The 56,170-nt window shown below is 36.4% G+C and overlaps 1 protein-coding gene across 1 annotated transcript; it reads left to right on the top strand.

The window, feature by feature from the left end:
- The first annotated feature begins 1,415 nt into the window (after positions 1-1,415).
- LOC108997629 (nuclear pore complex protein NUP155) lies at positions 1,416-39,816 on the top strand. The gene is made up of 13 exons (XM_018973978.2): positions 1,416-1,792; positions 12,039-12,208; positions 14,787-14,913; positions 25,951-26,213; positions 26,315-27,968; positions 28,049-28,261; positions 28,439-28,686; positions 28,796-29,210; positions 29,425-29,630; positions 31,219-31,576; positions 36,845-37,063; positions 37,203-37,531; positions 39,570-39,816. Exons 1-13 carry the CDS (start codon positions 1,634-1,636, stop codon positions 39,688-39,690), a joined length of 4,482 nt encoding a protein of 1,493 aa, XP_018829523.2. The 5' UTR covers positions 1,416-1,633; the 3' UTR covers positions 39,691-39,816.
- Positions 39,817-56,170: the final 16,354 nt, after the last annotated feature.

The raw sequence follows: 56,170 nt of genomic DNA, 5'->3' as shown, positions 1-56,170 counted from the left end.
GAATGAGGAGAAGATTAAGGGGAGAAACTTTGGAGAGCGGCAGGTACCTAGGAACAAAGATAAGATTAGGGCTGGTTTAGGATGCTTTTATATATTTATATATAGATATATGGGCAGACGGGTAAAATTAAGTTGGTGGGTATCCCACCTTCAACTCATCTGCTCGTCCCCCAGCGGGATGAGTGGATGAGGCGAGCATGACAAGTTTAGGTAAATTGTTGCCCACCACTAGATGAAGATTTGACCAACAATGGTCATTTCATATAAGATACTAGAATTCAATTAACTGTCATGCACAATTGAAAAATCTATCATGTTAAGAGAAGTAAATCATGTAGCTCATAACCTAGCAAAATTAGCCCTAAACCTAGACACAGATAGAGTTCTTATCAATGCTGTTCTAGAATTTGTCCAAACACATAATGAGAGTATGTCTGTTTATGTTAAAAGAACATTGATTAAGCTGTAAATGTATGTATGAAAGCTTATTGGAAGAATAATAATCACTAAATGTGATATCTAAAATATTATTCTAGAGTTTTACTATCCTTAATTTGAATTTTTTGAATGTTGCTTGCCCACAGCTTGGCCTCTTCAAAATGAAGTCATTAGAATATAGATTAAGGCCTCATTTGGTTATATAAATTAAATTAGATGAGATGAAAGATGAAAGTTGAATAAAATATTGTTATAATATTATTTTTTAATATTACTTTTATTTCAAAATTTGAAAAAATTTAATTTTTTTTATATTTTGTTTGGGAGCGTAGAAAAGTTGTAATGATGAAATAATATGATTTGTGAAAAAAAAAAATCAAACCTAAAATAATCTATTTTAAATTAATTTTTTTAAAAATAATTTTTAAAAGAAATATTTTAATTATAATTTTATTTATGAAATTAAATATATAAATCAAAATGATTTAATGTATCACATTAAATTATAAAAAAATTATTATAAAATAAACATAATCTATCGCGTCAAATCAATTTATCAATTTAATTTACAAAAAAATTTGTATACTCTTTGCGTACTCCACTGACGTGATTGACTATATATTAAAAAAATTTGATGCGGTCAATCACATTAGGAGAATGCACAAAAACGACTATATATAGCAAATCTCTTTAATTTAAAAGCAAGACTTTAATTTGCCCTCTAGCAGTAATAAAACTTTAAGTCCTCGTTTGGATAATGAGATGAGATGAAATAATTTTAGATAAAAATTAAAAATTGAATAAAATATTATTACAATATTATTTTTTAATATTAATATTATTTTGATATTTAAAAAAATTAAATTATTTATTATATTTTATATAAAATTTTGAGAAAATTATAATAAAATTAAATATTTCTTTCATCCAAATGGGCCTAAAAGGCTAAAACCCTCGCCAAAACCCTATACTTGCGACGGTCCTCTTCCCTCCTTGTCTCTTTTCTTTTCTCTATGAAACTCCCCGCTCTCCTCACAATTTGATTTTCTCTCTCCAAATCGATATTTCCCTCGTTTGGTTCCCTAGAAAGCGAGGGAAGGCAGACCTATTCGAGCTCGCAATTTCACAACCCTAGGCCATTCCGGGATTCAGAAACAATTTCGCTTTCTGCGTCGGCTCTAGGGTTTCAAACGAGATGTCGCGGGAAGAAGAGATTGTGATGCGGGATGTCATGAATGCTGGTCTCGTTGTAAGTGACCGCATTGGCCGAGAAGTTGCGTCGCAGCTCGATCTCGAAGAAGCCCTAGAAGCTTCGAGATACGCCAGCCACCCGTATACGACTCATCCCAGAGAGGTGATTTCAACTTTTCTTTGGATACTTGAAGAGAAGTGAATTGTATGAATTACCGTCTATTTTCTTATTTTTATGAATTACTATCTACTGGAAGTCTTGGAAATGATTCGTTTTTATTGCTTTTTATATAAGAATTTTTCATTCTTATTCCTTTGTTTAAGTAGTTATAAATTTGCCGAGAGAATGAACAAGATGTATTTCTGAATGTGTATATGTATATGAATGTATGTTCCTATATATAAATAGAGTGAAATTAATTGGTCGGGTACACGAGATTTTTCCTCCTTTTATGTCTCACTGTGAGCAGTTTGTCAATTCAGCTGGGGATGTAGACTTTATCTTCTTGTTTTGGTTTCTCCATTTTGTGCGTTCTGTGAATTTCTTTGGTGATGTAAATATATGGTTCAGAGTTTCTTTCTCTCGCCATGTTGAATTTCTTTGCCCTTCCAATGAAAATCCCAAAACGCCATCATGACATCATCATTCACTACATCCCAACATACTTGGAAAAAGGCCCCGGAATAACCATCTGGGCACATTGCCTTGTCACCTTTCATGGCTTTTGCTACCTCCCACACCTCACATTCCTCAAATGTGGCATTTGGTTTGTGGACTCTTAACATTTCATTCAGCATCTTCATTCTTAGGAATGTAATGCTTGGGAATCTAGACTCCTAGGAATGTGATTAACTTTTGGAAATAACTAGAAATATGATGGGATTTACTGTAACATGACAGTCCAACGTTTGGTTTATTCCTAGAGGAATACTTTTTTCCCCAAAATATCCATATATTATTTATTTGAGCTATATAAGGTTTTTTTAAATATTTCTTCTGTTTTTATTTCATTGAGTAAAAAACAAATTAATATAAAAATTCTTGGTCAAATAGTAGCATAAAATTGCATTAATTGAAATGATGTCCAACAAAAACCGAAAAAGTTAATGAAAAAGTTAAAAAGGTTATTGACTAAAGATCAGTGTCAGCTATACCATATAGAATGGACTCGCTCCTGTATCTATGAGAACCTAAATCACATATTCATATTTTTAGTTATCGATCAAAGTAAAAAAAATAATCGGACTTACGTGTATGAGCTATAAGTAAATCTTCTGCTTTGATTCTTTCTGGCCTAATAAGTTTGGTTTCCCGTTTGGGATTGTTGTAGGTAACAAAGCTTTAAATTGTAAAGCTTTGTTAAAAAGTTCTACCTTTGGAAAGCTATTTATTGATTGGGAAACATACACCTAAAGCGCTTATAAAGTTTGTTAGGGTGGTTTTCAGTGTTCTCTGCAAGTGCTTTTCAACAAAAGTTTTTTTTTTTTTTCAAGTTTCAATCTGGAACTTTTTTGTATCTTCTCTAGTCCAATGGTTTTCTGCAATTGTATTAAAGGGAGGGAATGTTCATGAGTTTTTACTTTCTTTTAAACTTGCTAGAGTGTAATTTGGTCTCTTTTGTATACTTCTTGTGTACATGGGCTTTGCCTAGTTGCATTTGATCAACAAAGTTTATTAATTATCAAAAAAAAAAAAAAGATGGATTTTCAGCCTTTTTAGGTTCTTAAAGCACTATTTCAAATTTTACTAAACGTATCATTTTCTTTAAAAGAGTTTTAGACTATGAAAAGTACTTTTTAAGCTCTCAAACTCGAAACCAAATAGGCACTTAGTTTTATATATAAATAAAATTACTTGTAATTTAAAAAATAAAAAGGGGTATATCTTCCCATTTAAAATAAAAAGGAGTCCCCAAGGAATTGGGAATGTGGATTCCCTCTCATTTAGAAAGGGAAAATCCACATTCCCTTCAAATGGGGGTTGGGAACGGAATCCGGATTCTCATGGGCATTTGGATTCCCTCTTATTATTCCATCCAAACTGGATCATCTTTTAGGATTTTGAAGAATCCTAAAATATTAGTCCCATCCAAATGCTAAAAGGGTCTGTCCGACCATCGGGCTTCATCCTTAAGCAAAGTAAGGAAAGTCCATCCAACATAGGCCTCCAAGTGAATTATTCCAATTACAAATTTTGATAAAAGTACATGATGTGATTACTAATCTCCAAAGGATCATAAGAAACCATTAATAGATAATGAGTCAATGGTATTGTTCCTCCTAATGAATTGGCCACTCTACGAAAGAACTTGTACATTGATCCCCCTCCTGAAACCATGGTGCTCTCGATTTTTGTCTCCATCATATCCTTTCCAACAAGGTTGTTCTTTCCAAATCACCGGTAAGTATTTCCTTCCTCAACTTCTCTTCAACATCCAATAGTCTATCTTCCTCAATCACTTCAATGCCCTTTTAACTCTTCAAACAGAAGCTTCTCTCTCTTACCAAGTTCAATGAATATTTCCGCATTCCAAAGTCTTAAATCCATTTTTCAGAGCTTAGCTTCTAGTTTACATGCCAAAGTATAACTTGAGTGTCTTGAAAGTTATACCAAGCCCACCATTAAACGTTTTCCTTAGGATTCTGATTTTAGCTCACATATTTTTAACTTGAAATATTGTTTACCACCCTGAAGCTGCTCACAATCAAGAAGAATGGGAATAGTGGTCCTCAATAGTGTAGAGCCCTCTATTTCTACATTCCATGAAAATTTTAGCACTTGTATACATCCTCTGTAGTGATGTTTCATCCTCTTAGTTATTAATATAACATTATCTTACTTGTCAAAGAAAAAAGAATGATCACTTTGCAGCTAGAAAGAGGAGTGTACTGTAAGAACAATGCAATGTTGTAGTTTGAGCTGATCGTATATGGTTGAAGACCAATTCCAATATTTATTTACATAATTTGGTGGACTGCATTAGTCCTATATCACTAGAAGCTTTGTGATTAGTGTAGTTTTGGAACTAAATTGCTTGTTTTGCAGTTCATATGCATTTATTCTTCTTTATTGACTTTTGTGTTTCATGGCTTGACAAAACAAAAAATAGAAGTGAAGTTTCTGATCAAAAAATAGATGTGAAGTGCTACATTTTTCTCTAAGCTATAGATGTTTTTTTTGAGTAAGAAATATTTCTTTAAAATGCAAAAGGTACAACGCAAGTACGTGGGCTTTCCTAGAATGTATTTAGGTGTTTTCTTTTGTATACTTCATGTGTACATGGGCTTCACCTATACATTCGTTTCTAATAAAATTTTTTCTTATAAAAAAAGGTACAATGCAAGTATAGAGAGTAGCCTCAAAAGAGAAACTTTTGCAATGATCTAAGCATACGATAATCACGTTTGTGCAATAGTCTAAAAGGACTAGTAACCCTTGGCATGTAATACCCTGTAAAGCCTAGATTAATGTAATACATGCTTAACATGAGGCTTGACACGCATCATCCTTATCAAGGCTCGTGTTGCGCTGTTGTGCCTTCATGCACAGCTTTATTTTGATATCTTTATTTCATTATCCGGGGATGGAGTAGTCACGGAATTTTGTTTTCGAAATGGACATATGGCAATGGTGGCAGACGGAATTTTATTTTTATACCGGATAGAGGAAGAGGGCCAGAGTGAGCTGGCGACTTGCTTTGACACAGTTGGAAGTCCTATAGCTGCTGTGCTTGCACGAGAGCCTCTAATGGAGACTAAGATGCTGATGGGGGCAATTTTGAGGGTGACAACCAAACCGATGTTGGCACCTTGGTTATATTCAAGCCTAGAGTCTCTGAACACAATAATAACGAGGGGAAGTTTTAGCTAGCGGAGGTAGCAGCAGGTAGGAATATTGGAGCTGATGATCATTGGGTTGAGCCTACTTCGTTGAATTCAGTGTCCCCACTGAAAGAACAACTAGCATCAGATTGGGTTTTAAAAGCATAGGAGATTCAATTGTGTGTTGGGCTCCCATGTATCAGTTATGAAGATCAGTTCTTGGCCTTGCTGCCATCGAAGTTGGGCAGTCCAATGCAACCATAAAGAGCCTTTCATCCAAGAAAAGGGAAAGGGAATTAGAGCGACTTGTTCGGTCAATTATGAAGGAAGTGCGAGTCGTGGTGGGACAAAGGGTAGGGCAAAATTGGTGGTTTTATGAAGCTCAAAATAGTCTTATGGAATGTAAGGGTGCTGAACGAATTAGAGAAGTGCACCAAAGTACGAAACCAGCTTCATAGTTGGAGAATGGATGTTGTATGTTCAGGACAAAATTGGAACTCATCTCCCATAACATCATACGGAGTTTGTGGAATTGTTGTCATGTGGGGTGGTCGTATTTGTCATCTAAAGGGGCTTTGGGAGGCATCTTGGTAATGTGGGATAAAATAGTGGTGGAAAAAACATATGAGTGCGTGAGGGAATATACTGTGGCTACTTCTTTCACGAATTTGGAAGATGGTTATCAATGATCCTTTGTTGGTGTTTATGGTCCCAATACTAATTCTGAGAGAAGAGGCATGTGAGATGAATTGGCTGGTCTTTGTAGGTTATGGAGCCTTCCTTGGTGCATTGGGGGAGATTTTAACTTCACTCGCTTCCCAAGCAAATGACTAGGAGATCCTAGCTCTAGCTTAGCAATGACAGATTTTTCAGACTATTTATGAGCAAGATCTTTTGGACATTCCTCTAGTGGGTGGCATATTCACATGGTCCAGTAATAGAGAACATCTAGCTTGGTCAAGACTTGATTGATTCCTCATTTTGTCTGATTGGGAAGCACTTGGGGTGAAAAAAAAAATTGGTGAATCGGTAAACTGGACCAGACCGAATCGTCCAGTACCGGGTTCGGTTCAGTCCGGTTCCATTTCCATTTTTCTCAAAACCGATCAAAATCGATCCGGTTCCGGTTTTACTTTTTCTAACACTAGATTGAACCGGACCGGACCGGACCGGTTCATATATATTAATTTTTTATATTGTATAAAATATTATTTATATGATTTTTAACAGTATATATGATTTTTATATATAATATATATAATTATATATAAAATAATTTTGTACTATATGATAAATTATTAATTAATATAATATTAAAATTTAAAATCATATATAAATAACTATATATTATCATTATAGTCTATTTTATTAGTAGTTATACTAATACTATATCACTATATATTATAATATACTATAATATATCACTATATTATATATTATAATATATCACTATAGTCCATAATGTAATTATAATATACTACAATATATTATCACTATATAATTATATACTATAATATAAATTATATTATATTATATATACTATATAATATATCGGAAAAATCGGACTGAACCGGACCAAAACCGGTAAAACCAGAAGTACTGGTTTAGGGGTATACCCGGTACAGTATTGGTTCTTCAAATATCAAAACCGGTATATATCGGTTTGGTTCTAAAATATGTCCAAAACTAGACTGATTACACCCTAGGAAGCACATTTTCTGGATCTAATCCAAAAAGGGCTTTCAAGATTATGTTTGGATCACTTCCCCATTCTCATTGATTGTGGAGGCATATAGGGAGGTAAAAGATATTTCAAGTTTGAGAACATGGCTGAAATCCGAAGGTTTCGTTGTGCGAGTTAGACAATGGTGTTCTTCCTATCTCATATAGGGCAAACCCGAGTTTTGTGCTGGCTTGTAAGATAAAGGCTCTCAAGGAGGACTTGAAGAAGTGGAATGAGCAAATGTTTGGGAATGTGGAACACCGAAAGAAGTCCCTCCTCAACGAATTACAGGTTTTGGAGGATGTGGAGGAGGAGAGGGGGCTTTCAGAAGAAGAAAAGGCTCGCAAAATGCAAGTCACCTTGAATATTGAAAGGATGGCTTTAATGGAAGAGATCTCATGGAGAAAAAAATCGAGGGCTTTATGGCTAAAAAAAGGGGTAAATGCACCAAGTTCTTCCATTGCATGGCTAATTTGCATCGAAGAGACAATATCATTGAGTCCTTGTTGGTAGATGGGAGGATTTCATTGAATTTGTCTGAGATCACGAATCATATTACCAACTACTATGCACAACTACTTTCAGAACAATTTTCTTCGAGACCTTGTTTGAATAGCCTTGTTTTTTAGTCGATCAATCAACAAGAAGCAAGTTGGCTAGATAGGCCTTTTGAGGAGGTGGAGATTTTCAAGGTGGTGAGAATTATGGCTGGTGACAAAGCTCTTGGTCCTGATGGGTTCACTATGACCTTCTTTAAGGCATGTTGGGAGGTAGTTAAAGACGACATCATGAGCTTCTTCCATGAGTTTCATGAATGAGGTATTTTTGAAAAAAGCATAAATGCTACTCTCATTACTCTTATCCCAAAGAAGCTTGGGGTGGTGGAGATTTAGGACTTTCGTCCTATTAGTTTGGTGAGTGGAATGTACAAAATTCTTTCGAAGGTAATGGCTATTAGATTGAGTGCGATATTGGAGAAGATCATATCCAATCCCTAAATGCATTCATACAAGGTCGGCAAATCCTTGACTCGGTTCTCATTGCCAATGAATGTTTGGAGAGTCGCATTAAGTCGGTTGAACCCAGGTTATGATGCAAAGTTGACATGGAGAAGGCATACGATCATGTAAACTGGAATTTTTTGTTACACATGCTCGAGAGGTGTGGACTTGGAGCGAGATGGTGCTTTTGGATCAAATTTTGCATCTCCACCATACATTTCTCTATCCTCGTGAATGGTACCCCAATGGGTTTCTTTGAAAGTTCGAGAGGTTTAAAGCAAGGTGATCCCCTATCTCCATTACTCTTTGTTTTTATAATGGAAGTTTTTAGTAAAATGATCGCAGGTCTTGTGGAAGGTGGATTTCTATTTGGATTTGTTGTAGGGGATGCAAGAATCGGCACACTTGAGATGACTCAACTCTTATTTGCAGATGATACTCGTCTGTTGTGGGGTAGTCATAATCATATTCAAGCCTTGTGGGCTCTTTTACTTTGCTTTGAAGTGGCTTCGGGTTTGAAAGTAAATCTCGCCAAGTCAGAATTAGTTCTGGTTGGAGATGTTCCAAGTGTTTTGAGCTTGGCCAATATTCTGGGATGCAAAGTCTCCACCTTGCCAATGAAGTATCTCGGTCTTCCATTGGGTGCCTCCTTAAAATCGTTGTCTGTTTAGGATGGAGTGTTGGAAAAAATGGAGCATAAACTTGCGAGTTGGAAGAGGATTTATTTGTCCAAAGGTGGTAGAGTTACAATGATAAAAAGTACTGTATCCAACGTACCGACTTACTTTTTATCTTTATTTCCAATACCATGCAAAGTGGCTCACCGGATAGAGAAATTGCAAAGAGATTTCCTATGGGGGGAATAGATGAAGAATTCAAGTTCATTTGGTGAATTGGGCTACGGTTTGTACCCCAATACGAGAAGGTGGGCTGGGAATTTGGAATTTGTTGGTTTTCAACAAGGCTTTATTGGGTAAATGGTTGTGGAGATACCACGAAGAGAGGGGAGCCATATGGAGGGTAATTATAGAGTTAAAATATGGTGAATTGTGGCTAGGATGGTGCTCGAATGAAGTGAGCGGATTACACATGGGGTGGGGCTTTGAAAACAAATAAGAAGAGTTTGGATCAATCTTCATCGATACACATTTTTGCAGTTGGGGAAGACCCATAATTAAATCCTGAAATGACCTATGGTGTGGAGATTGAATCCTCAAAGAAGCCTACCCAACACTATACGGCATTGCTCGAAGAGAGGAGGCTTCCATAGCAGAGCACATGGATCCCTCTAGTGGCTCTCCTCAGTAGAATATCACTTTCCTTAGAGCTGCCCAAGATTGAGAAATTGACACATTTATAGATTTTGGGCTCGTTTGGATAGTGAGATGAGATGTGATAAGATGGTTTTAGATGAGTTGAATAAAATATTGTTAGAATATTATTTTTTAATATTGTTATTGTTTTGGGATTTGAAAAAATTGAATTGTTTATTATATTTTGTGTGAAAATTTAAAAAAGTTGTAATGATGAGATGAGATGAGGTGATGTGATGATTTCTGTATCCAAACGAGCCCTTTTTCAACCTTGTGTATCCTTGTAGAGTGATTGGAGCAACGGATAAGGTTATGTGATCACAATCGAAGAAGTGGAATTTTACTGTACAGTCATACTACAAGTCCCTCATGACACAATCTATAAGAACATTCCCATGGAAGAACATATGGAAGACTAAGGCCCCCTAAAGGCTTTTTTTTTTTTTTTGTATGGACAGCTTCACTAAGAAAGATTCTTACCTTAGATAATCTAAGAAAACACTAATTGATTGTATTGGGTTGGTGCTATATGTGTAAGGAAAGTGGGAGTCTATGGATCACCTATTATTGCATTGTGATGTAGCCATGACCTTATGGAATGATATCTTTGCTAGAGTGGGACTCGTTTGGGTAATGCTAAGAAGGGTTGTTGACTTTTTAGGCATTCGAGGTAATTCTTAAATCACAACAATGTGGAAGATGATACCAAATTGCCTATGGTGGTGCATATGGATGGAGAGGAATGGTTGGAGTTTTGAGGATCGTGAATGGACAATGGACAAGATTTAAACTTTTTTTCTTCGTACATTATTCCATTGGTCGATTGTAATAGACTTTAATGGCATGAACGTACATGATTTTCTTATATCTTTAGACAGTCATGCATAGATGTGGTTCTTGTATATGTCCCGTGTACTTGGCTTCGCCTAATTTTAATAAAATTCCTATTTACTGATAAAAAAAAAAAAGCAGTAGTCACTTTTAAGTGATATCCTAAAAGTACTAGTTATTATTGGGGCCCATCTTTGTTCATCAGATCTGGTAGCTCCACGAGTAATGTGAGGACTTTGCACATATAATATCTTCACAATTCAGTTTAAACCAATCCTAGTATCACAAACTCTTTAGTAATTAGTAAGTTAAAGGAACTAATCAGACTTGAGAATTACAGATCAATATAAAAGTTGCCTTGAGTTCTTTTTAAGTATTTTCACAAATTAGTTGCTCTATCTGATAATTTTTTTTAATTTTTTAAATTCCACATCTACTCTACACTTGCTTCTAGTGGATTGGCACAGACAACATGTATGTGAGTAGCTTTATGTATCATACGTCTATGATAGTTGTTTCATACAGCAGCTTTGCAGTGAGACTGACTGGTGGCTTGACCATAAAACATTCATTATATGGTAATGTATCTGATGTTATGTGACAAAAGTCATACTGCATTACAGTTGTTGATGCTAGTTGGGTGGTATCCTTTTTCAATATAATGACGGGCAGTAGAAGGAAACTAGAAAATATCTATTTTCAATTTTTCTGTCTAAAAAATATTTGATGCTTGTAAGGCTCATAAGTTCATTGAACGGCATGTTCTTCAGCTAAATAAAGGCATGTTGTGGCTATATTGGAAGAACATTTCTGATATGCGCAGATTATAATTAGTGAGATATGTATAGCCGAATTATATGTGGGTAGTTAGTGATTTTAAGAATAAATAACCTGATTGATATTGATGTTTTTGTAGTTTTTTATTTATATAAAAATATTTCCGAAACAATAAGTCAATTGTTAGGATTAATGATGTTCCATGCTTGATATGATCCCATTACCTGCATGGATGCTTAATCTTTTACAGTTTTGAAGACGCCTTTCCTTTTGTAATGTGGTTACTGCAGTCTGCCATCAGTATTTAATGAGTAACATATAGAAGTAACCCAATTTTATTGTCTTGTAACCTTTTGGTTATGATGGATCATAAGAGGTGGGAAAGGGGGTGGTGTTGGGATCTGTCTGCATGGAGGCAGGATAGATAAGAATGATAGTTCCCAGCACTGTGTTTAACTAAGGTCATCTTATTGCATTTTTAGCAAGAACAAGAAGCGATATGTGTTTTTCTTTGTTTACTTTTTTTTTAATATATATATTTTTATAATGAATTAAAACCTCTAGCTAATTGAATGTTTTATTCAATGACTTAATCTGTGAGGTGGAGTTTTAAACAACCTTCCATTTTTTTTTTTTTTTTGTGTGTAATGCACGAAGAGAGACTTTTTAGCTTTGTTTTTGTCTGCTATAACCATAAACTTAAGTACTAATGTAAGTGTATGGTTTACAATGTCATTCATTGAAATAGAATATTTTATTGTTATTGTCATCACTATCATTATGTTTATGTTCATTTTCTGTTCATTCCTAATGCTTGCTCTTTACATTGACTTTTTGATATTTTAGACAGTAAAGATTGCCTCTATATACATCCTGGATTGTTGGAAATGGATTGTTTACTCCCATCTCCACGTAGTCTAATGTTGTGTGAATTCACTGCAGTGGCCTCCCTTGGTTGAGGTGGTGGATACTTCGGAGCTACCTCCAGTACTGATTGAAAGATATAATGCAGCTGGTGGGGAAGGAACTGCTTTATGTGGAATTTTTCCCGAAATTCGTCGGGCATGGGCATCGGTAGATAATTCTTTGTTTCTTTGGCGCTTTGACAAGTGGTGAGCTTTTCTCGACTTTCGGTGAATTATTTACTTTAATAATTTAGCTGCTCTTTACATGGATATGATAATTATCCTCTTGTTGGCAAGTGATTTGTGCAGTATTGGTGATTAGTGAAAGTGAGGCACTCTAAAAGCACAAATGCTGTCTAGAGCCCAGGTGCAAGGCTCAAAGCAGAAGCACAGGCCTGGTTGAAGTAAAGCACACATTATTAAAAATGATGTATAAATTACAAAAAATCCATAAAATACAATAAATAAAGGTTTTAAGAGCAAGATGGTGGTATCTTTATTAGAGTAATAAGTTTTATTTTTTTATAAGTAAACGTTTATAGAGTAATATGTAACATGACTTAAGAGTAATATGTAACATGACAATTAAGTTATCTACTATCTACATACAATATAAACAAAGCATTTTATACAATTCTCTTGTGCTTTAGTAAATATACATATTTATGATATTTTATACATTAATCGGATTAAAGTACATGGTTGAATCAAAATCTACCATAAAGGCCATGATCAGAAAAGCACAAAATTGTAGGTATTGACTTTTATGCCAACATGAGCAATCAAATGTCATTCCATCTAGAAAGTCATTTTGGACTATTATATGGGATCAAAGCATAACACATATTATCACATTTGGCACCATAGTGCATGAATGATCTTCAGTATAAATAAATACTTAAGAATACCTGTTTTCTGGGTCTTTGAATTAATATTTGATATTTTTTCCAACCAAATTACAAAAGCCTGCATTTCTACACTTAAAGCTAACAAAAAAAGCACTAAAAAGCCCCTTTTGTAAATGCACTTGCTTTTGGTAAGCAAAGCTCTTCGGCCTTGGTGTTTTGCACTTAAGGGTTCCAGTTGCACATTTTTTTCTTTAGTTCACGATTGACTCGTTCCTGTTAATGGTAGGGCAGGGCTGACACAAAAAACATGCCACCTTATTAAATGATAAGACTTGTTACAAAAAAAAGGTCTTCAATTGTGGTACTCATTTTGCTAGTTTAATTATTCTATTAACTCTATTTTTTTTATTAGAATTCTTGTATAAGTTTATATATCTCTACTACAATGGTTATGGCGGTATCAACAGGAAGGGGATGCTCCATGGAGGAATGTCATCGACACCAAATTTGGGAGCATTTGGGGAGGGTGGTGTTCAAATGAAGTGAGAGGTGTGTACGGTGTGGGAGTGTGGAAATTTATTTGGAATGGATGGGGGGATTTCATTAGGAATTTCAGATTTGTTGTGTGGGTGGGGGATCTTGGATTAGATTTTGGCATGGTATTTGGTGTGGAGATGCTACCCTAATGAATGCTTTCCCTTCTCTTTTTAGGATTGCATTGGATGTTCTGTGGCAGATTATAACTCCAATGGTTCTTCTTTTGTATAAGTAAACAATTGTATTAATAAGAATAGGCATAGCCCAAGTACACAAAGGGGTATACAAGAGGTATAACTCCAATGGTTCTTTACAGTGGAATGTGAGTTTTATTATAGCTGTACAGGATTGGGAGGTGGGGGATATCTCAGATTTTTACAGCATGTTGTATGCCTTGAATATGGAGAGTGGTGGGGAGGATAGATTGCTTTGGATTCATCCCGGGAATAAGAACTTCTCAGTCAGATCATTGTACAAGGTTATGTCGACTCAACCCCCTGATGATTTTCCTTGGAAGTGCATTTGGAGAAGCAAAGTGCCTCTTAAGGTTACTTTTTTTGGTTGGTTGGCATATCATGGGAAAATTTTGGCTATAGATAATTTGAGATAGCGTGGTCTATATATTATGGATTGGTGCTTTATGTGCAAAAGGAATGGGTGAATCTGTGGATCACCTACTTCTCCATTGGGAAGTGGCAAAGGTTCTTTGGGACGAGATATTTATTAGGCTTGGTATTGCCTGGTGATGCCTCGGAGGGTGGTGGATCTATTGGCATGTTGGAGAGGAATTCAGGCTAATCGTCAAATTGCAGCCATTTTGAAGATGGTTCCATTATGTCTTATGTGTTATGTGGTGTATATGGAATGAGAAGAGCGGACGTTATTTCAAAGATAGAGAATGTTCGTTGTGAAGGATTAGAGATTTTTTCTTCCATATATTGTTACTTGGGCATCGGCTATTGTACTGGATATGACTTGTTTTCATGATTTATATGTTGCTTTTTCCAGTTCTTACTTGTAATTAGGTGTTTTCTCTTTTATAGTCCCTGTGTACTTGGACTATGCCTAATTATGTGGATTAATAAATTTCTTTTCACTTATAAAAAAAAATATCTCTCTACTACTTTTTAGTTATATAGTCACCGTCTTATTCTCTCCTAAAACTGGTTTGCTTTCTGATCTTGTCTTTTTCCCTAGTTGATTCAACCTTGAGCCTGTTAATACAAAGCACTTGCCTGTGATGCTTGTGTGGGACAGATGCACTAGATACTTTAATATTGTGAATCATTTAAGCTTTTCCAAATTAGTTTTCTTTTGTATTGAGCTTTGAAATATGATCCAATGATTTTTTTTTTTCTGCATACTTCCTGATACTTTCTTTCTAACTCTCTCTTGATTAGGGATGGTCAATGTCCTGAATACAGTGGGGAGGAACAAGCTATATGTGCTGTTGGCCTTGCCAAATCTAAACCTGGTGTTTTTGTTGAAGCTATCCAATATCTTTTAATTTTAGCAACACCCGTTGAGGTAGTAACGATTTCTAATCCTTTTTTCTCTCTCTTCCAGTATAATAAGTTCCAAACAGTGAAATTTCTTCTTAAGTTAGACACATAATTAACATGGATGCTTGAAATTGACTAGCATTCTAGGATGTTGAGATGCTATTAATGTGCCTGTCACAGTAATAGTTCTGGGAGTTTTCTTTTTTAATCCAGTTAATAATTATGCATTAGTTACGAGATAATTTCACACCATTTCCTGTTTTCTTTACCTGTAAAGGTCATTGCTCGAGTGATTAAAGGAAAGATCTCCATATCTTATATCATTCCTTGCAAGTGTTATTGATGCTCTTCCTCAGAAAGCTATCAATAATGGCGGAACCATGAATATTTAATGTTTATTTGGACCTGACCTGTTCCTGGAATGAGGTGTACGATGAAGTAGGGTATATCTGTAGCATTTTTGTTTTTGAAGTCCCTTGGCCTTCATGTTTACCCATTTGAACTTGAGATGAAACACATCGAACTTCTGTATCTACATAAGTGGATCCATGTGTTAAAAATTAAACACTTAACTTGATTTTGGTGACAAGAATGTAAGCTAGACACATGGAACAGAGGCTATGCATATTTATTTTATCATTAAAATTCCTGTTCTACTTATAAAAAAAAAAGGGATATAAGATCAAGCATAGGTGTCTCTCTTATATAAATCCTGCACACATGGGCTCTTCCTACTATTTTCATCAATAAAATTCTTCATTACTTATTAAAAAAGAGATATAAGATGCCCCTTCCCGTAGGTCAGGAATGTTACGTACGTTCATAACATAATGCCCGGTGAAGAGATTCGAAATCATGAAATTACCTGGTTTATTGAATCATAAAACTCGTATAGTATGACAGTCTTTCATAACATAAAAGCTGAGAAATAAAAGAAATGGCATAAGCTAGTTCTATGTGGAAGGAACCCAATCCAATACAATCACTATCTCAAAATAGATCTTAAAAATAATAAAAATACTAATAATAATAATAATAATAATAATAATTCTAAATCCTAATTTTGGACCTGTATGTTACAATCTCCCTGCCTTAAAAAGAATCTGGTCCTCGAGATGATACGTCGGAAGGTCCTAAATATCTCGGACTCACATGCCTTTCTTCCCAAACCTACTCATTCACTTCATCGATACCACCTTGAGGAATACTTCACATATTCTACAGGAATCAGTTTGCTCCTGACAAAATTCTTCTTAAAAAAAGGCCAAATCCAAAAGGTTCCATAAAATAAACAATGATCTTTATTAAAATACTAAAATCCAAAAGAGAGTCTGCAAAGCACAAAAATCAAGCAAGTCTCCTGTGCTGAATAAAATAGCTTATTAAAATAAAATCATAAACGAGCATGTCAAAACTTCCTAGGCCTTTGTCTCGTCTCCTTGGTTCAATTCCTTTCTTGTAGTTCCATCCTCACAAATATCATCACTTGCAACCACATCATCAATAGTAAGAGCAAACACTCTAGTTGGTGCTGTAACCCTCTGGCCACTCCTTGTAATTGGAGCTGGTGCGTTCCTTTTTGCGCAGTCCCGAGCCATGTGGTTTGGCTGTCCACACTTGAAGCAAACATTCTAGCCCACTAAGCAGTTTTCTGGATGCCTTTTTCTGCAATTCTTGCAAACTGGATGCAATGGACTACTCTAAGACAGTTGCGGACGGTAACTGGGGGCAGGCTTCTTGTTTCTATTGGGCTCTGGTAGTAGTTGTTGGCGTTTCTTTTGATTGAATAGTTTTGCGTTCGGCCTCATATCTTCTTCTATCAAAGTGGCTCAAGTAACCAAGTTAGTGAAATTACGGATCCTGAGTGGTATAAGGCTGTCAAAATTGTGTGAATGGCCAAATGAAATTGGCCTTTGAGTGATTTGTATATTATATATGAACTTTACAAGAGAGCTATACATGGAAATAAACTAATTGCCGAGTGATTCTAGCATTCTAGCTCTATATGGAAATTATATATTCTGTCAATATGTTAACTGTGCAAGCCTATGTAAACTAAGTAAAGATGAAATAAGTAAAGAAGAATAAAAGGAGAGAAGATTGATTATGGACAGAAAAAGCTGTCCATTGACAGCCCCCCTCAAATTGATGTGGGTTGATCAACAAGCATCAATTTGCTACTTAAGAAGTAATGTTGATGGCAAGTGAGAGCTTTGGTGAAGATATCAGCAATTTGTAGTTCAGTGGAAACATGTGGAAGAGTGATAACACGAGCTTCAAATGCTTCACGGATAGAGTGAAAGTCGACTTCAATATGCGTCGTGCACTCATGATAGACAGGATTGGCCATGATCTGAATAGCACTCATATTATCAGCATGTAGAGGTGTAGGATCAGTCTTAGAAAAATCTAGCTCAGCAATCAAACCTCGAAGCCAAATAATTTCGGAACAAGCAAGAGACATCGCCCGGTACTCAGATTTTGTAGATGACTTACAGACCCTGTTTTGCTTCTTACTCTTCCAGGAGATCAATGCATCACCTAAGAACACACACCACCCAGTGATGGAACGACGTGTATTCCCGCACAACCAGCCCAATCAGCGTTGCTATAAGTAGTAAGACGAGGAGAATTGCCTGAAGGAAAGAATAAGCCATGGGTAGAAGTGCCCTGAAACATAGCGTATGATCCTACGGACTAGGGCTGTACAAAAAACCGAAAAACCGACCTAGACCGACTCAGACCGGCCGCCGGAGCTCGGAACCGGACGAAACCGGCAGGGAACCGGTCGGCGTGAGGCATAAAATAGAGAAAACCGATATCGGCCGGTTCGGCGTCGGTTTGAACCAGATTAAAACCGCTGAACCGGCCGACTAAATAAACTATTTCTTTTTATATATATTTTAAACTTAAAACGACGCCGTTCTACTTAAGTTTAAGTGGAACGGCGTCGTTTTAAGCCTTAGTTGTGTTTTAAACATAAGTAGAACGACGCCGTTTGGTATTAAACCAAACGGCGTCGTTTAATTTATAACGATTTAAAAAAAAATTAAGTAGAACGACGCCGTTTCGTTTAAACCAAACGGCGTCGTTTCAAAATAGCTTCATCTTCTTCCTCGCGTCTTCTTCCTCGCGTTCTTACCAGTTACCAGCTCTCATCCTCTCTCTCTCTCTCTCCTCTGCAACAATCTCTCTCTCTACTCTCTCAGAGGAAGCTCGGTCCGGGAACCGACCGTGAACCGATAGAGAAAGGAAGCAACGGTTTCGGCCGGTGTTTCTCCTCCTCGTCGATCGGTTTCGGCCGGTGTTTCTCCCCGCAAATTACCTGTCGGTCGGCGTCGGTTTTGCCCAAGAACCGAACCGAAGGGGTCGGTTTTCACCCCTACTACGGACAACAGCCAAATGAAGATGACGAGGAGTATGAAGAAACTGATTGACTTGCTGTACTGCAAAGGAAATGTCCGGTCGAGTAATGGTGAGATAGACAAGGCTACCCACCAACTTTCGGTATAAACTGGGATCAGCAAGTAAGTCACCCTATTCTTTGCAAAACTTGACATTCAATTCCATGGGAGTATCAACAGAGGTGGCCTTCTACAGGTTGGCTGAAGCCACCAGATCACTAGCATAATTCTGTTGGTTGAGAGAAATACCAAATGGACTATGATGCACCTCAAGAACCAGAAAATATATGAGAGATCCAAGATCTTTCATATGAAATGACTCGGAGAGATGAGTCTTGAGCTGGCCAAGTAAAGCAGAATCAGAACCAGTGATCACAATATCATCAACATAAACCAAAAGAACAACAATATCCAGGTCTGATTTCCGAAGAAACAAGGAAGTGTCATACTTGCTCTGCTTGAAGGAAAATTGTAATAAAGTGGTTCGAAATTTATCAAACCAGGCCCTCAGAGCTTGTTTGAGACCATAAAGGGAGCAACCAAGTTTACACATGCAAAGTTGCAGAAGAAAACAATCCCGGGGGTTGTTTCATATAAATACACTCTTTAAGATCTCCGTGAAGAAAAGCATTTTTGACATCCATCTGATATAGTGGCCAATCATTGGAAGCAGCAAAAGCAAGGATAGTATGAACAGTAGTCATCCTAGCCACAGGTGCAAAGGTCTCTTTATAATTGACATCATATTCTTGATTATTCCCAAGTGCAACAAGCCGAGCTTTGTAACGATCCAAACTTCCATCAGATCGAACCTTGATTGAGTAAACCATTTGCAACCCAGAGGAACAATGGTGGGAGGACAAGGCTTAATGTCCCATATGTGATTGGCCTCTAGAGTTGTAATTTCTTCCTGATAGCTTGTCGCCAACAGTCATGCTTGACAGCGTGTGAGTAGCATGTGAGAATATCAAAATTGGACAATGCAACAATAAGAGCTGAAATAGAATGACCAGAATTGGAAGAAGAAAACCCATACCTATCCGGAGGTACAAACACTCGAGGAGAGCGACGTACCAAAGCCTCTGTAGGTGCTGTAACTACCTGATTCTAGAGTGTGGTAGGATCAGATATCGGGTGAGCCACTGGAAGAGACTGTGGGCGGGAGCGTCTCGTATGCACAATACTTGGTTTAAAGCAAGAGCTGACTTGATGAAGATCCGGGAACTGTTGCTCAAAGGAGGGGGAGAAGCAAAGTAGAAGGGGAAGGCACAGAGGACACAGGAAAGAAATGTTGATTTTCAAAGAAAATACCATTCCTAGAAATGCGTGTACGACGTAATGTAGGATCATAGCAAACCAATCCCTTTTGATACATATTATATTCCAAAAATACACATCTAACAAATTGAACAAATAATTTATGTCACTCATGAGGAAGTAAATGAACAAAACATACACAACTAAATGTACGGAGATTATCGTAACTAGGTTGCTTAGCAAACAAGTGAAAATAGGGAGACTCCATGTGTAAGCCTTGGGAAGGTAAACGATTAATCAAGTGAGTAACAGTTTTCAGAGCCTCGACCCAAAACATGGATAAGATAGTAGATTCTAACAAGAGAGTACGTACCACATCTAGGAGATGACGATTTTTGCGTTCAGCTACTCCATTTTGTTGTGAAGTAGTGAGACATGATCATTGATAAATAATACCTTTAGAAGCTGAGAATGTCTGAAACTCAGTAGACAAATATTCACCACTAGAATCTGTGTGTAATGTTTTAATAGAAGTAGAAAATTGGTTGTCAACATATGCTAAAAACTCAGTGAAAGTATGAAAAATCTCAGATTTGGAGCGAAGAAAATAGACCCAAGTAAATATGCTATGATCATCAATGAAAGTCGCATAATATTTAAATTTTTCATGTGAACTAATTGGGGAAAGTCCCCAAACATCACTATGGATAAGATCAAAGCAGTGAGAAACTCTACTAGCATGCCAATGAAAGGGAAGAGTTTTGCTTTTACCAAGTTTGCAAGAATCAAACTCAAGAGATAAAGAAGAATGTTCTTTATTATCAAGAAAACCAGAGTGCAATACATAAGATAAAATCTAAGTATTGAGGTGGCCTAAATAACAATGTCACTCCAAACTAAGATTTGGAACATTATTACAAGTAAAAGACTTACTAGAAGAAACTGGAGAAAGTGCTGGAATAGATAAAAGTAGTAGAAACAAGCGCCCCACTTTAGGTCTCTTCACGATCGGCTCTCCCATTACCTAGTCCTGCACAACACAACCATCACCAGAAAAATTAACAACACAATTGTTATCAACTAATTGACCAACAAAAATAAGATTCGTGGAAAGCTGAGGAGCCAGAAACACATCAGTAAACTTAGAAGATGAATCTCCAACAACTATTGGCAAAGAATTTCCATTGGCAGTCTGAATAGTAGAATGACCAGCGTAGGGTCGAAGATGACACAGAGCAGTGGGATTATTCGTCATGTGATTAGAGACCCCCGAGTCCACGTACCAGAGTTTAGTAGAATTGTTACCTTGGAACCCCATTGTTGATAATGCTGAAATTAGCATCTGTTGCACCATTTCTGGTGTGCAGTAATTCGCTGCAAGAGGTGCAGGAACAAAGGAAGCACTTGAAGAAGAGTCATGTGCTGCAGAAGTTGCTGCTGGAGGGGTAATAACAGAAGTCAAATGCTTGGGCCTGACGATTCTGGGGGCGAATACAACATTCTTTTATAATGTGACTGTTCTTCTTGCAATAAGAGCAGTATTTCTTAGGACAATTGGCAGCAATATGCCCATATTCCTTGCAGTAGAAATACTGCAAGTTTTTAGAACTCATAGGTGGTCCTCGTCCTTGGGCAACATAAGCCACAGTTATCGTCCTTGAACTGCCATGCAATTGCTCAAGAATAGCTTGAGTACTAAGACGTTCTTCGCGAAGTAACTCACTAAAACAAATATCAAGGGAGGGAATAGGAGATCTGTTCAGCAGAGAGGAGCGAACAGATTCATATTCCGGGCATAGTTTCATAAGAAACTGATCACGCCGACTAGTCTCGTGAAGATTTTGAATAGTTGAAAGAGCGGTAACAGGAATACCTGCTGTAACCAAATCAGTATATTCATGCCAAAGAGTAAAAAATGCCGAGTAGTAGTCTTGGATAGAAAGACTATCATGTTGAAACATGGCAATCACATGTTCTAACTGAAAGCGACGAGAATCATTAGCTTGATGATAAACCTTCTTCAAGTAATTCCACATGGATTGAGCGGAACGATGAGCCCGTAAGTTGGTGACAATATGTGGCTCCACCGAACCAAGAAGCCAAGACATGATCCGATCATCAAGTACAGCCCATGAAGGAGAAGATGATGAATCCTTAGATTTATTAGGATGAGGTACACAATCCATGCCATCAATATGGCCCCAAAGATCTTTTCCCTTTAGAAAAATTTCAAATTGAAAAGCCCACGTAGAGTAATTTTTGCCTATAAACTTGACACACACAGGGGCAGAGTCCATTGCAAATAAATAAATCCCGAGACAAAGCAAAACAGAAAAAAAAAAAATCCAGGAGAGTGAAATAAATAGTGATAAGAACTTTGGACGTGTTTAAGAGATGAAGCAAGAGGTACAAAACACTTTTCAACAGAGATCAAGAGCCACAACTACACAGAGAAGCTGAAATAAGATCGAGATAGTTGTTGCGACAACCACAAAGGCATAGACATGCCGAGAACAACCAGAAGAAGCCCCGAGAACAACCAAAAGAAGCCGAGAATCTCACCCAAGGGTGCTGCGATAGTCACGAAGGCACAGAAGTGCTGAGAACACCCAGTCGAAGAAACGCAATTCCGGGAAGATGAGGAATTCACGTCGAACTCACCATAGAAGGCGCCAAACTAAGAGAACACCAAGTAGAAGAAACACAATTCCGAGAAGATGAGGAATTCACGTCCGACTCACCACAGAAGGTGTCGAAACTATGAAACCCACAAGCCCGAGAAAAAAAATTCGAAGGAGGCACGGTAATTAGGAACCTGCTCTTGGTACCATGTCAAAATTGTGTGACTGGTCGAATGAAATTGGCCTTTGAGTGATCTGTATATTATATATGAACTTTACAAGAGAGCTATACATGGAAAGAAACTAATTGCCAAGTGCTTCTAGTATTCTAGCCCTATATGGAAACTATATAATCTGGCAATATGCTAACTATACAAGCCTAAGGAAATTAAGTAAAGGTGAAATAAGGAAAAAAGAATAGAAGAAAAAAGATTGATTATGGACAACAAAGCTGTCCATTGACAAAGGCGACTTTGAATTCTTGGATGCAATCTCCGTTCAAACTTCTCACATTTCTTTTCCTCATCCGGAATTAGGTAACTTGCGAAACGCGACAATGCCACAAACACCGTAGCGTAATGCTCTACAGTCATGGTTCCCTGTACTAGATCAAGAAATTGTCTAGCTTTTGCTTCCTGGAGTGCTGGGGAAAAGAATTGGTCTAAAAATGCTAGCTTGAAGCGATCCCAAGTGATAGGTACTCCTTCGCTGAGTTTGAGCTGCAATAATTCCTGTGTAGAAGACTACCACTCATTTGCCAATACATAGGTAGCATACTCCACTTTCTACTCATCAGTACAGAAGAGAGCCCTAAATATCTTCTTCATCCTTTTAATCTAACTTTCAGCGTCAAGTGCTTTTGACTTGCCATCAAAGGTTGGAGGATGCTGTTGTGTAAACTGATTTAGAGTGCACCAACCTTGGGAGTCCTGGCTCCTATGCTTTGACCGTCGGCAAAATACTGGAGAAATCTGGTAGCAGCAGCAACCAAAATCTCAGGCTCGTTCGGTTGTGGTTCTACGGACCCTTCAGGGTGCGCATTAGTTCTAGTCATCGGTGCCATTCTAAACAATACAGTTCATGCGAATGAGCAAATAATAGTACAAATATTTCATCAATCATGCAATTAATCAAGAACATGGCAATAAGCATCAAACATAATAGTAAATAACTTCTCTTGAACTTTGAGTTGGCTAAGAGTCATCCTAGATATTTCCTATCCTAGAATTCTTTCTTTTAAAAGTCTACTAAATCTCTCGATCTGGACTCTGATATCAATTTGTAACACCCATTCTCGTAGGTCAAGAATATTACGTACATTCATAACATAATGCTTGGTGAAGAGATTTGAAGTCATGAAATTGCCTGGTTTATTGAATCATAAAACTCATATAGTATGACAGTCTTTCATAACATAAAAGCTGAGAAATAAGAGAAATGACATAAGCTAGTTCTATGTGAAACCAACACTGCTTAAATGTCTAGAGCATACACACTATCTCTGGAAATTTATTCTACTCTTGGCACTCCTGCTCTGTATCCACGAAATCATCATCTGGGACTTAAAAACATAGAAACAAACAAATGAGTCAAAGACTCAGTAATAGTACATCATATTGTAAACTTAACTTAGTTTAACATTAGGCTCAATTATGAAAACTTACATATATTGTCACACATTCACATAACACATATATCATTCATTAGTAACATGAGCGGAATCATACATAATCATGGCAATACATGTAACGTGGATGCATGAATAACTGACTCCATGCATTTCCTAACAATCATACATGACGTGTTCATCTTGTCTTTCACTTATTTAGTGGCAATAATTAAATGTGTACATCGGTCCAATTGTCGTTGACCGTATGTAACATATCATAACATGTAGTAAAATACGCTTGGGTTTGTGTTATCACTTAACATCTGGTGAACAATGCTTGAGTCCGTGGCACTGCATAACGTATCATAACATGTAGTGAAACACGCTTGAGTCTGTGTTATCACATATCATATGGTGAACTACGCTTGAGTCCATAGCACTCCATATGTATCATAACATGTTGTAAAACATGCTTGGGTCCGTGTTATCACATATCATATGGTGAACAACGCCTGAGTCCGTGACACTGCATAACGCAACCTGTGGTGAAGCATGTTTGGGTCCGTGTCATCTCAAAACATCATATCTTTCATGTGGTGGACCACGCTTGAGTTCGTGGTTTGCACATGCACTCATAACATGAGACCAATTTTAAAGTTCACTTGTCATTCATGTGTATTCTTGCTAACTTTCATAATGCATGAGAACATGTTTGACATTCATGAATTTACCTGGCATGGCATACTCTTGTGCATGGCATAACATTATACATGGCATATTAATGAGTTTTACACCACATAGCATATCATAGGCATGGCATAACATGATCCAAATATTACATGAACGTTACATGGCATACATGTGATTTTCATAACATCTCATCCATCTAACAATCCATACCAGCATAGCATCATAAGCATATCATCGTAATTCATCAAGATTCGTGAAAAGGGGCCTAACCTTGACTTGGCTCGTAGTGTTGCATAGGTAAACATCACATTTTTTATGCACAATCAGAATAATTACAGCACACATAATTATGATCATGCTACTTACCTCTTAGCGTTGCTTCCACAATCTCACGTCGTAGCTCTTGAACGAGAGAGAAAAGAGATGCAACTGGGTGGCTGGAAGTCATGGCGGTGCAGCTGGAGGTTCCCTCGGAATAGTGCGAGGTGGAGGGAGTTGCCTGGTCGGCGAGTTCTGTAGCTGCAGTGAGGTGATTCGACGTCCTCTAAGGTCGACGGTGGGCGGTGGCAACAACACACATGGCCTGTTTGGTTTTTGACAGTGGAGAGAGAGCGACGGAGGGGGGTTTAGGAGTCGACGCACGTCGTGAGGGGAGGAAGACTTACCGGCGGTGTCTTCTGTGGTTGTTTCCAGCAGGGTGGCTGTATGGGTAGGGAAATTTTGGTTTTCACATGGGGAGGTTCTGGCTGTGGGGGTTCTGTGAGTTTACTGAAGGGAATATTATGAGGAAAAGAGAGGATTTACGAGAGGGTTTTTTATGTGTGAATTGGTTTCCAATTAGGAAACTATTCAAATTAGGAAATCAAATAGACGGATATACGGGTGTAGACTGTGGAAGGAACCCAATCCAATACAATCACTATCTCAAAATAGATCTTAAAAATAATAAAAATACTAATAATAATAATAATAATTCTAAACCCTAATTTTGGACCCGTATGTTACAAAGTAGGAGTTTCGTATTTAACAGAGGAAAGGGAGATGTTCAGATTTTATTTTATTTTTAAAGAAAAGTTAAAAAAAAAAAATTAGAGTACCTTTTCAATGCATGCTGGTAAAAGTTATTGCTACATGGTTACTGTGCCATCCTCGTTTATGTCTGCTGATTAAGACTTTTCCTGAGTATTATTTAAATGCCTAATTACTTTCTTGCAAAATATTGGAGGATTCTTTTTTTTTTTTTTTCTTTTTAAATCAGGTTTGCTGAATTTTCTTTTCTTTCTAATATATCCTTTTCTTTTCCAAGATTGGGATTAATTTATTGCAAGCCACGAACTTCATCTATTGTGCTAATGAATTCTGGCTCAAATGGCACCTTCTCCCGTTGTAAGAAAAAAAAGTGGTGTGATAGGCTCAAGACCTAGTACTTATTCTCTAGGTTGTGATGATCTTACCTTTTCTTATCATCCTTTCGTTATCAGTTGATTCTTGTAGGAGTATGCTGCTCTGGAGGGGAGGTTGGTACTGATCCGTTTGCAGAGGTTTCATTGCAACCTTTGCCAGAGTACACAATACCATCTGATGGAGTCACCATGACTTGTATTACATGTACTGATAAGGGTCGTATTTTCTTGGCTGGTCGTGATGGCCACATTTATGAGTTGCATTACACAACAGGTTCGGGCTGGCAGAAGCGTTGTCGTAAAGTCTGCCTTACTACTGGTTTAGGAAGTGTTATTTCAAGGTATGTTTTGTTGTTCAAGTCTGCCTTACTATTGGTTTAGGAAGTGCGTTGTTGAGATTTGATTTTCTATATATTAACTAGAACATACCCTTGGTTTTCAGGTGGGTTGTACCAAGTGTATTTAAATTTGGAGCTGCTGACCCCATTGTCGAAATGGTTTTTGATAATGAAAGACAAATTTTATACACACGTACTGAAGAGATGAAACTTCAGGTTTTTGTTACGGGACCAAGTGGTGATGGTCCACTCAAGAAAGTGGCAGAAGAAAAGAATCTTATTAATCAAAGGGATGCACATTATGGAGGTAGACAATCAACCGGAACAAGAGCGACGACGAATCGGTTGACAAAACCATCTATTGTCTGCATTTCAACTCTATCTCTGCTGGAATCAAAGGGGCTACACCTTGTTGCTGTTTTGTCTGATGGAAGAAGGATGTACCTTTCCACTTCTCCATCTAGTGGAAACTTGGGTGGATTTAATTCTAACCATCATAAACCAAGCTGTTTAAAAGTTGTGACAACTAGGCCTTCTCCTCCTTTGGGGGTCAGTAGTGGACTTGCTTTGGGAGCCATGTCTCTTGCTGGTAGACCTCAGAATGAGGATCTCTCACTAAAGGTTGAGACAGCATATTATTCTGCAGGAACTCTTCTTCTTTCTGATTCATCACCACCAACCTTGTCTTCACTTCTCATTGTAAACAGAGATTCAAGCACACAATCGTCCCTCTCAAGTAGTTTAGGGACAGGTACAAGGAGTTCTCGTGCATTACGGGAATCTGTCTCTTCTATACCAGTAGAAGGACGAATGCTTTTTGTGGCAGATGTCTTACCCTTGCCAGATACTGCAGATACCGTGCAGTCTCTGTTTTCAGAAATTGAATTTGGAGGATTTGAAAGCTCGGGGGAGTCCTGTGAAAAAGTATCTGGTAAACTTTGGGCCAGAGGTGACCTTTCCACCCAACACATTTTGCCCAGGAGGAGAATCATCATTTTCAGTACCATGGGCATGATGGAATTAGTTTTAAACAGGCCTGTGGACATTCTAAGGAGGTTGTTAGAATCCAACTCACCAAGATCAATTTTAGAAGATTTCTTCAATCGTTTTGGTGCTGGCGAGGCAGCTGGAATGTGTTTAATGCTTGCTGCAAGAATAGTCCATTCTGAAAATCTTATAAGCAATGTTGTTGCTGAGAAGGCAGCTGAAGCTTTTGAGGACCCAAGACTTGTTGGAATGCCACAAGTTGAAGGTAGCAGTGCATTGTCAAACACTAGAACCACTGCTGGGGGATTTAGCATGGGTCAGGTTGTACAGGAGGCTGAGCCCATGTTTTCAGGTGCACATGAAGGGCTCTGCTTGTGCTCATCAAGGTTGCTTTTTCCCCTGTGGGAACTTCCTGTTATGGTTCTGAAAGGTGGTTTAGGTTCATCTGATGCCTTGCCTGAAAATGGGGTAGTCGTATGCAGACTCTCTGTTGGGGCCATGCAAGTCATTGAAAACAAGATTCGCTCGTTAGAGAAGTTTCTAAGGTCTAGAAGGAACCAAAGGAGGGGACTTTATGGCTGTGTAGCTGGTTTAGGAGACTTGACAGGCTCTATCCTTTATGGAACTGGTTCGGACTTTGGTACTGGTGACCAGAGTATGATGAGGAACTTATTTGGTTCTTATTCACGCAATGTCGATTCCAATGGTGGTGGGACATCTAATAAAAGGCAGAGATTACCATATAGTCCTGCAGAATTGGCTGCCATGGAGGTAGGTTGAAGTTGCTAATGTAGACATAGGTCTTTATACTTGTTATTTCATTTGCTAACTCTTTGGTTGTTGTGCTAAAGGTGAGGGCAATGGAATGTATTAGGCAGTTGCTTCTTAGATCTGGCGAAGCCCTGTTTTTACTCCAACTTCTCTCTCAGCATCATGTCACACGCTTGGTTCAGGGATTTGATGCTAATCTAAGACAGGCATTAGTTCAATTGACATTCCATCAACTAGTTTGTTCTGAGGAGGGTGATCGCCTCGCTACAATGCTGATATCAGCTCTAATGGAGGTAATTGGAAGTTCGGATGAAACCCTTTAATGAAGCTCCACTTACACAAGCTCTTCTACTTGCCAACAAGTTTCTTCCTTTTCTTGTCTGACAATTTTAGTGGCTATGTGTGGTTTTATCTGACATTATCTTCAATTTTAAATATTTTTCGTAATTTGACATTCTTCATTTCTTCAGTATTATACTGGTCCTGATGGCAGAGGGACGGTTGATGATATCAGTGCAAAACTTAGGGAGGGTTGTCCAAGCTATTACAAGGAGCCTGATTACAAGTTTTTCTTAGCTGTCGAATGTCTTGAGAGGGCTGCTGTAACTCCAGATGCTGAGGAAAAGGAGAACCTTGCTAGAGAGGCCTTTGACTACTTGAGTAAAGTTCCAGAGTCTGCTGATTTACGAACTGTCTGCAAGCGGTTTGAGGATTTAAGGTCAGTTGATTTTTTAAGCTGAGTGCTTGAGGCCAGAGTCCTTTTTGATTGCTTGATTTCTCTATTAGATTATTATGTCAAGAACCTGATCTTTAGAGGGGCATTGCAGATTCTATGAAGCTGTTGTTCGTTTACCGCTGCAGAAGGCACAGGCTCTTGACCCTGCAGGTGATGCATATAATGATCAAATTGATACAGCTACTCGAGAATATGCACTTGCTCAGCGTGAACAGTGCTATGAGATAATTATCAGTGCTTTGCGTTCTTTGAAGGGTGATGCTTCTCAGAGGGAATTTGGGTCTCCTGCTAGGCCTGCTACTGCAAGATCTTCCCTTGATCAGGCCTCTCGGAAGAAATATATATGCCAGATTGTTCAACTTGGTGTCCAATCACCTGACAAAATATTTCATGAGTACTTGTACAGGGCTATGATTGAGTTTGGCCTTGAAAATGAGTTGTTGGAGTACGGAGGTCCCGATTTGGTGCCTTTTCTGCAAAGTGCTGGCCGTGAACCTATGCAAGAGGTTTTCTTAAATTAAAATTAAAACTATTTTTATTTCTATTTATTTCATTGTAGACTTGATCTAAAGCATTGGTAATTGTTGTCATTATCTTAAATTTTGTTTGTATATACATTTGCAACCATGTGTTGAAAACTTGCAGTTCTCCGAAAACACTTGGTTTGTATAAGCATCCTTCTGGAGGATTAGTATCATGTTTCTATTATCTGTCTTGTAGGTTCGAGTTGTTTCTTCTGTGACATCAGCTACTTCTCTTATGGGTCAATCAGGAGCACCTATACACTCTAATCAATCCAAGTACTTTGATCTTTTGGCACGGTACTATGTCTTGAAACGGCAGCATATGCTTGCAGCTCATGTTTTGCTAAGACTGGCTGAGAGGCGTTCAACTGATGTGGGGGATGTTCCTTCTCTTGAAAAGAGGTTGGCAGCTTCACTTTATTAAGGTTTTTTATTACCAACTTTTGATTTACAGAAGAATGGTTCATTGTTTAATTTTGCAACTTGCTTTGGTTTAAATAACCTAAAATTGAATGGACCCTTGGCTTTAGTTTACCAGAGAGAAAAATGCATCTGTACTAAAGCAAGTAATCAAAGACAGAATCAAATACTGCAATCAAGAACTCCACCATTCTAAAACTGTCCAGGAAGGGTACTGCCAAGTGGACAAGAAAATCAACCCTTTAAAAGCATGTTAATTAACATATGATAATGATTCTAAAAACTCAAGAAAATAAGTGACCTGTATAACAAATGGAGGCCTTCAAGAAAGCAAAAAAGGGCTCCATAGAAAAACGAAACTTAATTCATGCAATAGCACTTGTTTTCTTTGGAACATGTGTCCATTCTATCCTTTCAAACACCTGATACCAAACATAATAATCTATTTTCTTACCAGGCATCTCTTTTTGTTTTCAAATCTCCTGTTCAGCCAAGGGCCTGTGCATCCCTGGGATTAGTTGGGAATTTGCTCTCGGACACCCGGGTGCCAATAAAAAAAAAAATCCCCGGTTAAGCCATCCAATACCTTAACTACAATTCCCACCTTTTTTATGAGATAAATATTTATGAAAAAGCACAAAAGGTTGGCTCTTGCCACCTAGCAGATCCATAATTCTTTCGAGCATGACCCAAGCCAATCAAACTTGACTGAAGAAGTCCTCCACGGTTCTCGCCTCTTGTACACCAAGAAGGTACATAAAGCCCCTGTAGCTTCCATTGAATTGGACATTTAAGTACGAGATGCAGGGTTGAGTCACTCTTGCATTTGCACATATAGCACTATTTTGGGATGAATATTCCTCTCTCTATTTGCTCTGCCCATTCCATGTGTGAACTTTCCAAAATGAATGCCCACTTTCTTAATTTAGTATAGAAAATTTTATAACCTTGTGAATTACCCTCTAAAGGTTGTCTCGTAGTCCAACTCTTCAATAGTAATTTCTTTTCAAGAGACAAGGATACGAAGTGTTAAGTTGGGTTTGCAAAAATGCACACTTCATATGGGACGGAGGGAGTAATAATCATAGTGAGAAGTAATAATCATAGTGACGATAGTTCCTGCGAAGCAGCAAAATGAAATTGGATGCTTTTGAAGGTGCACAAGTTGCCAAATCTCCTTCCAAGATCTTTTTCCCTGACATCATAGTAAAATTTCAGAGAGAGAACTTACCAGAAACAAATTCAGAGAATATTTTTGGTCTATCGACACCTCTTACTAGACACCCAACTTTTACCCTTCTGTGGAACATTTACTGATTCCACTTTCTGACCCTCAAAACACTCTAATAAACTTGGACTATGAAATGAAGACAATCTAATGTAAGTTGTTGTAGCTTCCTTGTTTTTATGTAACGGTCACTATGTCTATCTATAAAGATGAATTTGAAAGGCTCCTGCCAAAAGCAAAGATCCTTCTAGAACTGCCATTCCCCTCAATAGAATAAATTTGTCGGATAAAATTGTCCCAGCTCTGTGTAAATGACAGCTTTTTACATTTTGTCAAACACAGGTATCAGTACCTTAGTAATGCAGTTCTACAGGCAAAGAATGCAAGTAACAGTAATGGTTTGGTTGGATCTGCACAAGTTGGTTTTGACAATGGACTGCTAGATCTGCTTGAAGGGAAGCTTGCTGTTCTTCGGTTTCAGATAAAGATCAAAGAAGAACTGGAAGCTATAGCTTCCAGGTTAGATGCTTCACCTGGCACATCTGAGTCTGCTCAAAATGAACTCCCTGAAAGCAGTTTGACTGCCGATGCTGCCAATGTTCCAAGCGCTGCACGTGAAAAGGCTAAAGAGCTATCCTTAGAATTAAAGAGCATAACTCAACTATATAATGAGTATGCCGTTCCATTTGAGCTCTGGGAGGTACTTTCTTTATGTTCCTCATCAATAAATAAGCACTATGGAATGAAGTTTTCTGACATGAGTTGAATTGTTTTAATATCATAACTATTTAAGAATACATCTTGCTGCATTAGACAAAACGAGATAATAATGAACCAAAGATAAATGCTAAAAAATACTTAAGTTCTGTATTCTATCGTTATTTACAATTTTAGTTGCGCTTGCTTTGGTGTTTTGGTAGGTTTTGTATAATTTCCACAGTACTACTACCTTGAAAGTTCAAAACATGTTAAACTGAAGATATGCCGTTCCATACAGCTGTTTCTTCTTTATCTGAAATTTCATTATGAATTTGGTTATTTTGCAAAATAGATTTCAATGCATCATCAAGTTTTGTTGGAAAATCATATTTCTTGCTTAGGGGTGGATGATAAGTATGAATTGGCCATTTATATTTGTTGTTCTTGTGTCTTTCTATCATCCTCTTTGCTCTGTCCATTCTATCGATATAGAGGCATTCTTTTCCCCTTTTTCATCTTCTCTTTTAATTTGTGTTTATTTAAGAAGAAAAACTGTACATAGATACACTATTAAATCCACCTAGGCATTGCTTTGTAGTTACACAAAACTGTTTAGTTTTTTGGGTTAAATACAAAAATAGTTCTTGTGGTTTGTTCTGAAATCAATTACTCCCTGGCTTTTTATATTGAACTTTTTATTCAGTTTTAATAAAGATGAAATTGATCCCTACCGTTGGAAATCCATTAGAAGAGCCACGCCAATCAATCAACATTCGTCGCCTGCCACTTAAATAAAAGAATACAAAAAATTAAAAAAAAAAAAAAAAATTACCCCAGGAAAGGTGGTGCTGCGGTGGTTGGAGTAGGGACCCAGAGGTAGCTCACATTGAGGGTGGACTGGCTTAGAGCCAACTTTGGGAGGCCTGGTTTGGGCCATCCTGTAACACCCCGTTCCCGAAAAGACATTTTAGAATTTTAGAGGAGCCAGTGTGCTACTACTAAACATTGTGATACCCCATATGATATGGATAAGGGTAGGTGGTGTATGGGATCCCACATTGCTTGGGAAGGAGAAGTTCTTGCTCTTTATAAGGTTCCAATGGGGTTCTAATTGTATTATTGACTAGTCCTTTTGGAGTATAGGCCATGTGGTTTGGGCCTTCCATTGGGGCGTTACAAATGGTATCAGAGTCTATTCCAACCAGAAATGTGGGACTTGAGCCATACCACCTACAATGGACAGGCCCGACGAGGACGTCGGGAATTTAAGGGGGGTAGATTGTGATACTCCATATGATATGGATAAGGGTAGGTGGTGTATAGGATCTCACATTGCTTGAGAAGGAGAAGTTCTTGCTCTTTATAAGGTTCCAATGGGGCTCTAATTGTATCATTGACTAGTCCTTTTGGAGTATAGGCCATGTGGTTTAGGCCTTCCATTGGGGCGTTACACACCCAGATACTCTCCCACCAGCCAACCCTCCCTAAACGGGGAGGGGATTTATCAAATTGTTTTTAAGTTGAATTTTCTTTACATTTTTTTAGTTTTTTTAACTCGAGTGACAAGTGTTGAAAGTTGATTGGCTGATGTGGCGCTTCTAACTGACCAATTTGATCTTTATCAAAACCACACTAAGAAGGTCAATAAAAAGAAGTCAGGAGCAATTTGATTTCAGAGCAAACCCCAGGAACTATTTTTGTACTTAATCCTATTTTATTTTTTTATGTGTCATGCAATTTTATAAATATGCAGAGGGCCACAAATGAAGTGCACAAGAAGTATGCAAAATAATGCACCCAACTAGTAAGAAAATAAAAGAGAGCAAAAACCCTTAAAGAGTCTAGAAGACTAGATTATTGAGAGCTGTTTTGAGCAGCCATCCAAACATTGAGGGAGTGGAATATTATGGCTTTTAATATTATCTGTCATTGAAAGTTTGAACATCACACTCTTGCTAGATACACCACATAAGCACCATTAAGCTCATGGTGGCCAGCCTCCAAACTTCTGAGTTTCTAGGGATTCCATCAACATGCCAACAATTCGACCACCCATCAAGGCATAACCTAATTTGTATCAAAAGTGATGAGTAATGCTGTCAATAAGTTCTTGGAAAATTCATAATTTAGCAGAAGATGATTAATATTTTCCCATTCTACTTGCACATATAACACTGATCCATTGTTATGATATATCTCTTTCTCAAGTTATCCATGGTTAATATCCTATTATTTTCATCAATAAAATCATTATTACTTGTCAAAAACATATCCTATTGTGTCTCACCGAGCCAATATGTGCTCTCTGATTTCTGAGGGAGGCTTGGGGGTTTGAAATTTACTTTGTTTAACAAAGCTCTTCTAGGGAAGTGGATTTGGCCTTACCAAAATGAAAGGGAAGCCTTGTGGAAAGTGGTAGTAGATTCTAAATTTGGTTACACTTAGGGCTGCAAATGAACAGAGCAGTTCGTGAACAACTGAAGCGCAGCTTGTGTATACTCAGTTCGAACTCAGTTCATTTAATGAATGAGATGTTCACAAAAACTAATATAGGTTCGAATATTAAACAAGCAAAACTCGTATAAACTAGGCTCAACTCGGTTTAGGCTCGTGAACAAAGCTCATATAAGCTCCACTTGATTCGTTTGAGCTCGTTTTGAAGCTCATAATATGTTTTATATATGCACATGTTATATTTATTACATGTTAGTTATATTTTATATATTTAATTATATATTACTAATTTATTTGTAGTTATTTAATATATATAGATATATTATGTTCCCAAAGTGTGTATAGGATAATTTGTATAATAATATATCATACAACTAGAACTTTTGATTTATGATGTTATCTGTATGTATTAAATAGTTTAGTTTATTACATTTATCTTATAAAGAAAAAGTCTATCCTCGGTCCATTTTGCGGACACCTTGCAGACGAACAACCTGACATGCCAGCTCAAAAATAAAACGGAGTGTATCAGAGAAACAGAGGGCGGGAGTGAAAATTGCAAGGAATGCTGGTGAGAGAGAAAAATAAGAACGAAATGGTGTGTTTGATTCGTGCATACGGTGCATTTCATGATCCCCTTCTTTCCTTCTCCATTCTCCTCCATTCCCCTGTTTGATTCTCCTCTCCTCCATCTCCTCCCCCATCTCCATTCCCCCGTTGGATGATGATGAATTCTATGGACACCTGCTGAATAAGCTTTTCCCAGCTGTTTTACAGCTTGAATATGATCATCTGCAACTATTACATTTACTGCTAGAGTTATTGTCTGTCTTCCATTCACATTGTAAGTGGGAAACGAAAATGCAATGCCTTAACCATTTTCTGGTTAATATACCATGTTAAAGATTTGATGTGTTTTGCTACTTCTAATTTCATAGTCATGGGCTTCTTTTCAAAAAAAAAAAAAAAAAATGGACGCAAGCAAAGCAAGAGCACCAACCAGAGACAACGCGGAGTGGTGGCAGAGCTGCGGAGTGCAGCCGACCTTCAGATCTGACAAGGAGGTGGGTCGCGAAGAAGGAGCCTCGTCTTCTTTCTTCTCCGTGAAGGATCTAACGCTTTGGTTGGAGGTGGGTTTGCAGTTTGCACACTGAAACAGAGGAATAGAGAAACAAAACCTCCTGCAAGTCGATTGGATCTGGGTTTGCAGTTTGCTCACTGGTTTCTCACAGGAGCAGAACCAGCTCTTCTCTCTTTTTCGTGTTTTTCTCTTCTCTTTTCTTCTTTTTTTTTTATAATAAAATATGTGCTGACATGGCAGATTCATGTGCATCTTCATGCGTGAAGTTGCCTGTATATAGAAGAACTGTTTTATAAAAAGTTATACCATAAGAATTTTTTTAATCATAACAATTTGGTTGAATAGTTAAATGGAGAGTTTTTTGAAAAATTAAAAAAAAAAAATATTATTCAAAAGATAAAATTCAGAAATTTCCAAAAATAAAAATAAAAAACAAGTTTGAGCTCAAGTTGTTTGTTTATTTTTAGTTGAGCTCAAGCCGAATTCAAACAGCATTAATGGTTAATGAGCCAAGTTCAAACAAGGATATTCGAGTTTTATTTGAGTTCAAGCCGAGTTCGAACGAGTAAACATGTTAATTGAGCTCGAGTACCCTTGTTCAAATTCGACTCAACTTGGTTCATTTGCAGCCCTTGAGTTATGCTTGTGGCGGGTGGTGTTCTAGTGAAGCTTATGGGACCCATGAAGCAGGGTTGTGGCATCGAAAGAGGATGGGGTTGAGATGGGGCCCCCAGAGAAGCTTTCTCAGAGGTATTTAGTGCAGAGAAGCTTAATAGGTTATGTATTAAAGGTAACTAGTTGTTCCTCCAAGGGGAATGTTAGTTTTTTCAGAGTGGGCCATGATTTTGAGGTTGATGCCTTCATAGGACTCCACTAGGTGGCAAGGGTATTATGGTAAAGAGCTATTCAGTAGGACTGGAATTGCATGGGTGATGCCTAGGAGGGTAGTGGATCTCTTAGCTTGTTGGAGTGGTCTCCAAGGTTGTCTCCAGGTGGCTGCAGTTTGGAGATTGATTCCCGTAGGTCTTAATGTGGCGTATATGGGTTGAAAGTAATGATAGGAGCTTTAAAAATGGGGAGCGCACTTTGGAGAAACTTTGAAATCTCTTCATGCACACCTTAGTTATTTGGTTTTCTGCATGTACTCAATGGATTTAGTGTTAATGATTTTTCTGGTTCCTAGAATGTAACTAGGTGTTTCTTTTGTATACTCCATGTGTATTTGGGCTACGCCTACTTCATTCATTTTAATAAAATTTTTCTTATTTATAAAATAAATAAATAAAAGGGACTCCGCTAGATTATGGACGTGTGTTTTAGGATTTAGCAGGGTTGAGTTTTGCTAATAATGGGGTGCTAGTGGTGTTTGGCCATTCGAGTTGGTATTTTGCCATGGGCTGTCTGTGGTTGTTTCAGATCACAAATGCCCAGTTAATGGATTTGGATGTCGAGACATTGATGTATTGTTTTCTTCGAGTTGTTATTATTGGTTTTCCTCCACCTCAGTGGGGGCTTATTAATAATAAGAGGCTTTGACCTCTCCTTTCTTGGAAAAAAAAAATGCATTTTGGGTATTAGTAGTAAATTTAATTTTGGCCAGATTGACAGCAGATCCAACCTTAAAACAATTTGTTATATCTTTTAAAAAATGGAATGTGCTGTAATTGAAATTATGTTTTTTTTCTTTTCTCCATCTTATTAAAAAGTCCCTTTCTTTTCCTTTCCTTTGTTCAGATATGTCTGGAAATGCTGTACTTTGCAAACTATTCCGGTGATGCTGATAGTAGCATTGTAAGAGAAACCTGTGCTAGACTTATTGATCAGGCTCTTTCAAGGGGCGGAATTGCTGAAGCATGTTCAGTACTGAAAAGAGTCGGTTCACACATTTATCCCGGAGATGGAGCTGTTTTACCTTTGGACACTCTCTGCCTTCACCTTGAGAAGGCTGCGCTGGTAGATTTTGCATATATTTTTGCAGCTTTAGCTAATTAATATTTACAGCAAGCAAGAGTGTTGCCTTTTTTTCCCTTTTTGAGCCTAGAAACGTGTGGAAATATTTGAGTTTTGCCTTCATGTGTCATCCTTATTTCAGGAGAGATCTGAATCTGGCATTGAATCTGTTGGAGAAGAAGATGTTGCAAGAGCTCTCCTTGCTGCTTGCAAGGGTGCAACAGAACCTGTGTTGAACACTTACGACCAATTATTATCAAATGGAGCTATTTTGCCATCACCAAAGCTCAGGTTACGCCTTCTCCGATCAGTGCTACTGGTACTTCGTGAGTGGGCAATGTCTGTATTTGCACAGAGAATCGGTACTAGCGCAACGGGGGCTTCTTTAATATTAGGTGGAACATTTTCACTTGAGCAAACAGCAGTCATTAACCAAGGAGTTAGAGATAAGATCACAAGTGCAGCAAATAGGTAAACTCGTTATTTTTCATGTTCCTCTTATTATACGAATTGTTTTTTTCCTCGTATCATATGAATTGACTTATTATTTATGTTATATGGGATCATTTTGTTGGTTAGCCTTCATTTCCCGGTTGGATCCTCAAATTGACTTTCGAATGTCATGCTACTGTATGAAATGAAAATTTTGGGTTATGGTCTCAAATGTTTCTTGCAAGTTCACCTTGCATGTTCTGTCTGATTAAGTAGTACACAAACATAAAACCCTCACCCATTTCTAATGGCATCTCATTATTCATGGCATATTGATAGTCTATGGGCTGCCGCCCAAAATTGTTAATCAAGAATGATTAATTAGTGTTACATATCTGGTCGGTATGCTATAAAATATCATACTTCTTTAAACTAGAAAAGGGCCGACACCACTCATAGATGTCATTTTTCTGTCCCCAGTTCCCTATATGAGTTAATGTCCTTCAAATGCATGTTAAAGTTATTTCTACAAGTATGATTATCATCCCGGTTCTTTTATCTAGATGAATGTTGTCAACATAATTTTTTTCATATAGTTTATTCAGTTAATTTTTTATAGGTATAGTTTATTCAGTTATTTACAAAACGAATAGAGGAAGCACTTATGAATTTGGCTGTCATGTTAGAGCCTCAGATTTATCGTGTTGGTGAATAAGTTCGATAGTATGAGGACCCATTAAGCTGTTTTGCTTTGCTCAACGGAGTAATTAAAGAACCGATATAATTAAGATTGAGAAGCTTGTGAATACAGAGGTGGATGTTTGGTTGCCAAAGTAGTAACTTTGGAGGCTGATATGTTTTTTATAATGTCACATTTAGTTATATTCTTTTTCTATTGCTTTATGGTTCTTGGGAGGGTAAGGATCCATTGGTTTCGTGGGAATGTCTTTTTTTTTTTATTGGCACCGGGTGTCTGGGAACAACATTCCAACTAATCCCGGGGGTGCACGAGCCCTTGGCAAGAAGTTTCCCGCAAGTACACCTCGGGTAATTCAAGTGAAAAATCCCCTAGTCTGATGGCCCCCTAGGTTTGCACCAAAGAGGATTCAAACCCTAGACCTAGAGGGAGCATACCACCAAGACCAAAGCCTTTACCACTTGAGCCAACCCCTGGGTGTTCTCTTGGGACTATCTGGGGTGTGCTGAATGTGGAACAGGCTGGATCCACTTCATTTGCAATGTATAAGTAGAATCAACTACTTTTGAAGAGCAAAATTTCGGTGTGATTCCCAACCACTGTTAAGCTTTCATAGAAACACATTGATACCAGAGTTTCATTAGCAGCCTATCACAAATGACTGCGTCTTGGGGTTTCCTATAGTTCTGTAGTAAATTTTGTGCAATGTCTTTATGTTGGAATGTTTTAATTTGGAGTCCCAGTACAAACCTGATTGTGGAGATCTTCGAGTAATTTGTCTTTAATTTTTGCTTTCTTGATCCATTATTGTCTTCTGGTTGTTGGATGTATACTCGGGCTATATTTTAACCATTTTGTTTTGAACTGTGTTCTTGTTTTTTCTCGTTGAAAGTAGTGCTCCACTTCTGAATTGAGTTCCACTCCCACTACGACTGTTGGGATGTTCTTGCCTCTTTTTCTTTCTTTCTCCCAGGGCTTGAAATTACCAAAACTGAAAACACATAGGGAAATGGAGAATTCTATCTATTTGTACGAATTTGTTACTTTGATAACAAATCTTCCTTCCACAAGTTGACAATTTAGATGGTTATCAACTTCTAGCCAACTTTCATTTGACTTGCATTTTGAGTTGATAAGGTGGGATTTGGGATGTCACATGTAGCTGTATCTGCTCTGTTTTTTTCTTTTTTTTTGGTTGCTAGGCCCATGCCTAATAGCAGTAGAGAAAATAATTTGAGCTCACAATTTAATGGTCCTTCTTTCACATTACAAGAAAGATAAGCTAGGTTCCAAACCATCAAGTTTTAGTATATGCTTTAGGAACTGCATAGAAGGCATATTCAAGATTTACTTTTCGTCTCATTGAATTTGGAATAGCAGGTATATGACTGAGGTTCGGAGGTTGGCCCTTCCGCAGAACCAGACAGAGGCCGTTTACCGAGGCTTTCGAGAACTCGAAGAGTCACTGATAAGTTCTTTTTCTTTTAATAATAATTTTTGACAGTTTTCTTGTACGGTTTATGGTGTTGTATGAGTGTTATCTTTTAGATATTGGTTCTCTAAATAGAAATGCTATAAAATATTCAAATTGGATATGATAATGTTATGAGTACTTGGCACTTGATTATTATTAGAAAATGTCTAAAATCATGTAGAAAATACTAAGAAATAAATTAAAATGTAAAAAATAAACTATAAAAAAATAAAAAAAATCAAATACAGATGTTTTTTTTTTAATAAAAAAATAGAATCACCCGGGGGATAGACCTCTATCCTCTGCCTTCACATATTACAGTTGGGGATGCGCAGCACCGAGAGGCTGAGGCCAAACCTAACCTTTTTTTATGTGTGTGGGCTAGTCTTCATCCCCTTTGCGCACGGTAGGCTTGTGCATGGAGGCAGCATTGTCCCAACCCTATTGACTCACTAGGCGGCTAGGGAGTTGTTTTTTGGCACGTAATTATATAAAAATAATAATAATTATACATCATAAAATTATATACGAAAAATTCTTATTTTGCTTGAGACTTTTACAAATGGGTGAATTGAGAGAGTAACAAGATAGGAATAATCCAATCAATTCTATAATTTGGAATCGTTAGAAAAGTGCAAGGAGGAAAATAATCAACACATAAAAATATATGAATAAGGGTCATTGAGTTTATAGCATTGGAAATATAAAATGTGATGTTACATGAAAACTTTTACTTTTGGTAGCCGGTGATAAGAAAAGATAATATATTTTTTTAGTTTTAGACTTTTAGATTAAATAATTTATTTATTCAGACTATTTTGAAATAGCGTGTACTCAATTGAATGGAATAGTTGTGCATGATTGATTGTGAAAAAATCAAATTGAAAAAGGAAAAAACTTACAATGGAACGAGATTAGATGATATAATTTATCTTGGGGTCAAAGCTGTAATTTAGGAGATGATTTTGAAAACTTTTATATCTCTATAGGTTTTTAAAAAGAGAACTATTACAAGCATAAATAGATTATACAAAAATAAATTCACAAATTGATATAAATTCATATGATACGTTAGATTTATTTTACATAAAAAGTAACTTTACAATTTAACGTACTACATCAAGCTATACCAGTTTGTAGATTTCTTTTTGTGTAATTCATTTGTGACTAAAGTATTTCTCTTTAAAAAAAATCTTAGGACGGCAATGGCCCCCACTTATGAATGTGGGCCCGCCCCAATCTCAAACCCTATGCACACAAAGGGTTATTTGATCTCAAACGCCCTTGGCGCCATGCTAGGCTTACTCCATTCTCAGTTGACCAATGTGAGCGCTTCCCTTCCACCTTCATTTTGGTAGGCAGTGTGCAAATTTTGTACATTTATTTTAAGAAAATTGACAAATTTGAAATCTACATGAAAAAATATTTTTCTTAATGGTAGGTCTCACTTTTTTCAAGAGAGTGTACAAATTTACATACCCTAAGACTATATTCAACATTACTCTATTTTTTTTTTAAATATCCTTGTTGTATATTTTGAATTTCGAAGTGATTACTTTGTCCAATATATGTTAATTTAATGGCTAGCATGGTACTCACATGTCACATCTAAAACTAATTATACGATGACACATCACAAATACATAACCAACAAAAAAGGGATATAATTAGCATGCTAGATCATTAGCATATTATATAAAAATAAAAAATAAAAGAACTTAAAATCAACTGCAAAATGAAAAAGAAAACACTTCGAAATGAAAAATAACTGTAAAATAAAATTACTGCCGATGTGGAAGCCGCATAAGCTATCTTTAAAAATAAGTAGTACTTTTAACATATTTTAAAGTTGATTATGTCCTACTTGATATTGTCTTATTTGTTATAAGATAAATGATATTTATAGTCATAAAATGCACAAACATCTCACACTTTTTTTAAAAAAAAATGAGTAAATATAAGACTCACATGAAAAATTATTTTTTTAAAAGTGAACCACACTCTTTTTTTATGTACGATACTTACATAACTGATAATTATATCTAACATTATTCTTATTACAAATAGCGTATTAATACACACTTGTATGTTGCATAACTCTTGTGATAATATGCACTATCTAACCACCTGTATCTTTTGGGTAGCCCGTGAAACTACCAAATCTTTTTCTTGTTGCCACTTTTAGTTGGCAACTTTATGGCTCCTCCGACCTATATAATGTGGGACAAGAGTTCAACAGCAATCACTTTACTAGGATCTTCTATAAAAATGCACCTTCAATTCATGTTTGGAGTATCTCTAAAAAGTAATATTATATACAATTTTAAGATATGTTAGCTCTGCTTACTCTTTTGAAAAAAATAGAGTTTATCATTAAAAAAATAATTTTTTTATATAAATCGTATATTTATTTACTTTTTTCAAAATAAGTGTACGAAACTTACACATCAAATAATTACAAATATCATTTTCAACTTGCACTTCAAATAATTTCAAATATCATTTTCCATCTCTAAAACTATCCTAAAATTAATCATTTCTCATATAATTGTATTTTGTACCTCGTTTGTTTTCACAACTCCTCTCAACTCATCTCATCTAATTATTACAACATTTTTAAATTCTCACACAAAATAAAGTAAACAATTTAAATTTTTCAAATCTCAAAATAAAAATAATATTAAAAAAATATATTCTAATAATATTTTATTCAACTTGTAACTTTAATCTCAACTCATCTATGAAAACAAACGAGGTAGACTGCATTTGGTTCCTTGGCCGTTTTAGATTTAGGCATCTTCTAACATTCAAATACCCAACTCTCAAATCACTAAACTCATCTCAACTCAAAACCTCTTTACACATGAGACCCACAACCTTTGTTAACTCAACACATCTTTACACGCGAGATCCATAAGTTTTTTCAATTTTATATAAATACATCTTAACTCATTTTAACATCTAAATATATTTAAATTTATTTTAGGTGGTCTCATAAAACTCACTATTCTTAACTGACTATAATTTATAGAGAACTTAACTCAACTAAAGATCCAAACGCAGCCTAAAAAAAAAAAACAAAAGCAAGCTGCTTCACCTGCACGTGGTCAAACTCGTTTTTGACCCCAAAGCTCAAAGCTTTTCTACTAGACAAGTTGCATTATGGTGATGCCATTTTCGGAAAGGAAAATGCTATGCATCAGCCCCACACCAGCACACACTTCACATCATTTTTTTTTTTTTTACACTCAATAGGTTGAGTGTGTGCTGGTGTGGGGCTGATGCAAATATTTTTCCTTTCGGAAATACCATTATTCAAGCCTATTGCTCAAAATACATTTTCTGGTTTTTTTTTAAACAAAAAAAAAAAAAAAATCGATTCCTTTGCTTTCTGTGGCCTTCCACGGATGAGATATTGGATAAGAGTAGTTATATTAGTATTACGAAAATAAGGGAAATTTTTAATTGGTGCACCCAAAGTTTCATTTTAAATTATCAATTGAGATTTTAAATTGTGATTTATTTTCAATCTTGTTAAATCAGATTTTCTTATTATATGGTTAACTCGTTTAATACTAAATCCCAACTCCTTAGGCCTTAAGAATATTTTGATATTTAAGATTATATTTTACCGTTTAAGTATTACTGTTTTTTCTTTTAGTCTCAAATATATTTTTACATGAAAGAATAATATAACTTTTTCTTAGTCCTGTTTGGATACAAAAACTATCTCATTTCATCATTATAACTTTTTTAAATTTCCACACAAAGTATAAGAAACAATTCAACTTTTTCAAATCTCATAATAATAATAATATTAAAAAATAATATTCTAACAATATTTTATTCAACTTTTAACTTTCAACTTTCATTTAAAATCATCTTATCTCATCTCATCTCATTATCCAAACCACCCTTTATTATTAATTCTTACTCTTAATTTTTCTTAGGGGTTTGGTTTTAAGATTTTGGTTGTAACTCACATGCTCATTTTATATAATATATTCTTCTGTCATAAATTAGGGTTATCAATAAAATTGAGATACCGTAATTTTTTTTTAAAGAAAAAAGGAAAATTCTTTTTATACATTCTGAAGTGAATTGTCTAAAATACTCTCGAAAATCACTTCTCTACCCTTAATTGAGAATTAATTAATAAATAAAATACCATTTTTAAGAAGAGAAGTTGAACCAAGGAGATTTTGGATAATTTACTCGAAAGTTTGAAGATTTCATTATATTTGAGAGGGATGAAATTTTCAAAAAAAAAAAACAAATATAATTTTTTCTAAATATATAAACTTAATATAAATTTCACACCTGTCTTTGTGGCGCCCTCTCTCCTGTGTGCTTCCACCATTTCTTATTCCCTATGACTCTATCCTGCTTAGCTTAGGGTTTCAGATAAAGGGTGGTGCTAGAGCTATTGATAAAAGGTACCAAATTCGGTACCGACGGGGTAAATTTTTGTTTTTTTTCAAAGAATTTTTTATGTATTTGAAAAAGATTAATGTTACATACAGTCGTAGAGTATGTAAGCGTCATACAGTTATTTTGAACAAAAGTGAGACTTATTATTAAAAAATTAATTTTTTTTTTATATAAATCTAATATTTATTTACTTTTTTTAAAATGATTACGTAACGCTTACATACTCATGATTGTAACTATAATTTTTCTTTAAAAAAATACAAAACAATAAACAAACACAATACTAAAAAGATAAACAAACACAAAAAAAAAAAAAAAAGATTGATCAATACAAATGATAGGTAGACTCCGTCGGTGTACCTATCATTTTCTTTCAAATAATCGATCTCTTTCTAGAACTCAAACTTTTTTATGGACAAAATATATATATATATATATATATATATAATAGCCAATATAAATGGTGACACGGGGAACAACAAATACTCACGAGTACAATTAAGCTAACATAAAGCAAAGAAATAGAATTAGGAAAGATCAAAAAGTGGCTCGTCTACTACTAGTGTTCAAAAGAGCCATCATTCCTGGAAGGGGACTTTGAGATCTGTCTACATGGCTATAAATAAGGAGTAATGCTACTCATTATTTTAACTTTCATCATCTTATGATATAATATTAGATGATTAGAAATTATTTATTACATTTTAATTATGAATTTATCATTTAATATCACATTATAGAATGATGGAATGATGATAAAAGTTAAGATGATGAATAACTTTTTTCATAAACAAGTTACATCAACTATCAACTGGGAAATTGCACCAATCATGCAAGACGTTAGGGATCTTCTTGCAGATCCTAAAGATTGCTTACTTCCTCTAATCCCCCGTAGTGTAAATACAAATACGCATTATAATTTGTAATAAAGGTTGCGTCTATATCCTGAAGATGCATTCATGTCAGCTTGCCCTATACACCATTCTCTCATTTCCATAATAGAAACCACCCTTTATTTTATGATGAGTAATGTTATATTCAGTGGTGAAGTGTACGAGTGTCGTGCAGTCGTTTTGAAAAAAAAATGAGATTCACTATTAAAAAATTAATTTTTTTCATGTAGGTCCCAAATTTTTTTTTTTTAAAGTGATTGTGCGACGCTTATGCACTCATGACTACAACTATCATTTTTCTTGTTTTAGATGCTAATTTGTAATATTGTTATACGTTGCTTTATTTATATTTACAGAAAAAAAAAAAGGATCAAAATAGGCTTAGGAACGTAAACACGTGTATGTTGGAGTGGGATAGTAAACAAATAATGATCTAGAGTTGGCATTATTGTTGGCAGGGTGCATGTAGGCTATTGGTGGGCGGATGGTTGTAAATCTAGCCTCTAAGGATTGAAAGCATTATGAAAAAATTTACAGAAAAATGATAAAAAACTATGGAAGGAAGGAGAATGCAGGAGAGGAGGAAATCAAGTGGAATGGGAAGAGGAATGGATCTAAAGAAAAAGATGAGAAATTAGGGGAAGTAGGACAAGTTTGGAGAGAAAGCGAAGCTTCTCCCTTCCTCCAGTGGGACTATTGAGGAGGTGGAGGTTTCAGTTTGAGAGAGTTTCAAGGGAAGTGGAGGGGAGGAGGCAGGATTTGAAGGATTGATTGCATAACGGCCACCTTTCTTCTCTTGAAACAAAGACAACTCAAGAGAATAAATAAACGAAATCTTGAGAGTAAAACTTTTCTATATTCAACTTGAACTTGAAATACATTCAGTCCTCTGTTTATATACACGACTATAAAGGCGGGAAAAGTTACTAAGGTTGTGTTTAGATGTTGAAATGAGTTGAGTTGAGTTGAGTTGAGATGATAAAATATTGTTAGAATATTATTTTTTAATATTATTATTATTTTAGAATTTGAAAAAGTTGAATTGTTTATTATATTTTGTATTGGGATTTGAAAAGGTTGTAATGACGAGTTAAAATGAGTTGAGATGAGTTTGGTAACCAAACTCACCCTAAATAGAGCTAAAACTAACTACTTACACGAGTTTAATAAAAGTTGACTTTGTTGATTTTACATGTGAGTAAAATATAAAATGACAGAAGGATTAAAATTTTAATAGTCCCCATCAAGCTGATGGGTATAAGTTATGCACATTCATCTTATTCATGAGAGTATGAAAAGGCACAAAACCTAACGACTTAGTAAGCATATAAGGAACTTGGTAAGTTGATGAAACTTGAAGAGTTGTTAAGAAACCAGCTTGAGTCTTTTCTCTGACCAGATGGCAGTCCAACCCAATGTGTTTCATCCTCTCATGAAACACTGGATTAATTGCAACGTGTAGGGCATCTTAGTTATGACAGAAAAGTAATGAAGGTTGAGGATGCGTTTGATTGAGATCAGAAGTAAAGAAATGATCCAAACTATTTCACTCACAACATATGCCATTGAACGATATTCTACCTCAACAGATGATCTAAAAATGGTTTTATGTTTCTTAGATTTCCAAGAAATCAGCGATTCACCAAGAAATATGCAATACCCAGAAACAGGCCTTCTAGTATCTGGACAACTTGCCCAATTAGAATTAGCAAAAGCCTTAACATGAATGGGAGAAGATGTTGAGAGAAAAATGCCTTGACTAAGTGCATTTTTAATGTATTTTAAAATCTAAGAGTTGTCTGCATGTGTCGTACTCAAGGAGTATCAAGAAATTGACTTAAATGATGCACTGCAGAGGTTATATCAGGTCTTGTATTAGTAAGATACAATAGTCTTCCAATGAGTCTTCTATAACCAAAGGCATCTTCAAGTAAATCACCATTTGTTCTAACAAGTTTGCAATGAGGATCCATTGGAAATTTTATAGGTTTGGATCCAAATAAGCCAGCACCAGATAAAAGCTCTAAAGCATATTTCCTTTGATAGATGGATATACTACTTTTTGATCTAGCAATCTTCATTCCAAGAAAATATTTTGCAGGTTCTAGATCTTTCAATTTAAACTGATCATTTAGAGATGATTTGATACAATCAACAGCTGTCATCAGTGGCGAAACTATGGAGGGGCAGGGGGGCCATGGCCCCCCCAAAAGTTTGAAAAAAAAATAATACATATTAATTTTTTATGATTTAATAGGATGATATTAATTTCATCTTGTGGTGTCCCCTATCTAAAAAATTATCTTGGCCCCCCTTCACAAAATTATTTTAATCTTATAGATTAATTACTTATAAGTCTAATTTATAAAAATTAAAATAAATAAAACACATCTCACATAAAATAAAATGATCTAATAAAATGATGACACGTTTTTTATTATCAATAAAAAAAAGGAAGTTGGATGGTTTTCTTCTCCTCTGCAGTTCTAACTTTGTATTGCCAAAAGTCTTGTCCTTACCATCTGCCAAAAGGCCAAAAATGATAGCTTTTGTCCTTATGTGTTGTAGCTTGTATGGGGCTTACGTGTTGTACGTCTTGAAGCAAAGATTTGGTGCAGACGACAGACCTACAAGCTACAGTAACAATATCATGAGCTTTTGATAGTTCTGCCACTGCCTAATACACGGTTTGATTTTTCTCTATTTTTTTGTATCCTTTGCTTTTTTATTTTCTTCTTCTTTCATATATATAATTGTATTGAATCTATTGATGTAGTGTTTTTGAAGTTTTTTTTTTTTTCACTTTTCCCCTTCTTTCATGTATTGAGGAGGTTGTATTTTTGTTTATTTTTGAAATAGATTGATTACCACTTGGTTTGACTTATATATAATTATGTTTATTGAATGGTTATTTATTTTGTGCTTAAAGATTAACTTTAAATTTATGTTTCATGAGTAATTGAATTCATATATATCTAACTTTATTTTATATGTTTCAATTTGATTTTAAATTTAGGTTCATAAATTATTTCTAAATTAAAAACTATCGACTCGTTCTTGAAAAGAATTTAAGTTGATATTCCAGAAAATTCTTCTAAAATTCCGAGAATTGAACTTGAGAAAAATCTTGATTTTAACTCCAATTGTGGAGTCTGAAGAGATTCGTTTTACATCGTCAACACTTGATTCTAAAGAGATTGATATATCTTCTCTACAACGAGATCCAGGATTACGTCCTCCTATGTGGGACTATCCAGTCGATCAACATGATGAAATAACAAGAGCTTACTTGGAAATGGGTCCATATCAGATACGTCTCTCAAAATATCAATTTTATGGTTCTGAAAAGCATCCCCGTCGCTTTCAAGCTTCTTGGTTTGTACAATTTGCATCTTGGCTAGAGTATTCTCCATCAAAGGATGCTGCATATTGTTTATCCTATTATCTTTTTACAATGAAAACATCTCGATGTTCTGGATGGGATGTATTTACTATCATAGGATTTAGAAGTTGGAAGAAGATTAATGATGAAAAATATTGTGCCTTTTTTAATCATATTGAGGAGGATCCTTGCTCTTGTTATAATAATGTTGTGAAATCTTGTGAGGATTTATTAAAACAATCATAACATATTGATAAAGTAATAAATGCACAAAACTCCGAACAAATTTTCAACAATAGACTCTGAGTAAAAACGTCTATTGATGTTGTTCGATGGTTTGCATTTCAAGGATGTGCCTTTAAAGGTCATAATGAGACCCCTGAGTAAAAAATCGAGGTAATTTCCTTGATATGCTTAAACTCTTGGCTTCATATAATGACAAGGTTGGAAAACTTGTTTTGGAAAATGCTCCTAAATTTTCAAAGTATACTTCATCCAAAATTCAAAAAGAGATTTTGGAAGTTCTTACAAAGAAAGTGAGAAATAAAATTCATGAAGATGTTGAAAATTTTAAATTTTGCATTATTATTGATGAGGCATGAGATAAGTCTAAGAGAGAGCAAATGACTATAATTTTGAGATTTGTTGATGATGATGGTTTTATACAAGAACTATTTTTTGATCTAGTACATGTTAAAGATACATCGGCATTGACTCTAAAGAATGAAATATCTACAGTTCTTTCTTATCATTGTCTTGATATTCAAAATATTTGTGGGTAAGGATATGATGGTGCTAGTAATATGCGTGGGGAATGGAAAGGATTGCAAGCATTATTTCTTAAAAATTGCCTATATGCATATTATGTTCATTGTTTTGCTCACCGATTACAGTTAGCATTAGTTGCTGCATCTAGATAGGTAGTTTTGTTTTTGTTTATGAGTTTTTCTCAAATTTGAATTTCATTATCAATGTGGTGGGCACTTCATGTAAACATCATGATGAACTGCAAGCTGCTCAGGCAACATAAATTGCACAAATGATAGCTATTGATGAACTTGAAAGTGGAAAATGAGCTAACTAAATTGACACTGTCAAACGAGTTGGTCTTTCTCATTGGGGTTCTCATTTTTATTTTATTTGCAGTCTACTACAAATGTTTGGAGCCACTTGCTCGATGCTTGAAAACATAATAAAAGAAAGATCCACTTACTCTTAATGCGGGAATGCAAATGCTATTTATAAAATGATTATATCATTCCAATTTATATTTATTTTACATTTAATGAAGGAAATCATGGGTATTATTGATGTTTTTAGTCAAGTTTTGCAGTAAAAATCTCAAAACATCTTGAATGCCATGAATATGGTTTCTACTACAAAAGGACTCATTCAAAAGTTGAGAAATGAAGGTTGAAAAAATCTGCTTGAGAATGTTGTCTCTTTCTCCAAAAAATTTGATGTTGACATTCTAGAATTGAGCTCTCGTTATGTACAAGGTTGTGGTCGTCATCAACAAGATCACATTACGATTGAACATCATTATCATTTTGAAATATTTAATACTACTATAGATTTTCAAATGCAAGAGCTTGACAGTAGGTTTGGTGAAGGAGCAAAAAAACTTTAACTCTTAGCTCAGCTTTGGATTCAAATTATGCTTATAAATCCTTTAATATTGATTATATCTGTTATCTTGCGGAAAAGTATTATCCTCTTGATTTTTCTGAGAACGAGAAAATTAATTTAAAGTTTCAATTGAAGCATTTTGAAGTTGATGTGCTTACTAATCCAAAATTTCAAAATTTGTCATCCATTGCATATTTATGTCGAAGATTGGTAGAGACAGAGAAATCAAAGACATGCTATCTTATTGATAGATTGATTTGTCTTGTTTTGACTCTTCCAGTATCTACAATGACCAGTGAACGAGTATTTTCAGCTATGAAGATTGTTAAAACAAGATTCGCAACAAAATTGAAGATGAGTTTCTAGCAAATAATTTAGTTGTCTATTTTGAAAGAGAAATAACTAAGAATTTTGATTTAGAATCAATACTTGATGATTTTTTTTTAAAAAAAGAACACAAGGTACAATTTTAGATACTCTGTGCTTCTTTTGTTTGATATATTTGTATGAGTGTCTTTATGTTATTTCAATGATATATTGTTTTTGACATATCATATACTTTTTTAATACATAGGTTGTATTGGGTCCTTCTCTTTCTCTCTAGAGATTGAGTAAGGTTTTAGTATCCTTGCTTGTGCAAGGGTGCAAGTCTCTTCTAGTGAGAGTTTAGAGTGTTTTTTTTATGTGAGTATGGTGATGGAGGAAGAGGACTTAGTAAGGAGATGGGAGAACCTCAAACTGTCCATGGAGGAAAGCGAAATTCTTTTGTTTCTCCTACTGACGTGAAGGATGGTGGTTTACGTGAGAAGTTCTGTGTTGTATGGGGGTGATGGCAGAGAAGGGGTTTAACAATGAAGCCTTTCGAGTGACAATATCTCAAGTGTGGAGGTTTGATGGATGGGTGAAGTTTAAGGACCTTGGGGACCACAAATTTTTCTTTGATTTCCAGTTTCTTGCTGATAAAGAGAGAGTCCTTGGAGGGCGTCCCTGGTTTTTTGATAGAAACCTAGTCTCTCTTCAAGATATTAATGAAACCATTCCGCTGAGTGCAGTGTAATTTCAATTTGGACCTTTATGGGTTCAATTATATGGTCTACCTCTAGTAGCAATGACAGAAGACATTAGAAGGAGCCTTGCTTCTTCGATTGGTCATGTGATACATGTTGACTCTGATTCAGATGGCATGGCATGGGGCAAGTGCATGAAGGTCAAAGTTGTCGTGGACTTAAGCAAACCTTTGTTACGTGGTAAATGGGTGCAGATGGAGGACTAGAAGTATTGGGTCTCTATGAAGTATGAACGATTACAGTCCTTCTGTTTTCATTGTGAGATCCTTTCTCATAAAACAAAAGGGTGTCAGTTGTAGAGAAGACTATTCCAGAGTGGTAATTCAAAACCTTCGCAATTTGGTCCATGTCTAAGGGCACAACCAATGAACTCCAAGATTTTTTAGACCCATAGGTATGGTGGTGCAAACCCCAGCAGAGGTGGCAGCAGCCTGAGGTTCTTGGTGGCAGCTGTGATGAGACCAAAGATGGAAAGACTGTTGATCAGGAGCAAATCATGGAGTTTCCAACAATTGCTGTCAATGAAGTGATTCTGTTAAAAGGGGACACTAATTGCAATATTTTTGGCAATTTCCTTACAAGGGAGATCTCGACAGCACCAGTTGTGGGTGAATTTTCAGCTAGTGATATGTAGGCAGATATTCCCTTATGTGATCTTAAGGGACATGCAAATGAGGGGTCCACTTTCCATATGGGACTCGAGTCTTTGAACCCAGTTTTGATAAGTGTTTCTAAACATGATACTCCTTTAGATGTGATGCCCCAGGACAAAAAAGAATTTTCTGTTCTTGCCATTCCAATTGTAAAAGCAGAAGAGCCCAAGAAAAAAGGGGCCAAGTGGAAAAAAAGGGCAATGGAGGTAAACCAACATGGCTCTTTGGATTTGGGAACTAAATCAAAGGGAAGGAGGTAAAGGGGGGTGAGTGCATAGGGGGATAAGGCTGAACCTGCTAAGAAAAAAAGGGCTGGCAAAGGTCTTGATGTCTACAACATTGACACTGAGTTGGTGGAGGTTGCAACAATGATAGGTCTTAGTTGGAACTGTAGGGGCTTGGGATCCCCGTATAGTTAGAGAACTTCACTTGTTATTGAAGTCTAAGTAGCCCAAGTTTGTTTTCTTAATGGAAACAAAGTGCGGTAGGAAAAGGGTGAAGGAGGTGAGAAATAAAGTGGGCTTTGATTCTAGCTTTGTGATGGATAGCATTGGGTTGAGTGGGGGGATTGCCTTTATGTGGAACAGTAACCTTGACTTGAAGCTCGAGTCCTACTCTCAAAACCATATTTCTATGACCTTTCAGCATGAAGAGTCTAAGCAAGAGGTACTGCTCTCTGGCCTTTATGGTTCTCTAATAACTGCCAAAAGAGGTGATAGCTAGAATTTACTAAGGATGATGAGACCTAAGGTAGAAAAGGCTTGGTTATGCTTTGGTGATTTCAATGATATCTTGCATCATCATGAGAAGTATGGAGCTGCCATTATGCCTTACCAGCAAATGGAAGTATTCAGATCTTATGTGGATTGAGTGGCTTAGGTTATAAAGGTCATAAGTTTACATAGTGCAATAATAGAGAAGGAAGCCAATTCACAAATGAGAGACTTGATCGAGCTTTTGGCAATTTGCAATGCACTTATTTGTTTGATAACTACAGTATTTGTACTATAGCGGCTCAATCCTCATATCACAGTCCACTTATGTTGTTCTTGAGATATGGAGGCAGGAGATTGCCTCATGAGGAGAGGGGTAGAGAGAAGAGTTTCAGACTTGAAGCAAGTTGGAACTTACACGAGGAATGTAGCAGTCTCATCCAAGCTAGTTGGCCTAATCAATCCTCTCAACAAGGTTTGTTCTTGAACTATGTCCAAAAAAGTCTTGTCAATTGCAGGTCATCTCTAGATCAGTGGAACAAGAACTCTCTGCGACTACACAAGAAGGAAACTCAGTCAAAGCTTAACCAGCTGTCCACATTGCAGAATTCAAATACTAGTTCCAATACAGCTGCATTTAAGGCTCTTCAGAAGGATATTGACAAGTTACTTGAATAGGAGTGTCAAATGGCAGCAAAGGGCAAAACAATCATGGTTGAAGGATGGAGATAGGAATTCTAAGTTCCTCCACAGGTGTGCCAACCAAAGAAGAAAGACAAATGAGATTAAGAACCTGGTTCTTAATGATGGCAGGTTGATTAATGATGTGCAAGGTATTTCTGAAACTTTCTGTTAGTAATACTAGACCCTCTTCTCAACATTGCTCCCTACTGGAGTCGAAGAATGCTTGAGGCACATACAACCTAAAGTGACTAAGGACATGAACATTAACCTCTCAAGAAGTTTCATTGCAGAGGAAGTCAAGGATGCCCTTTTTCAAATGAATCATTTGGGCTCTCCAGGTTCAGATCGATTCTCAACTATTCTTTTTTTTTTTTTTTATCAAACTCACTGGGAGATAGTGGGCAGTGATGTCACAAAGGTTGTTCTTGAGGTGCTTAACCATGGATGAGATTTGACCCTCATAAATGACACTTTTATTCTGTTAATTTCCTAGTTGAAGAGCCCCAAAACAGTGATGGATTTTAGACCTATATCATTATGTAAAGTGCTCTACAAAATTATCTCAAAAGTGCTGTCTAACAGGCTCAATAATGTTCTTCCTCAAATCATTTCCCCTACACAGAGTGCTTTTGTTCCTGGGAGAATGATTCTAGACAATGTAATTGTTGCTTTCGAAGCCTTGCATTCTATTACTACTAAAGGAAGAGGGCAACAAAGTTACATGGCCATCAAGTTGGATATGAGCAAGGCATATGATAGTGTGGAGTGGATTTTTTTAAAGAAGGCTATGGAAAATATGGGATTCAATGAGAGGTGGATAAATCTGATTATGAGCTGCATATATTCTGTTTCTTATTCAATTTTAGTGAATGGAATGCCACAAGCAAGTTTTGTTCCCACAAGAGGCATTAGATAGGGGGATCCTTTATCTCCTATCTGTTTATTCTTGTTGCTGAGGTGCTAAGTGGTATGTTGAATCATGTTGAAACAGTCAAAGACATTCATGGTTTTCCTATCTGTAGAGGCAAACTAAGCATTAACCACCTTTTCTTTGAAGATGACAGTTTACTATTTTGTAGAGCAAATACAAGAGAGTGGGCTGCTATCAACATAATGCTTCTATTATATGAAGATGCTTCAGGTCAGAAACTTATCAAGTCCTTTTATTTTTTTTCAGTGCAAGTACAAGGAAGGCTACCAAGGAATATATCCTGAGCATTGCAGGGACTCGATCTACCTCTTGCTATTAGAACTACCTGGGTTTACCTGCTCTAATAGGTAGATCAAGGTATTCAGCTTTCAAAGGAATCTTGGACATAATTAGAAGAAAAATCAGAAATTGGAAAACAAAGTTTCTCTCCCAGGCAAGCAAATAAATTTTATTGAAAGCCGTAGTTCAAGCCCTTCCAACCTATTGCATGAGGGTTTTCAAATTGCCTAAGTCCTTACTAAGTGAAATAAATAGAATCATGCATCAGTTTTGGTGGAGCCATATGCACAATTAAAAGAAGATGCACTGGGTCTCTTGGGGTCAGATGGGAAAAGATAAGGGGGTAGGAGGCTTGGGTTTTAGAGATTTTGAAAGTTTTAACTTAGCTTTGTTGGCTAAGCAAGACTGGAGGCTTATTCAATTCCCTGATTCTTTGGCAGCTCAGGTTCTTAAACTGAAATATTTTCCTGTTACAGATTTTTTCAAAGCTAAAGTGGGCTCTCGACCTTCCTTTATTTGGAGGAGCTTGTGTGCTGCCAGGGGTTTGCTTGAGAAAGGATCTTTGTGGAGAGTAGGGAATGATCAGGACATTAAAATCTAGAACTGCAGGTGGCTGCCTTGACCTTCAAGCTACAAGGTCCCTTCTCTTGCACAAATATTGCATGAAGAGGCTCGGGTTATTGAGTTGATTAATATGGAGACCAAGCAATGGAATCCAGATTTGGTTGTTTCTGTCCTTGGGACTGAAGTTGTTGACATAATATTGAAGATCTCTATCAGTGCATCAGGTGCAAGGGATAAACTCATCTGGATTGGAACTAAGGATGGCCTATTCACAGTGAAAAGTGCTTATCATAAGCAGAAGGAGTTGTTGGAATTGGATAAGGGTCAAACTTCTCAGGGAATAAAGAAGGCTAAAGATTGGACCCATTGCTGGAATTTTCAGATTCCAAATGCCACAAAAGTCTTCTTGTGGAGAGTATGTCTTGAGTCATTGCCTACTAAATTGAACTTGTACAAGAAAAAGATTGTAGATTCTCCTTTTGTGTTCTATTTGTTGCAGGGAAGAGGAATCAACTACTCATGTTTTGTGGAGTTGCATCTCTGCCATCGATGTATGGAGTCAAGGGCCTATTGTTTTCAAAAAAGAACTAGTAGAGCAGGTAGCTTCAAAGAATTGGTTGAGAAGCTGCACTCTCTTTCTTATCAGAATTTAATGGAGATATTCTCTGTGATTGCTCGAGGCATATGCATAAGGAGGAACAAACTGATTTTTGAGAACTCATTCACTCACCCCACTAAGATAGCTAAGCAGGCAATTAAGTCCTTGGAAGAATTCAAGTCAGTACAACTTATATCTAGGAAAAATGTCCAGGGGTCTCAAGTTGATCCTCATGTTTGGATTCCCCTACCTAAAGGTTTCATTAAAATTAACCGGGATGCAACTCTGGATTCAACTAAAGACATAATTGGGATTGGATTGGTGGCTCGTGACCATGAGGGCTCCATACTGGCTTCTAAGAAACTGTCTAAGATTGGGTTCATGGATCCTCTACTAGCTTAAGCACAAGGAGGTTTTCAAGTTGCTAGTTGGGCAAGGGATATGGGACCAAGTTCTGTGATCTTGGAAGGAGATGCTCAGCAAATTGTTAAAGGGCTTAATCAACAGATTGATCATTGGGACAATGTGGGATTGATATTACCTGACACTAAAGTTTTGTTATCAGAAATAAATCATTGAAAAGTGGCTTTTGGAAGAAGAAGTGGCAATTGTCTTGCTCACTGTATAGCTAAGAGTTCTCTTGAGCTAGCTAAGGATGTGACTGAGTTGGTCGAAAGACCAAC

The sequence above is a fragment of the Juglans regia genome, chromosome 16, assembly GCF_001411555.2.
Source record: "Juglans regia cultivar Chandler chromosome 16, Walnut 2.0, whole genome shotgun sequence".
NCBI classification, from domain to species: domain Eukaryota; kingdom Viridiplantae; phylum Streptophyta; class Magnoliopsida; order Fagales; family Juglandaceae; genus Juglans; species Juglans regia.
This window is presented reverse-complemented; position numbering and strand designations above follow the sequence as displayed.

Coding starts and splice junctions, on each gene's coding strand:
- LOC108997629 (XM_018973978.2), top strand. CDS start 1,634: ATGTCGCGGGAAGAAGAGATTGTGATGCGGGATGTCATGAATGCTGGT. Junction 27,969..28,048: donor CAGAATTGGCTGCCATGGAG/GTAGGTTGAAGT, acceptor GTTGTGCTAAAG/GTGAGGGCAATGGAATGTAT. Junction 37,064..37,202: donor ACCTTGAGAAGGCTGCGCTG/GTAGATTTTGCA, acceptor TCCTTATTTCAG/GAGAGATCTGAATCTGGCAT.